Source organism: Drosophila ananassae, assembly GCF_017639315.1.
Source record: "Drosophila ananassae strain 14024-0371.13 chromosome 4 unlocalized genomic scaffold, ASM1763931v2 tig00000078, whole genome shotgun sequence".
NCBI lineage: Eukaryota > Metazoa > Arthropoda > Insecta > Diptera > Drosophilidae > Drosophila > Drosophila ananassae.
Genome location: NW_025319044.1, coordinates 6083 through 78171, shown reverse-complemented (window position 1 = coordinate 78171; position 72089 = coordinate 6083). Strand labels below are relative to the sequence as shown.

Sequence of the window (72089 nt, the reverse complement as noted above, 5' to 3'; positions counted from 1 at the left end):
CAATAGACTACCGAGTATTTGAAGGTGATACTGGAGGCGGAGAAGTATGGGGAAAACTCTCTGAGCTCTTAAATCATCATTTTATCGGTCAAAATGGGCTTGAATATATGATAAGTATGATGGCAGTTGATGCAGGGTATGCAACGCAAGAAGTATACAACTGGGTAAGAGGTCATCAAGGAGCTGGAAGAGTAATGGCAGTTAAAGGTGTAAATAAAGCCCTAGTACCACTTAGCAGTCCAAGTAGAGTAGATATAACAGTTGGTGGTCAAAAGCTAAAAAGAGGAATAAAGCTATGGCCAGTGGGAGTATCGATATTAAAGTCAGAGCTTTTTCAATTACTTAATATTTTAAAAGAAGAAGAAGGAAAAGCTCTACCTGGATATTGTCATTTTCCCGAGTATGCACCTGAATATTTTAAACAGCTAACGGCAGAGCAATTAGTCAGCAAGGTAGTGAAAGGATATACCAAACAAGAGTGGCAGAAGGTAAGAGAAAGAAATGAAGTGTTAGATTGCCGAATTTATGCCAGAGCAGCATCTATTGCGCTTGGAATCGATCGTTGGCCAGAGAGTAAATGGAATAGTTTAAGTGAAAAGCCAGAAAGCAAAAAACCTAAAAAAGTGAGACAAAGCAAATGGTTGAATGAGAAGTAAGATGTACAACGAAGAGTATTTAATTCAAGTCGAAGAAGCGATAAAAAAGCTGCAAAGCGGAGAGCGAGTAGTATCAATTGCTTATGGTGACCATGTGGTGAGATATGCTGAAGTTCAAATAAATGATTTATTGAATTTAAGACAACGAATTAAGGCTGAGTTAAAAGTTGCAGGTATGAAGCCAAAGAGGAAAATTGTTTTTTCAACGAGTAAAGGGATCATATAATGATAAAAATCGTTGAAAGGAATTTTATGACAAAAGTTATAGCAAAAGAATATACAGAATTTTTAGAGCAGCTGAAAGAGCAGATTGCTACTAGTCGTTATAAAGCAGCATTAGCAGTAAATAGCAAGCTTATTGTGCTTTATCACCATATTGGCACAGAGATCTTAAAGCGGCAAAAAGAACATGGTTGGGGTGCTAAAATTATTGATCAACTCAGTCGTGATTTAAGAGATGCTTTTCCTGATATGAAGGGGTTTAGCATTCAGAATCTAAAATATATGAGAAGGTTTGCGGAAGAATATAGCGAAAATGAAATTGGTCAACAAGCTGTTGACCAATTACCTTGGGGACACAATATTGTAATAATGTACGAAGTTAAAAATAAAGAAGAAAGATTTTGGTATATTAAAAAATCATGTGAACACGGCTGGTCTCGCAATATCTTGTCTATGCAAATAGAGACAAATTTGTATAAACGTGAAGGTAAAGCAATAACAAACTTTAGGAATAATCTTATATCACCTCAATCAGATTTAGCACAGCAAACGCTCAAAAATCCTTATGTATTTGATTTTTTAAGCCTTGGTAAAAAAGCGCATGAAAGGGAGATAGAAAAAGCTCTTGTAGCTCACATAGAACGTTTTCTTTTAGAGCTTGGTGAAGGGTTTGCATTTTTAGGAAGGCAGTACCATTTACGGGTTGGAGACAGAGATTTCTATTTAGATTTGGTTTTTTACCATATTAAGCTCCGTTGCTATGTTGTAATTGAGTTAAAGGCCGGTAAATTTAGGCCAGAATATACTGGGAAGATGAATTTTTACCTTTCAGCAGTTGATGATTTATTAAGACAGCCAGGTGATAATCAATCAATTGGTCTTATCCTATACCGCTCTAAAGTTGGTGTTATAGCCGAGTACGCATTACGTGACATAAATAAGCCGATAGGCCTTGCGGAATATAGGATAACCGAGAATCTACCAGAGAATATAAAGACAGCTTTACCAACGATAGAGGAATTAGAAGCTGAGTTATCTAAAGTTTCAGATCAGGAAAAGTGATGCTACTTAAGTCATTCAAACAACTATTTAACAAGCCAAAAATCAAAAGCTCAGCATGGGATGCAGCAGGCTCAGGAAGAAGATTTTTACACTTTCAACCAGAGTTAGGAAGTATAAACAATTTGCTGTCTCAAAGCCTTGAAACTTTACGTAGCCGCTCTCGTGATATGGTAAGAAAAAATCCATATGCAGCAAATATCATTGATACAATAGTAAGTAACTCTATTGGAACAGGAATAAAACCGCAATCAAAAGCAAGAGATGGAGAATTTCGAAAGAAAGTACAAGAATTATGGCTGAAATGGACAGATGAAGCAGACAGTAATGGGATAAGTGATTTTTACGGATTACAAGCTCTAGTATGCAGAAGTATGATAGAGGGAGGAGAATGTTTTGTACGTTTAAGAACGAGAAAGCTGGAGGGATATGTACCATTACAACTGCAAGTACTGGAATCAGAGCATTTAGATAGTAAAAGTAATCAAAAACTAGCCAATGGTAATGTAATAAGAAACGGCATTGAGTTCAATAGACTTGGGCAAAGAGAGGCATATTACTTATTTAGAGAACATCCAGGCGAAGGCTCATTTGGAGAATCAGTGAGAGTACCAGCAAACGATGTTTTACATATTTATAGACCACTAAGACCTGGGCAAATTAGAGGGGAGCCTTGGCTTTCTAATATACTGCTGAAGCTTTATGAGCTTGATCAATATGATGATGCAGAGCTGGTGAGAAAGAAAACTGCAGCAATGTTTGCTGGATTTATTACGAGACTCGATCCAGAAGCAAATATCATGGGAGAAAGTGAAAGTAATGAGCAAGGAGTGGCACTATCAGGTTTAGAGCCAGGAACAATGCAGCTTTTAGACCCAGGAGAAGACATAAAATTTTCAGAACCGTCAGATGTTGGAGGAAGTTATGAAGCGTTTATAAGACAGCAACTCAGGGCAATAGCGATTGGTACAGGGATAACATATGAACAGCTAACAGGAGATTTAACAGGCGTTAATTATTCATCCATTCGAGCAGGATTGATAGAGTTTCGCAGGAGGTGCACGATGTTACAGCATAACATTATGGTATTTCAGTTTTGCCGTCCTGTATGGGATAGGTGGTTAGAGTTAGCACTACTTTCTGGAGAGCTAGACATAGGTGAAGAATGGACAAAGGGAAAAGAAGGAGCAAAAAAAGAAGTAAAATGGATACCACAGGGATTTGATTGGGTCGATCCGCTAAAAGATCAGCAAGCACAGCAAATGGCAGTAAGAAATGGATTTAAGAGTCGATCGGAAGTAGTATCAGAAATGGGTTACGATGTAGAAGAAATTGACCAAGAAATAACAGAAGATCAAAGACGTGCAAGTGAACTGGGCTTAAGTTTTGATTCTGACGTTACGGCCAATCAAGAGGTACTATGAAACAACAATGGCTAAACAGATGTGTAATGGTAGAACCAAGGAGTTTTGAATTACTGTCACTACAAGCAGGAAAGCAGCCTATCTTTAAAAATATAAAACATGCAGTAAGAAATAGTGAAAGAGGAATAATACCGATACATGGAATCTTGACAAAAAAGTCAGAAACTTTTGATGGTTTACTGGGTATGACATCATATGAAAAAATTCATGAAGAGATAGAGAGAGCTTTAGAAGATAAAAGCATAGAGACGATTCTACTTGATATAGATAGCCCAGGAGGAGAAGTAAATGGAGTGTTTGACCTTGCTGATTTTATTTATGAATCAAGAGCAAAAAAGAGAATTATTGCAATAGCAAATGACGATGCGTATTCTGCTGCGTATGCAATTGCTTCTAGTGCTGAAAAGATTTTTCTCACCCGCACTTCAGGAGTTGGGAGTATAGGGATAATCGCAAGTCATATAGATCAAAGTGGGTTTGATGAAAAACAGGGGATAAAATATACTACAGTATTTGCTGGAAGTAGAAAAAATGATTTAAATCCACATGAGCCAATAACTTCTGAGAGTTTAGAAAATCTAAAAAGCGAAGTGAATCGTTTATATGGAATGCTGGTTGAGCTAATAGCGCGGAATAGAAGCCTCTCTGTAGAGGCAATAAAAAATACTGAAGCAGGGCTATATTTTGGCGAGAAAGCAATAGAGATGGGTCTTGCAGATGGAATGACAATTCTTTCATCTATTAATAAAAACAGGAGTATTACTATGAATGAACAAACTACAAATGACCTAGAAACTGATAATTTAACCAAGTATCGTACTGAAGTTCTTGAATTAATACGATTATGTAATATATCGAAGATGCCAGAAAAGATAGGAGAATTTATTGAGCAAAGCGTAAGTGTTGAGCAAGCAAGGGAGGTTTTAATGGAATTACTTGCAGAAAGAACGAAGAAGACAGAGATACTGAGTGCAGTACCACAGAATTCAGGAGAAGAATTGATGATGCAGGTAGCGAAAAGTCGTAGGAGTTAAAGTATTTTTATAACCGCCGTATATAGCATTGATAAAAGCGGCGGTAATCAGTTAAGGAGAGAAATTTATGAGTTGTATAAGCGAACAAAATAATCTGGGTGACTTATTAAAGTATGAGGTGTCAAGTCTATATTCAAGAGATCAGATAACAGTAGCCAAGGGACAAAATATTAAGCTTGGTGCAGTAGTTGCCAAAAAGACGGAAGATGGTCTTATTAGAGTACTTAATCCCGCTGGAACAGATGGCACACAAACAGCGATAGGTGTAATAGTAAGTGATGTAAATGCAATAGAAAATACTAAAGCGGTAATTGTTACTCGTGTTGCAATACTAGCAGATCATGCAGTGGTGTGGCCAGCAAATATCACTGAAGAGCAAAAAGCTGAAGTAATAAAGCAACTTGAAGGACGAGGGATCATTATCCGCAAGGGAGTTTAACTAAAATTAATAAGGGGAAAAAAGAATGCAAAATCCATTTACAAATACAGCATTTAGCATGACGGCACTAACAAATGCGATGAATATATTGCCGATAAATTATGGACGTGTTGAAAATTTAAATTTGTTTCCAAGTAGGTCAGTAAGATTTAGACATATTACCATAGAAGAACACAACGGAGTGTTAAGTTTACTACCAACGCAAGTACCCGGAGCACCAGCAACAGTAGGAAAAAGAGGAAAAAGAAAGGTAAGAACATTTACGATTCCGCACATTCCGCATGATGATGTAGTGCTGCCAGAAGAAGTACAAGGAATAAGGGCATTTGGATCAGAGAGTGAACTTAAAGCGCTTGCAGATGTAATAACTGATCATTTGCAGCTAATGAGAAACAAACATGCAATAACATTAGAGCATTTGCGAATGGGAGCGCTCAAAGGAATAATTTTAGATGCTGATGGGTCAGAATTATTAAATCTGTACAACGAATTTGAAATAACACCAAAAGTAGTAAATTTTGCCCTGGGAACAGCAACAACTGATGTAAAACGTAAGTGTCTGGAAGTATTGCGGCATATTGAAGACAACTTAAGTGGTGAATATATGACCGGGATTCATGCACTGGTAAGCCCTGAGTTTTTTGATGCACTCACTTCTCATGCTAAAGTAAAAGAAGCATATGAAAGATGGCAAGAAGGAGCAGCGCTAAGGAATGATATGAGGTCAGGATTTACGTTCTGTGGAATCACATTTGAGGAATATAGAGGGCAAGCAACTGATCCTGAAGGAACCGTGAGAAGATTTATAGAAAGAGATACAGGTCACTGTTTTCCACTAGGAACAGCAAGTACATTTACAACATATTTTGCACCAGCAGATTTTAATGAGACAGTAAATACTCTTGGGCAGCCACTATATGCAAAACAAGGGCCAAGAAGATTTGATAGAGGGACCGATTTACATACGCAGTCAAATCCTCTGCCAATGTGCCACCGTCCAGCAACATTAATCAAGATTGTTGCAACATAGGTAGAGCAAATATAAAGCGGTGTGAGGCAGAAGAATGCTTTACCTCTTCTTAGCATATAAATGTTAGTATATAGCGGAGAAATGTGCAAGAGAATATTAAGAGATTATTTAAAGATTGTTTTGCCCATTTAGGAGAAGTGGCTTGTTATAAATCAAAGGATAAGTCATATATGGTACAGGTATTAAAGCAACAGCCAGATAAATTATACGAGATTGGTGAAGGACAATTTGTGGGAGAGATGCTTTTTCTTGAGGTAAGCATTTTTGATGTACTGAGGCCAATGGTAGGAGATATTTTTGTTATTGACGATCGTAAATATAAAGTATATTCGCCACCGCTTCGAGATAACTCAGGAGTAGTGTGGAATATAAAATGCACGGTATTTGGAGAGAAGGATGTTTAACATTGAGGTTAATGAAAATATTGAGAGAATTATTCACAACATTGATGCTAACAAAGCAAAAATAGAATTGGCAGCGGTAAGAGCGCTAAACAAAACGGCATTATGGTTAAAATCTCAGGCTGTCCGAGAAATCAGTGAAGAAAAGCAAATTAGGCTAAAAGTAATTAGAAAAAGACTAAGAATTATCAAGGCAAGGAAAAGCACTTTGAAGGTTTTAATTAGAGCATATCTGTATGATGTGAGAATGAGAAATATAAAACAAGCAAAAATAAGAACAGCATTTAATGATGCATTTATGGCAACGATGCCAAGAGGCTATCGTGGTATTTTTAAACGTGAAGGAAAAACAGCACTGCCAATACAGGAAGTTAAACTACCACTTGAACCTGAGGCTTCAAGGATAATAGAAAATCTTGTTAATTATGAAGTTGAAAGGATATTTGAAAAATATTTTACACATGAGTTATTTTATGACGGCATTTTGGACTAATTTACATGAGGTAATCTGTAATACGCTAAAGGCAGAGATACCAGCAATTCAAACTTGTGAGGTTTATCCAGCAATAAGGAAAGAGTTAGCAGCTCCAGCGGTATTTATAGAATTGTCAAGTCTAGAGCAAGGAAAAGATCCAGGAACAGAGGAGCTAGCGCTGAGAGCAAAATTTGAGGCACGAATAGTGATCGATAGCACAATAGAAAATGCCCCTATTATTGTCAGATCATTAGCTGCTGAGGTTGCCAGAGTAGTAAATAAAAATACTTGGAACGTGAAAAATGTTTCACCAGGAGAATTTATATCAGGAGGAGGAGATGATTTTAGGCCAGAGCTCGATGCATATTTAGTGTGGATGGTAGACTGGGCGCACGAATTGCATGTAGGGCGATCGATTTGGGAAGTGAGTAAAATAAAACCTCATTTAATCGATGTGAATGTTGGAAAGTAATTTTGCAATTTCAGAATTGCGGAGAAAATTGGCCAACATTGTCCGTATAGGCATTGTCGAAAAAATAGATTATGAAAAAGCTAAAGTAAAAGTTAAAATAGGTGAACTTGTAACAGATTTTCTTCCATGGATAACAAATAGAGCTGAAAATTGGTTACCACCAAATATTGATGAACAGGTAATAGTATTATCACCATTGGGAGAATTGTCTTTGGGGGTGGTGTTACCGGCAATATATCAGGAAAAATACCCTCCTCCAGAGAATAAAAAGGAAGTAAATAGTATAAAATTTCAAGACGGAACAAAGTTTACATATGATAAAGGGAAACATCATTTAGAGATTGAAGTAGTAGACAAAATAACACTGAAGGTTGGGGAATCAAGCATAGAGATAGCAAAGAACGAAATAAAACTAAAAGCAAAAAGAATAAATCTAAATTAGGGAAAGGAATGAATAAATCAGTTGTACGCCTAGGAGATCACTGTGAAGAAGCGTTGCCGCATTTTTGTATAAGTGGAAGCAGAGATGTATTTATAAACGGAAGACCTGTCTGTAGGCAAGGAGATAGTTTGAGTGAAGGAAAAGTAATGACTCAAGGGTCGAAAGCAGTGTTTGCAAATAGCAAAGCGATTGCTCGTACTGGTGACCTAATTTCCTGTGGAGCAGTGGCAGAACAAGGAAGCAATGATGTCTTTGCAGGGTAAGTGATATGCGTGGTATGAATTCTGAAACTGGTAAAACAATAAGTGGTATAGAGCATTTAAAACAATCAATAGTTGATATTTTAACTACACCAATTGGTGCTCGTGTTATGCGCCGAGATTATGGATCAAGGTTATTTGAGCTGATTGATCATCCAATTGTACCTGGTTTTGCACAAGAACTTTATGCAGCAGTTGCAGAAGCATTAGAAAAGTGGGAGCGTCGATTTAAGCTTAAACGTGTACAAATAACAGAAATAAAAGAAGGTAAAGTAACTCTCATTTTAGAGGGAATCTATCTGCCAAATGGAAAGCTGATCCGCCTTGATGGTATTATAGTATAAGGTAGTAGGATGAAAACACCAAATATTGTCGAAACATTAAAATTTGAGGAAATCTTTTCGCGAATGAAAGAAGAGTTAGTGCGTCGGAATGCAAGTTTTTCTGCACTAACTGAGAGTGATCCAGCAATAAAGATACTGGAAGTAGCAGCCTGGCGTGAACTTTTGCTTAGGCAAAGGATTAATGATGCAGCACAGGCAAATTTACTTGCTTTTGCAAGAGGTAATGACCTTGATCACTTGGCTGAATTTTATGGTGTGCTGAGAAAGGAGTCAGAGAATGATGAATCCTTAAGGAAGCGGGTAAAAGCCAAAATTGTTGGTTGGTCAACAGCAGGGAGTAAAGAGCATTATCGCTATCATGCATTATCTGCTGACACGAGAGTAAAAGATGCGCAAGTGGTATCACCTATACCAGGAAGTGTACAGATTTCAATACTTTCCACAGAAAATGATGGAGTACCTTCAGAAGAATTGCTAGAGATCGTCAGAAATCACGTTATTCGTGATGATATTCGTGTATTAACAGATACGCTTACAGTTATTGGCTGTGGTATTATTCCCATTACTATTCATGCTAAAGTGCATATTTACCCTACTGCATCAAAAGATGTTATCGAAGCTGTAAAGGAACAATTTATCAAAGATCTTGAATCTGCTAAAGGTTTAGGGTGGAATGTTACCAGATCATGGATTATTGCCCACCTCTTTATAGAAGGTATGCAGAATATAGAGCTTACAGAGCCGATAGAAGACATCGTCGTGCAAGATAATGAATGCGTTACTTTAAATAATTTAAGTGTTAGGTAAAAATTGGTGATACTTCCTCCAAATGCTTCAAAGCAAGAGCAAATACTTACAGACATAATTAATTATTCTCTTGATGCAAATTCTCTACGGGGATTTAAATTTAACCCACAGACTGAAATGTTGCCGTGGCTAGTAGCGGAATACGGCTTGGGAGAAATTTTATCCTGGGGTAAGAAAGCTACTAAGAGTGCATTAAAAGAATGGGTCTTAGCTAAACAAAACGGAATAAGATTTCAACGTTTGCGCGGTACACCACAGTCACTGAAGATGGCGCTGAAATGGGCAAACATTGATAATATTACCATTCAAGAAGAACCACCAGGAGAGCATTTTGCTGAATTTCAAATTGGCATCTCTGATGTTCCTAATGATTTTTTTGTCGATAGTGTAATTGCTCTGGCAAAACTTTCTGCACCGGCAAGATCTCGATTAATGCGAATATTCAATGACTATTACAATGCTCAGCGGTTTATGTTAGATGAAAGTATTTTTGGAGATCTTCTTTCAGACTACTCGGGTGTAAGAATAGCAAAAGAAGGGCCAGTATTATCGTTTGGAAGAAAAAACTCATTTGAGCTAAAAATAGGAAATCCAAGATTTAAATTTAGCACTTTTAGATCACATTATGATAGAAGTTACAGTAATGATTTATATAGGTTGGATGTTGCAGTATTAGGAGAGACAGAGCCTCACACCAAGAATTACAACGGTATATATGAAAGAAGTCACGAGTGGTATAACTTAAAAGCACTATATCCTCTACCACAGGGTTTATTGCCAGAAATTAAGTTTGCTAAAGCGTTGATAGTATTATCAGATAGTTGGAATTTGGGAGATATCAATGCTTGTTTTGCACCAACTGCTTATAAAGAAATAGAGCATACATTTTACTTAAGTGAAGATAAACTCTCTGAGCAGATTTGGAATTTTCGACGTACACCAATTTTAGAGCGGTTTAGTATAACTTATTACTACGAAGCAAAGAGTTTTACTGATCAAAGAATAATAGAGTCTAATTTAAGGGAATATCATATTGATTGTCAAAATGACTCAGATTTAAAACAGAAAGATCCTATTCATGAGCTAGAAAATTACGTAGCAGTATTTTACCCAGGTATGGTCACTTGGCATGAACATCGCCACTTAAATCGCCCTTGGAAAAATTTTGAGCCCATTATTACAAAAAAATTGGACGTTTTTTCTACGAATCTTGTATATATATAATATCAATCACGCAATCAGACATGTCAATACTGACACAATCAGGCAGAGCAGCTATTGCTGCGAGCATAAAAGAGCAACCAATACATCTTGCTTGGGGATCTGGAGATTCTACCTGGGAAAGCAGCTACAAAGTTGAAAAAACTTTTACAGCAGGTGGCAAGATAAGTTTAGATCACCACACTATTAAAGATGTAAAAGTTTATACAGGGCAAACAATTTATCAGTCAAGCATAGATTATATAGTTGATGGTAGCTCAGGCGCTATTGAGCGTGTAGAAAATGGTGCAATTATAGCAGATAGCGTAATCACTATAGAGTATACTCAAGACACACCACCGGAACTAATTACTTCTGCAACATTAATTAAGGAAGTTGGACGTCGTGTTGTTGATGAGGTGCTCTTTTGCAGTGGTGATGAGAATGGAGAACTTGTGACTCCATCTGGAAGGTTTAAACCATCGAATGTACCAATCAATAATCTGTATCTTAAATTTACTTTCGATTTCACGGACGCAGCAAATCAAGTTATACGGGAATTAGGGGTTATGGTTGGTACTAAAATAAAAGAAGGATTACCTGAAGGACAGAGATATTTCGAGCCAAAAGACGTGGAAAATCCTGGAATTTTGTTAGTTTTAGAACACACCGTACCACTTATCAGAACATCTGCAACTCGGGAAACTTTTTCATTTGTTGTAACTTTTTGAAACAAAATGACCTTAAATAGTTATTATAACCGCTTTAATCCTGACAAAGAATACGAAAAAAGCTTGTTTCTTGCTGGAAGAGGTTTGCAATCTGCAGAATTAAACGAAACTCAGGAGTATGCTCTCTCTGAGCTTAAAGGCATAGGCGATGCAATATTTCGTGATGGTGATGTTATAACAGGAAGCAATTGTATTATAGATAGAGAAACTGGTAAAGTTACGCTTGAATCAGGAAAAATCTATCTTCGTGGAGCAGTTAGAAAAGTTGAAGAAGAAGAATTTGTTATTCCACTAAGTACCACAGTGCGTATAGGTATTTATTATGTAGAATCTACGATTACAGAACTTGAGGATGAAAACCTTCGTGATCCTGCTGTTGGTACACGTAATTATCAAGAAGTAGGGGCTGCAAGGCTTAAAGTTTCCACCACTTGGAGTTATCAAGCAGAAGGTCTTTCTCCACGTTTTTCTGAAGGAGAATTTTATCCAATTTATAACATTGAAAATGGAGTATTGATAGAACATTCACCGCCACCACAAGCAAATATAGTAACTACTGCTCTTGCTCGTTATGACAAAGAGGCAAATGGTTCCTATGTCGTAAATGGTCTTGAAGTAATGTTCCTGCAAAAGGAAGAGGGAGAAGGAGGAAAAAAAATATTTGTGATTAATGAGGGCAAAGCTCATGTTGATGGCTATGAGATTGAGCTACCTCACAGTATTCGTGTTTCTTTTGATGAAGATCCAGACATAAAAGCAGTTGAATCAGAACCACATACTTTTCAGCCAAATAGCCAAAGAGTAATGGAACTTAAAGTTAATGATTTTCCAATAAGTGAAATCAAAAAAGTAGATATAACTGTTCAAAAAACTATTACTGTTACTCACGGTTCATATTCAGGAGCTGTTGATCCAATACCTGATTCTGCAATACTTGAGCTTATTCAAGCTAAACAAGGCAATGTTATTTATGAAAATAGTATAGATTACAAACTAAACGCAGGAAACGTTGATTGGTCATTACCCGGTAAAGAACCAGCTCCTGGAAGTAGTTATCAAATAACTTACCGCTGTCGCACTCATGTAAGTCCTGAAGATATAAGTGAAGAGGGATGCAAAGTAAAAGGAGCAGTTGATAACAGCTTGGTTTTGATTGATTACACCTGGAAAATGCCCCGCTTTGATTTAATTACTATCGATAGCAAAGGAGTGGTAAGGAGAATAAAAGGTATAGCTCACCCTTGGCGACCATCGATGCCAAAAGCGCCTAGTGGACAACTTTTGCTCTGCTACATTCATCAGACGTGGAAAAAAGGCGAAGGGGTAAAAATAGTGAATAATGCTATTCATGCTGTACCGATGAATGAGCTTGAAGCAATGAAAAAAAGAATAAATGATCTTTATGCTCTTGTTGCACAGGAACGTCTACGCAGTGATGCAAATTCAAGAGAACCTACCACCAAAAAAGGAGTATTTGTTGACCCATTCTTTGATGATGATATGCGTGATCAAGGAATTTCGCAGTTTGCAGCAATAGTAAATAGAGAGCTAGTTCTGCCAATAGATGTAGAAGTTGCAGATATTGAAAAAGGTGGGGAAAGATATCTTTTGCCATATGAACTTGAACCGGTACTGGAGCAGCTTTTACAGACTAAAGGAGAAAAGATCAATCCATATCAAGCTTTTGATCCAGTCCCGGCACAAATTACTCTAAATAAAAACATTGATCACTGGACGGAGGTAAAAACAAATTGGAAAAGTCCAGTAACCAGAGTATTTAATGCTAAAGAAACGACAGAGCTGCTGTCAAGTACTTCATACGAAACTGAATTTATGAGAGAAGCAGTACAGAATTTTGAAATTGAAGGTTTTGAGCCAGATGAAAAGCTTAAGGAAATAAAATTTGATGGCATTTCTATTATACCTATGGCATAGAGGAAAAAAAAGTGGAAAAAAGAGCTAACAACCAGGGAAAATTAAAGGGAAAGGTGAAAGTACCAGCAAACATTCCAGCAGGTACTAAATTAGTACAGTTTTATGGGGATAAAGGAAGCTATGGAGAGGCAACTTATACTGGTAAAAAAACTATTACCATAGAGGAAAGAAGAAGAGTGATCGCAGCAAGAAGAGTTGATCCATTAGCGCAAACATTTACTTTAAATGAGAGCAGACACATAGGAGGTCTAGAGTTATGGTTTATAAATAAAGGCAAAAAACGTGTTGTTGTGCAGATTAGAGAAACAGCAGTGGGAATGCCCTCGCAGACTGTCATTGCTGAAAGTTATATTGAGCCAAAAGATATAAAGATAGATGGCACAGCAACACGTATAACTTGGTCACCAGTGTTTTGCCATGCAGGAGAGGAGTATGCAATAGTACTGCTTACTGATGATCCTGGTACTGCAGTAAAGATAGCAGAACTTGGCAAATATGATGCAGTAAATAGCCGTTGGGTAACAAGCCAGCCATATCAAGTAGGAGTATTACTGTCATCAAGCAATGCAAGCACCTGGACTCCACATCAAAATTTAGATTTAACGTTTCGACTACTAGCTGCAAAATTTAGTGAAGTTTCTCATGTTGTTGATCTGGGCAAAGTTACTGTAAATAATGTATCAGATTTAATTGTTTTGACGAACGTCGAAAAAGTAGCATTTGATACCAATGTAGAATTTATTCTGACAGATGAAGAAGGAAAAGAAAATTTTCTATCTGATAACTTGCCGCTCGCGCTGCGTGAAAGACTATCTGGAGAGTTAACAGTAAAGGCAAATTTAAAAGGGTCAAAAGAAAAAAGTCCAGTGCTATATCCTGGGTTACAGCTAGTTATGGGTAATATAGGGGAAAAAGGAGATTATGTAACTAAGAGCATTACAGCAGGAACTAACACTAAGATAACAATTACCTATGATGCGCTAATACCTGGCACTGCAGACGTAAAAGCATATGTGCAAAAAAATGTGGATTGGCAATTAGTCAATTTAACATCAGGAAAACCAATAGGGGAAAACTGGGTGGAGAGAACTCATGTACTGACAAACTTTAATGCTAATGAGACAAGGATAAAATTGGTTTTAAGTGGAACGGTTGTTTATCGGCCAAAGGTAAAAAACTTGCGGATTGTTATAACATAAAAAAAATGCCAAATGATAAAACAAGCAGAGAGTATCCATTACCTCATCCAGAAAATATTGCAGTGGAAGATGTAGTACGTATTCGAAAAGCTATAGAGAAAATAGATGAGGATATGAGTAAGGGAGAAAATAAACATAATCAACTGAAAAGTAATTTTGAACGATTTAGATTTGAAACTTTTTTGAATTTTTGGGAATGAAAGAAGCAATATACCAAAGGATAAAGGATTTAGCAGTAAGTAGCACAGCTGATCAACTGGCATATCTTGCAAAATCGCTGGAATTGATAGCAGATAAAAAAGCTATTTCCAACGTTGTGCAGATGACTGAAGTAAAAGGAATAATTGATGCACTACAAAAAAGACTTAAGGATTTAGTAGCAAACAGTACACCAGATCAATTAGCATATCTTGCTAAAGCATTGGAATCAATAGTCGACAAAAGTGCGGTTTCTGAAATTGTGCAAATGACTGATGGTAAGTTAAAAGAACTTCTTGATAGTGCAAAAAAACACTTAAGTGACATAAACAGCAACAAAACAAACTCAATATCGTCCATAACTGCAGTAAAAACAGAGTCTGTTAATGAAATCAACAAGCTTAGGGATAATTCCTTAAACACTTTAAAAGCATCATCAGATTCGCATATATCGCTACTTGATACGAGAAAGAATGCCAATATTGCAGCAATAAATAGCATTAGTAACAGTCATAAAGATGGTCTTAAAGGTTTAGTAGAAGATTTTCGTGCTGTTAATAATGTACCATCTGGCTCATCAATTATTAGGGAAATAGAAACTCGTGATAACCAATTAAAAACATCCCTGATAAATGAGGTAAAAACTCGGGATGAACAGTTAAAAGCGTCTCTTATAAATGAAATAAGAAAGCGTAATATGGCTGAACCAGGGTCATTACCTTTCTTATTTGGTGTACTTGGAAGAAAAAATAATTATTTTGGCCACGGAACTTTTACGACAGAGCTTGGAAAGTGGAGTAGTGATATAACAAAAACTGACTATATGTTACAACTACTAGCAGGTAGCCATACGTACAATACAGATTACGTTAGTTTTTATCGGCCAAGACAACTAAGTTTTATAGAGGGAAGCAAGGGAACATTTATTTACGGAGAGTTATGCACAAAAAGCTTTTCGGGTAGTTATGATGAGATATACTATTACCCATATGCTGCACTTGGAGTAGTATTTGTAAAAAATACAACGAATGTGAACATAAATAAAACAATAGAATTTATTGGATCATCATACTCTAGTACGGAGTATGGGGGTGCAGGACTATTTGTGGGAACACCAGATAATACTAATTCTAATAAATCAAGTATTTCAAAAATAGTATGGAAAAATGTTTACCAATACACGAGTTCTGATAGCAAATTAGCTGGATCTGGTAATGTGGAGATTCCAGCAGGAAAAACAGTTGCAATATTACTTTACACATCATCTTACCTATGTTCCAGAACACAAGTCAGTCAAGGTATGCTTGCATCAAATTATGTATACAACTATGGTCAATTTATCCAGTGGGGAATATATAACATACGTAGCAATTTTCTGACTACAGGACTTGAAGTAGATGTGGAAAGGACTCTCAGGGCTTGGCAATGCCCAGGATTAGATGCCACCCACAAAATCTGGAATTAAAACGGAGAAAACCAATGCCAATTTATATTAGATTTGAACATAACAAACAAGTAGAAACAACGACGCTTAAAAGCAAACCAGCTGGAAATGATTGGTATGAAGCGCCAGAAAATTTTGAATGGCAAAAGAGTTATTGTCTAACGGAAGGAGGAGAAATTGCTCAGCGTACTAAAGAAGATATACAAAAGGAGTTACTGGATAATGCGAAGCTCTGTGCATTTGACAATATTCGTACTCATTTTAATAACTTTACTAGTAGATTCTCAGGGCACTCTCATCAAAAGGCTAAGTCGTACGAGATTCAAGCAAAAACCGCGGAGAACATTTTAACAACACAAGAATCTATAGATGAGAAGGATGCAGCAATTATAGAGCCACTGGCAAGAGTGAGAGGGATTTCAGTAGTGGAGATGGCAAAAATAATAGAAGAGAAGGCAGAAAAAGCAGTAAAAGCAATAATTAAATGTGAAGAGCTTGAAGATTTAGCCAAGAGAAAGATTGAAGAAGCCAAAAGTGAAGAAGAGCTAGAGGACTTACTAAACAATTTTAAACAAAAGATGCAAAGAAATGGCTGAAGAATTTTTACATGGAGTAAATGTTATTGAGGTAACCTCAGGAGCAAAGACAGTACGTACAGCTAAATCATCAGTGATAGGTGTAATTGGTACTGCCCCTGAAGCTGATGAGCAAAAATTTCCACTCAATAGTCCAGTATTAATAGCAGGAAGCTTAAAGGAAGCAGCAAAGCTTGGGAAAAGTGGAACACTACCTTCTGCAATAAACGGAATATTTTCCCAAATTGGTGCAACAGTAGTAGTTATTCGAGTTGAAGAAAGTGAAACTATTCAAAATATAATTGGCGGTGTTGATAAAGAAACCGGAGAATATCAGGGAATCGAGGCATTTCTCAGCAGTGAAAGTATAGTTCATGTGCTACCTAGAATACTAATTGCACCTCAGTTTACTCACCAACTACCAGAAGATGGCAAAAATCCAGCGGTTGCAGCATTAGTTCCTATAGCAGAAAAGCTGAGAAGCATAATAGTAGCAGATGGACCAAATACCAATGATGAAGAAGCAATAAAATGGAGAAAAAGTGTGGGCAGCTCAAGAGTTTACGTAGTTGATCCTTGGGTTAAGGTATTTATTGAAGGAAAAGAAGAAATTTTGCCTCCAAGTTCATTTGTAGCTGGTTTAATAGCGAAAGTAGATAGCGAGCAAGGATTTTGGCACTCACCTTCAAATAAAGAGATAAATGGTATTATTGGAACAAGCAGGCCTATTGATTTTACGCTCGGTAATACAAATTGTAGAGCAAACCACTTAAATGAAAATGAAGTAACAACGATAATTCATCAAAATGGCTATAGGCTTTGGGGAAATAGGACATGTTCAAACGATGCGAAATGGACTTTTCTATCAGTGAGGCGTACTGCAGATTTAATTAACGATAGTTTACTTCGAGCTCATCTATGGGCAGTTGATCGCAATATTACCAAAACCTATATAGATGATGTGATTGAGGGGGTAAATTCTTATTTGGCCAATTTAAAAGCACAAGGAGCGATTATCAGTGGAAAATGTTATGCAACTCCCGAACTCAATACACCGGCAAATATTGCAAGCGGAAAAGTGTCTTTTGATTTTGAGTTTACACCGCCATATCCAGCTGAGCAGATTACTTTTAGGTCACACCTCGTGAGTGGTACAATATTGTAAAAAGGGAAAAAAGAGGAAAAAATGTTACCGAAGATTTTAAAGAATTTTAACGTATTCGTTGATGGTAGAGGTTATGCAGGGAAAATAGATGAAATTACGCTACCAAAGCTTACCATAAAAACAGAAGAATACAGAGCTGGTGGTATGGATATTCCAATAAATATTGATATGGGAATGGAGAAACTTGAAGCAGAGCTCACTTTTGCTGAATATGACTCTGAGCTCTTTAGACTTTTCGGATTGATAAACAATAATGCAGTTTCTCTTACTTTAAGAGGAGGTTTGCAGGGAAGTAGTGATACAGAATCAGTAGTGATTAACTTAAGAGGGCTCTTTAAAGAACTTGATTTTGGTAGCTGGAAACCTGCTGAAAAAGCAATGCTAAAATGCACTGTAGCTGCCAACTATTATAAGCTTACTATTGATGGCAAAGAATTGATTGAAATTGATGCAGAAAACATGATTCGCAAGATCGATGGTGTTGATCAAATGACTTCTATGCGTACAGCCTTAGGAATTTAACTAAAAGGGTAAAACAATGCAAAAAATTAAATTAACTGAACCAATAAAAATCGATGGAATTTTAGTTTCAGAGATAACTCTACGTCGCCCAAAAGTACGAGATCGTTTAGCTGTTGAACGTATGAGTAATAACGATGCAGAGAAAGAAGTAGCACTGATTGCAAATCTTGCAAGTATTTCAAGAGAAGCAGTAGAAGAACTTGATCTTGCAGACTACAGCAAAATTCAAGAAGCGTTACAAGGTTTTTTGTCTCAGCAGAAGAGTTGAGGCTGAGCATATTATCGCTTAGCTCAGTAGTTGGTGGTGGAATCAATCAGTGGCTTGATATGGATATTGAAGAGTTTTTTACGTGGTTTGAAAGTAGCAGAAAATTATACAAATGAAGGCAATTTCTATAGTAATTGGAGCAACACTACAAAGCAGTTTTAATAGTACGATAGCAGGTAGTACGAAGCAGCTTTCTCGTATTGGTAGTACGATAAAACAACTTGAATCATCAAGTAAATCAGTGTCTAAGTTTAAAGAGCTTAGCCGTGATGCTCTGCTTGCTCGGCGCTCTTGGGATGAGCTAGAAATAAAGACAAAATCTCTGGCTAAACAGATAAAAAACACAGAAGCACCAAGTAAGAAACTACAAAATGAATTTACAAGATCTAAAGCTGCAGCACTGAAAGCTAAAACAGCTTATTTACAAAAAAGAAGTGCTCTCCACTTACTACGCACGGAGTTCAGTAAAAGTGGTAGAGATATAAAATCTCTTATTGGAGATCAAGTTAAACTTGGCTCTTCTATTGAAAAGCTTAAAAATAGCTATACAGCTTTAAATTCCGTAATGCAAAAACGTAAGGGAGTTTTAGCGCAAAGAGCAAATTTTAGAGCTCAAATCATGGATACCGTGGCACTTGGCCTCACCCTTGCAGCACCACTTAAGGCTGCAATTAGTTTTGAGAGTGCCATGGCTGATGTAAAGAAAGTTGTAAAGTTTGAAGATACAGATGTAAATGGCTTAACAAAACTTGGGGAAACATTAAAGGAAATGTCGCGTACAATTCCGCTATCTGCGGCAGAACTTGCGCAAATTACTGCAAGTGGTGGTCAACTTGGTATTAAAGCTAAAGATCTTACGACTTTTACAGACACTGTGGCCAAAATGGCAACTGCATTTGATATGTCAGCAGAAGAAGCAGGAGACGCTATTGCTAAACTTTCTAATATTTATCAAATTGAAATTGGTGAAATGAAAGGTATTGGTGATGCAATAAACCATATCTCTGATAACACTGCAGCAAAAGCTAAAGACATTGTTCCTGCATTAAACAGAATCGGTGGTACAGCAAGGCAATTTGGCTTAACTGCAGTAGAAGCGGGAGCTTTAGCAAGTAGCTTCATTAGTCTTGGTAAGACCCCCGAAAAAGCAGGTACAGCAATTAATGCGATGCTCAGTAAGTTGCAAACAGCAAGTAAGCAAGGTGGCAATTTTCAAAAATCTTTTCAGCAGCTAAAAATAAATGCTAAGGAATTTGAAAAAGCAATTGGCAAGAATGCACAAGGCACATTACTTAAGTTTTTAGAAACAGTTGCAAAATTAGATAAGCAAGAACGTTCTAGCGTTCTCTTTGACCTCTTTGGTCTTGAATATCAGGATGATATAGCGCTACTTACTGGTAGTCTAGATGAATATAGAAAATCTTTGCGATTAATAAACGAAGAATATCATGGCTCAATGCAAAGAGAGTTTGAAAATAGAGCAAATACTACAGCAAATAATCTTCAGCTACTTAAGAATTCAATAGCAGAAGTAGGAATGAATCTTGGTTATGTATTATTACCACCTTTAAATTTTACTGTTAATCTTCTGAGGTCAGCAACTACACAGGTAGCACTTTATGCCAAGGAATATCCAGTATTGACTACAGTAATCATGAGTACTACTACAGCGTTGATTAGCATTAAAATAGCAGCTATATCTCTTGGCTATGCTTGGACTTTTGTAAAAGGTTCTTTATTCGCTCTTTTATCTACTTGGAGAATGTTTGGATCTGTTATTACTTTGGTAAAAATAGGTCTTTATTCTACTTCTGCAGTTTTTCCAGCAATTATTGCTGGATTTAAAGCATTAACAATTGCTGTGATGAGCAACCCTATGGGGCTGATTATTGGTGGTATTGCTGTTGCTGCAACTTTGATAATTACCAAATGGCAAGCAGTAAAGAACTTTTTTGTTACTATCTGGGAATCAGTGAAAATTGTATGGAAGTCTTTTTCTGATTGGGTAGGAAAATTTTGGAATAATATTACTCAGCCCTTTAGAACAATCAGTAATCTGTGGAATAAAAGAAATGAGTCTAAACTAGAAGTTAAGTCTGTAAATAACGTTATAAGTGATTCTCTTAAGTACCCCATTGCGGCACACAGTAAAGCTATAGAGAATAAAACTCAAAATAATCACTTCAGTATTAATATTCATTCAACTCCTGGGCAAGATACACGTAGCATTGCTGATGAAGTAATGGAGCGAATTAGAGAGCAATTTAGTGGCGCACTTTACGATATAAATTAAATTATGTTATCTCTTGGTCCATATAGATTTTCATTAATTGAGCAAGGCTTTACACGCAGAAGTGAATATCGCTGGCCTGCACTTGAGCGTATTGGGGAAAAGCCATTGCTTCAAAGTATTGGTCCTGGAGAGGACATTGTTGAGCTTGCAGGAGTAATCTATTCAGGAGGGCTGAAGCAAATAAATAATATGCGAAATTCATCGAAACCTCTTTTACTTATTGATGGCCAAGGTAATATTTTAGGGCATTTTGTTATCGTGAAAATAGAAGAAACGCAGAAATATTTTTTTCCAAATGGTGAACCAAGAAAGATTGAGTTTCACTTAAGTTTGAAGCACTACGATAATGTGTTGTCAGACGGATCACTAAATAATCCCGTTGACAATATACAACTTGATGATGATGTACTACAAAACTAAAGAAAACGATATGTTAGATTTAATCTGCTGGAACTACTATGGATTCAGCTCAGGAGCAGTTGAGATTGTGTTAAGAGCTAATCCTGGGCTTGCAGAGTACGAACTTCTTCCTGCAGGATTAATCATTAAACTTCCTGTTATTCAAAAAGAGACGCAAAAGCAAGTAGTAAAACTATGGGATTAAAATGACACCAGACTTTAGTATTTCAGTAGAGGGCATTTCCATCACTGAATTGGTGAAAAGTCGATTGGTATCAATGCATATTACTGATGAAGCAGGAGTAATAAGTGATACTGCTGTAATTCATCTTGATGACCGTGATTCATTATTTGAGATTCCTAGAACTGGGGCAAAGCTAAATATTTTACTCGGGTATAAGGAAACTGGCATTGTGCCAATGGGAGATTATATAGTAAATGAAATTACGCTACAAGGCCCGCCACAATCACTAAAGATTAAAAGTCATGCAGCGGATCTAAAAGAGTCATTAAAGGAACAAGTGTTTAATGAGTGGCATCAAATCACCTTAAATGATGTGGTAAAAAAGATTGCAGACAAACATGGCTATCAAGCTAAAATTGCTGCAGAGTTTGTAAATATCATGATATCACATATTGATCAAACTGCAGAGAGCGATATGCATTTTTTAACCAGGCTTGCTCAAATTTATGGAGCAATAGCAAAACCTGCAGGAGGATATTTACTGTTTGTTTCAAAAGGAAAAGCAAAATCAGTTACCGGAAAAACTTTAAGCACTGTTACTTTAACACCTAGAGATATTACAAATTGGAAAGTAAAATTTAATGAGCGTAATCAATATGGCTCGGTTATTGCTTACTGGTATGATTATGAAAAAGCAGAGACAATAACGGAAAAAGTAGGTGATCAAGAACCAAGCTATATTTTGCGAGATATTTATGCAAGTAGTGATTTGGCACAAAGTGCAGCATCTGCGAAGTTGAATCAGCTGATGAGTAATGCAGCAACACTCAATGTCACAATGCCAGGAAATCCTGAATTATTTGCTGAAGCAAAGATTAATCTTTCTGGATTTCGCAAAGGAGTTTATGGTAAATGGATAATAAATAGGGCTGAGCATGTAATTGATAACCTTGGCTATCGTACTATTGTTACGGGAATAATTGATAGTTGGAAAGTAAATTGATAATTTCCTCATAGATATCTTCTTTATTATTGTTTAATTCCTCTACAGCAAGATCTAAAGGAGTTTTTTTATCTTTGTTTTTAGCAGAAGGATTTGCTCCATTTTTCAGTAGAAATTTAGCAATTTCCAGATGTCCTTTTCGTGCAGCATAGTGCAGAGCTGTCCAGCTAAAAGCATCAGTAGTATTTACATCAATGCCTTCTTCAATTAGAAATTTTACGACTTCTAAACAGCCTCCGCTTGTAGCATAGTGTAATGATGTTGCACCAAAATGATGAGTAGCATTGATATCTACTACATTTTTTATTAAGGATCTTACAGTATCTAAATTACATTTTTCAGCTGCAGTAGATAATGTTTCCAGATCATTGCCACTTGCCTTACTTTTTATTGGCACATCTTTTGATAATTGGTCTGTACTAAAGTGCTGATACAGAACAATAACGCATATTATTGGTATTATTGAACTTGTTAACAATTTCCAAAAAAGGCTAGATTTCATGTTGATTATATTATTTACATCGCTTGTTTAGTGCAACTAATTAACTTTATTTTAGAAAAGATTTTTTGGACGTATTTTTGATGAATCTTGTATATGTATATATACAACTTTTCCTTTAAAAAAGATGACAAACACAGGAAAGATCCCTGTAGCAGTAATTGCTACTATGGTGATACAAACAATAGCATTGATCTGGTGGCTAGCTAAGCTCGACTTAAGAGTTCATATGCATGATAAATTTATAGAGCAAAATCAAAGGACTACAGAAATCATCTATCGTCTTGAAGAAAGGGTCAAAAACCTTGCTGAAGAAGTTAACGAGCTTGAGCAGAGACAAAAATAACTATAACAAATGACAAAGTACATTTTATCTGTAGATGGAGGAGGAATTAGAGGAATAATTCCTGCCATTATTCTAGCAGAAATTGAATCTAGGACAAAAAAGCCAATTTCCCAGATCTTTGACTTAATGGCAGGAACCTCAACCGGTGGAATTGTTGTTGCTGGACTTTGTGAAAGCAATAAACTTCAATACTCTGCCAATGATTTGGTTGAACTTTACCAAGAGTATGGAGCATATATCTTTCAAGCATCACTTTGGAGAAAATCAATCGCTTCTTGGCTGAGTGGTTCTCAGTACTCATATAAAAATATGGAATTTATTCTCAACAAATACTTCGGCGAAAGCACTATGGCCGATGTTGCGAGTAATCTACTGCTCACCAGTTATGACATTCACAATAGTTGTGAATTTTTCTTCAAAAGTTGGAAAGAAGAAAACATTAAGTTAAAAGATGCACTCAGAGCTACAACAGCTGCTCCAACGTACTTCACACCAAAACGTCTAAAAATTAGCCAAACAGAGAGAGTGTTGATAGATGGCGGAGTGTTTGCCAATAATCCAGCGGCTTGTGCATATGCAAGTGGTAAAAGGTTATTTCCAAATGATGAGATTATACTGCTATCAATAGGCACTGGTGGAACAAATAGAAGTATAAAGTATGCTAACTCAAGGAGATTTGGCAAAATAGGGTGGATCAAGCCACTACTGAATGTGATGTTTGCTTCTGGATTGGATTGCGTTGATTATCAACTAGAACAAGTAATAGATGATAAATACATAAGAATACAATCGCAATTGAAAGTAGCATCGACTGAGATGGACAATATTACACTCAAAAATATCAAATTTCTTCAGCAAGAGGCAAGTAAAATGATAGAGGATAACCAGAAAGTGATAGACAAATTCTGCAAGCAAAATCCAAAACTATAACTGAGCTAGAAAAACGAAATAAGCGAGTTTCTAGTATCTACTTTAATAAATTTACTAAAATATTTTTTTAATATTATATATTGAATACAGAAGCACAAGAATTTCATTCAGCAATGCAGATAATTAATTATGTAATCACCTTTGTTGATATTTTAATATATTGTATAGAAATCAGTAAACTAATGTTGCTTTTAATTCAGGTTAAGTTTTGGAAGCGTGATTTTCAAGTTCCTCAATAGATAAATCTGTTATTTTAGAAATAGCATCAACAGAAACGTCCAACATACGTAGATTATTTGCAACCTTTATTGACTCTGCTTTGTAAATCGGGAATGTTGCTACCAAATGTTGACATTAAACTTTATGATATGAGGTATCTTTGATGTTTTTACGCTACTAAATTCATGATATCCATCTCTTGGCGATTTAAGCCTATTTTTAGAGTATTGATAAAAAGACGATAAGACCCTTCTACATCTAAAGCCTAAAATGCAATTCTCAGATGATCTCTGACAGACGTTTTTTTCATCAACACATTCAAAACAATAAAAAGATTGAATATTTCTTCACAATTGTGTATAATTATTAATGCTTTGGTGCACGTAACGATTATACTTTAAAAAGAATGTTGGCTACTGAGAAGAATGAAGACATCATCATCAGCGAAAAAAAAGGGCAAAAAACAGAGAAATTTGATGTAACTACTTAAGAAAGGTGTCTCTATTGCAGCTGAGACAGCTGATCACTCATGATCAAATAAAAAAGTTATAAGCACACAGATTGGATTACAGTATCTTTTTTAAGAAGAAGATTTATCTTGCTTAAAAACTTGTAGATACTATATTTTACGTAAATTCTTCATGCGAGGCCTTTATGTTTACTAATAGAATATCTAATAATCTGGATCAGCTACAATTTTTTGTAGAGTTTTTAAATGAAAATTATGAAACTCAGAAACATCTTAGTCTTACACCACTACATTTAGCAGCAGGAAATGGTCAGTTGGATTTAGTCAACACTTTATTAGGAGAGGGTTTAGATATTAACTCAGAGATTAAGTACGATGGCTTTACGCCACTGTATTTTGCAATTGCAAAAAATCGCTTAGAGATGGTTAACTTTCTTATTGCTCATGGAGCAGATGTAAACCATAGGGCCATTCTAGGCTTTACACCTTTAAGTTTTGCATCCCAGCAAGGATATTTAGATATAGTCAACACCTTGATTGCAAATGGAGCAGATCTTAGTACTAAAACAGATAAACTTAATACACCTTTACACCTAGCAGCAGAGAATGGTCATCTAGATATAGTAAATGTTTTTATTGAAAAGGGGTTAGATGTTAATGCTGTAAATAATGATCGAGCAAGACCTTTGCATTCTGCAGTACAAAATGGTAACCTCGAAGTAGTTAAAGCTCTTATTTCACAAGGGTCTAATATTAACGCTGGATCTTCAGGCATAGGTAATCATAAAGTTGATGCAAACATTACACCCTTACATCTGGGAACACAAACTGGTAGGTTAGATATAGTTAAAGTTCTGCTTGAAGCTGGAGCAAACGTTAATGCAAAAACAGATGATAAGATTACACCTCTACATTTAGCGTCTCAAAATGGCTTTTTAGAGTTAGTAGACATTTTACTAAAAGCAAAATCTAATGTTAATGCTAAGGATTATGAGAATCTTACACCTCTACATTTAGCAGCAGAACGTAATCACTTTGGAGTAGTTAAGTCTCTTCTTCTCGTAAAGGGAATTGATGTTAATGCTAAAGGCCACGATAATTCCACAGCTTTACATATAGGATCTCAGAATGGTCACTTAGAAGTAGTGAAGCTACTAATAGAGAAAAAAGCCAATGTTAATGCTAAAAAAAACGAAGGTTTTACACCTTTGCATCTAGCAATTCAGCAAAGTCATTTCGAGGTGAGTGATTTTTTAATTAAAAATGGAGCAAACATTAACACCGTGGATGATCAGAATTGGACTCCTTTACATAATGCAGCATATAATGGTTTTTCTTTAAAAATAGTAGAGAGCTTAATTGCAAAAGGAGCAAATATAAATGCAAAGATGGATGATGGTAGAAGAGCTCTACATTTGGCAGCAGAACATAATCACTTGGAAATAATGAATTTCTTGATTGAAAATGGAGCAGATATTAATGCTCTAGATAACAGAAGTTGGACTCCTCTACATTGTGCAGCATATGATGGTAGTTTAGAAGTTGCTAAATCTTTGCTTGATAAAGGAGCAGACATTAATGCTAAAACAGTTAAAAGTACTACACCTCTACACTTTGCAGTAGACCATGATCATTTAGAGGTGGTTGAATTGCTCTTAGAAAAGGAAGCAGATATTAATGCTTTAGATCACACAAATTGGACTCCTTTACATTTTGCAGCAGAAAAAGGTTATGATCAGATAGCAACCGTTCTATTGAAACATGGTGCTGATGTAAATGTAAAAGAAAATCAAAATAAAGGCACAGCCCTACATCTTGCAGCTCAATATGGTCATCCTAAGGTAGTTAAAACTCTTATTATAAATGGAGCGGATGTTAATGCAAAAATGGATAAAAATGCTACGCCTTTACACTTAGGGGCACAAATTGGTAATTTAGATATAGTTAGGTCTCTACTTATGAGCGGAGCATACTTTAATGCTAGAGCTGAAGGAGGTAGATATGTTTTACCATTACACTTTGCAGAAAGAAGAGGAAACCCAGAAGTCATAAAATTACTAAAATTGGTTGAGAAGTTATTTAAGGCTATAGAAGATAATAATTATTTAGGAATTGAGAGTTTCATTAGAGATGGAGCAATCATTGATTCGAAAAACGTGGATGGAAGAACGCCATTACATTATGCTGTTAATAATGGGCACATAAAAGTTGTAAATATCTTGCTAGCAAATGGAGCTGATGCTACTAAAGTTACTAACAAAGGTAATACACCATTACACACTGCTGCTTCCAAAGGTCATAAAGAAATTATTGAAGCTTTGTTACAACGTGTAAGCCACAATAAATTGAGTGATTTTATTAATGCTAAAACAATAGTTAAAGGCACTGCATCGTTGCATGTTGCTACTGAAAATAGCTTTTTTGAAGCTGTAAAGTCTTTGTTGAAACATGGTGCAATTTATAACATCAAGAATAAGGAAGGTAAAATACCACTTGATCTTTCTCGAGACCAGAATATTACTAACCTATTGAAATTAGTAGAAGAGCTGTTTGAGAATGCAAAAAATGGTAATGTTGAAATTATCAGTAAGCTGAAAGCAATAAAACCTGATGAGCGCGTAGCTGTAACAAATGCTCGTAATGATCAAGACAAGTCATTAGTCCAGGTTGCAGTAATCAATAAACACTCAAACCTTGCAAGTAGATTATTAGAAATATTAAAAAGTCCAGATCAGAGTTTACAAGATGTCAGCGTAGAAAATCGAGTAAAGAGTTTAAAGTTATAGCTCTCTTAAATGAAACTCTAATGAGGGTGACAAGATCTAGAAAATATACAAAAATTTTGTTACAAAATAGTGAAATTTAGGAGGATTTTAAAAATATGCTAAATAATAATATTAACAAAGAATTAGAAAAAGCAGTCTATGAACGAAACTTAGAAAAAGTTAAAGCTCTTTTGTCTGCAGGTGCTAATGCTAACCTTAGAGTAGAAAGGAATAGAGATACGTTACTTCATACTACTAGTAGTGTAGAAATTACTAAAGAGCTTTTGTTAGGTGGTGCTGAAGTCAATTCAAGAAACATGTATAGTGAAACTCCACTACATTCTGCTATAACACTGGGGAAGGAATTAGAATTAGTTAGAGAACTTCTGAAACATGGTGCTGATGTAAATGCAACAAACCGTAAAGGCAATACTGCACTGAACCATGCTGTAAAAAAAAGTGGTAAAAATCTGGGAGTAGTTAAAGAACTATTAGAATATGGAGCTGATATTAACATAAGAAATCGTGAACGACGGCTTTATGATAATTGTTCCACATCTTTAGATAACGCTGTAAGTGATCTAGCATGCACTAAATTGTTGATTAAATTTACTTTAGTAAGGAACTTCAATAAGGATTACGGAAAAATTATTGACTTATCTCCTTATAAAGGATGCAGTAATTACAGTAAATTATCAAGTTATCTAGATGACTGTGTTTGTGAAATTCTTCAAATGAAAACAGATGAAATAAAAGATAGCCTTCCACTATATGAATTTGTTACAAATAACTTCAACATACATGTACTATATAATAATCAATTATCTGTAAGACTAGCAAAAATTGATTATTCCATACGCTATCCTATATATAATGATATCATATTAGATAAGGTAAAACCTTTTTTAGAAAGAGCAGATTTGTTAAATAAGTTAAGTAAGATACAATTTTATACTAAATTAGATGTGGCAGATCAAGATGCCAAAGAAAAGAAAATTATTCTGGACCATGATTCTACATATAATATAACTGAATATCTATATAATGATAACTTGTTAAACTTTATAGTAGCGTTTGATGATTCCAATAAACGTACTTTTCAATCTTTAAGTCCCTTAAATAATCTCGTAGAGCCTGGTACAAGACTTTATGAAACTTCTATAAGTAATGATACCAAACGTGCAAGATTAGAATAAATACATTTTTTGTCAGTACTAGAGTTTTTTATGAACAACAATTAGTCGTATGGTTCCAGAGAGGTGATACATAAGAGATTGCTATAATGCCAAAACACTAAACTTAGTGCTTTTTTATGTAAGTTGATCATCATTTCTCTTTGTTGTTTTCAAACGGGTTATTATTAGTAGGTGTTACTAAAAATTTAAACAACCAACACATTTCCCACACCCAAAACCAAATGTTGTGAAGGCTTTTCGTCCTGAAATTGCAGGATTAGTAGATATTCTCTCAAAAATATTTTATTAACAAAAGATGCTATTTTAAATTTTGCCATATTAAGTAAACTTTGCTATTCTAATACTGGTGTAAATATATCTCAGAGAGGGTTTATGCATGTACCTAAACAACAAACCAGTTTTTATCAAGAAGATAAACAGTTTTTATCACGTTCTTACACATCAAAAGAGGAGTTTATTAGAGAATATAAAAAGCTCTACCGCAGAAAAGCAAAAGCTGAAGAACTTTATCTCCTGGTTTTAACTGAACTCGAAGAGGCAATATCAGATGGTAATGTCGATAGCTTAAAAAAATTAAGCAATTTTATTGATTACATAAGTGATGCAGAAGATCAAGTAACTTTGAGAGACTATTATGATAATGCTAATAACCCTGTTAAGAGTACTAACTTAGTTATCTTAGCTTGTAAACACAATAAGGTAAAGATTTTAGAATACCTACTTGGCAATAATAGTAAAATTCTCAGTAATTTATCTGTTGGCATCAGAGAAACTACTATATTACCAGATGATGAGGATGAAACATGCCATAATGCGTTTTATTATGCTATACGTTCAGGTAATGTTGAACTTCTTGATACACTCATTAATAAATGGCCAGGCAATTATTTTGCTGTTCATTTCAGGGAATTAGATGAAATTCTTTCACGATCTTATGAGGAATTAAAACTAAAGAACGTATTCTTGTCAGAAGAGATAGAAATTTTTGTTGAAAATAAGTTGATAAACCTCCGTTTTTTCTCTAGTGCTTCTGGACAAGATCAGAATGTGAAGAGTTATCTTAATAACATCAGAGAGCGGATTGAGTTAGTACTTCAAAATATTAGCCTGTTAAAGGCAGAATATTCAAACACAGAAAAAGTAGATGAAAAGTTTTTATTCATAGCAAAGTTTATTGCACAAAATATTCATATATTAAAGCGGCAGTTGAAATCAACCTACAATAGACTACCTTGGGAAGAAATGGAATTTTGTTTGATCAGTTTTGTTTCTTCTCACATAAAACGACAGGAAATGAATCTATTCTATAATGCCACATTGAATAAAAGTAAAATACTAAACCACTTAGAAAATTTTGCAAAGAAACTTAAAGAAGAAAAAGATATTATAGAAGGTGTGGACATTGGTAAATTTGCTGATCTCCCAAAGTTAAAACGTGAGAGGGTTGTTGCAGAGATCGTTAGAAATTATCCTCAATTTGGAGAGTTGTATAGCGATTATCAACAAATTAGGGATATTCATTCTTTAGAGAAAATAAGTGATTATATAAAGTTGGCGTTATCAGCTGATCCTAAACAAAGGGAAGGGCAGTTAATTATTACAAGGGTTTTACAAGTTATTGGTGAATATTTAAAAAACACCCTAGAATCTCCTAAGTTATCTAGCACTACAAGCGAGCTTCTTCTACTATCATTACCAAGGAACACAAGAGAAGTCATTATAGATTTACGTAATTCACTATCACATGCTTACTCGCTCTCTAAGAGAACAGAGATTGAAGAAAATACAGATGTTAGCTTTTTTATTGGTGTTCAAAATGATACTAAAAGAATCGATAATGTAATTACTGATATTCTTTACAATAACAAGATTAAAATAGTCATAATGTTGCTAAAGAAAATTACCAGTAGTGAAAACTTAGACGAGATAAAAGAAGTTGCTGGAATATTTAGTAACGTTGAATTAGATGAAATGATTACAGAGAGTTTTAAAGTGATGGAACATTATAAGCTTGAAAAACTCATAAAAGAATTAAGCAATAATATAACTGAAAAGACGAATTATGAAAAGGAGCTGTTTAATAAAATTGATAACATAATCAATTTTGCAAAAACTAAATCAAAAAATATCAGAACTGATTATGTTACGGCGTTTATATCATTAAAGAGCTTAGATGTTGGTTTGAATGACAATAAGATTGACCATAATGTTATTAGAGGAATAAAATTCTTTGCTAATAAAACACTAGAGAATATTCCTTCCCAAATAGAGTCTCACAATCTTAAAGAAATAGCCGAACTATCAATGAAAATTTCTCATAGTGTTAGGTCAAGAATACAGGATGACAACCTTGATAAAGTAAATAGATTAACTTGTGAGATTTTTTACATTGCTGAACTTGGAACAGGTGACCTTAAATGGATTGAGGAATTAAGAAACAAGTTGAATGAGAAAGGTTCGTTTATTCCTATACATAAACAAAGGAAGGCTTACAACATAACAGAAGAAAAATACAATAACCAGCTTGAACTGAAGTTATCTGAACTGAAAAGTATTTTGAGGAATAACGCATTAAGTGGCAAGTTAACTGAAAAGCTTCCTTCCTACAAGAGGAATAAAGAGTTGCAAGCAGTAGTAGAAATGCTTGTTCTGGATATAATGTCAATTTTAGGTAGATCAGAGAAGCATCTAGAAAACAATCTACTTTTTTTAGATGATAACACTCCTTTATTAACTGGAAAATGTTTGCGTAATCATTTAGCACACGATAATACCTTAGTTGATGTATTGTTATCTGATCCCTCAATAGCAGTTATCTTGAATGCTAAAAAACTTATTTCAGAAAATGTAATAAAAAGTAAGAAGAAAATTGGCAAGTCGGTAAGAGATGATCCTTCCAAGCTGAAAGATAAATACGATCAAAACCTTATCACTATTACTAATCAGGAAAAAATGTTTGCTGCGTTGGAAGAAGGAAATCTTGAAGACTTAAAGAGTTATCTCAAAAAAGGAGCAGACATCAATGCTAGAAGTATTAACTCATGGACTACATTACATTTTGCTGCTAAGGGACCTAGTCTTGAAATTATAAAATTTGTTCTTAATCAAAATTTAGACGTTAATGTTAAAGATATTAATGGTCAAAGCCCACTACATATTGCTGCTGCATATGGAAGGAAAAATATTGTGGAATTTTTTATAGGAAAAACAGGTGTATATGTTGATGATCTAGATAATAGTGGCAAAACATCACTACATATTGCAGCTAAAAATGGTCACAAAGATGCTGTTGAAATTCTACTAAAAAATAATGCTAATACTAATACCAAAGATATAGCTGGTTTTTCACCTTTACACTATGCAATAAAAAACAATCATATTGATGTTGCTAAGATTATGCTGGAAAAAGAAGCGAATGTTGACATCAACGAAACTATGGGTGGCTTTACTTCACTACATATAGCTGCAGAAAGTGGTTATCTAGGGCTAGTTAATTTTTTACTGAAAAATGAGGCAAATGTTAATGCAAGAAACGATAAGGAGGGAATACCATTACATACAGCAGCACTAAATGGCCACCTAGAAGTAGTGAATGCTTTAATTCTCAAAGGAGCCGATGTTAACTCCAGAGTTATAGATGGTTGTACACCATTACACTATGCAATAGAAAACGGTCATGAAAAGATAGCTAATATTTTATTGAAGCATGGAGCTAATGTTAATGTTGTTGACAAAACCTATAATAACACACCTTTGCACTACGCAGCAAAAGATGGACATGAGAAAATTGTTAAGGCTTTACTGACAAATAAGGCAAATGCTAGTATTGCCACTGTGGAAGGTATAACCCCACTACATTTTGCAGTGCAGAGTGGCCACTTGAAGATAGTTGTTGCTCTTCTCGAGCATGGGGTTAACATTCGCGCTAAAGATAAAAATAATGCTACGCCATTACACTATGCAGCAGAGAGTGGTCATAAGGCAGTTGCTGAGCTTTTAATAAAAAATGGAGTAGAAATCAATGATAAAGCCAATAATAATCTAACACCATTACATGTAGCTGCTCTGAAAGGTCACAAAGATATTATTGAACTCCTAATAAGAAATAAAGCTGAAGTTAGAGCTCAAGGCATTAAGGTTAGTACACCATTACATGCAGCTGCGATGAATGGTAGCAAAGATATTATTGATCTTCTAATAAAAAATAAAGCTGAAGTTGATGCTAGAACTAATGATGGCATGACGCCATTGCATGTAGCTGCTCTAAGTGGACATAAAGACGCTATTGCTTTTCTAATCAAAAGTAAAGCTGAAGTCAATACTAGTGCTAATTATGGTCTTACACCTTTACATGCAGCTATTGTGGGAGGTCACAAAGATATTGTGAATCTTTTAATAAAAAATAAAGCTAAAGTTAACACAGAAGGTATTGCAGGTAGTACACCATTACATGTAGCTGTGGAAGGAGGTCATAAGGAAATCGTTGGAATTTTGGTAGCAAATAGAGCCAGTGTTAATGTTAAGAGTAACAACCTAACACCATTGCTTTCTGCTATTAAGCATAATCATAAGGAGATCGTTGAAGTTCTTGTAGAAAATGGAGCTAGTGTTAATGCAGAAGGTGGTGAACCTTTATCATTAGCAGTACTCGCTGGTTATAGGGATATTGTAGAGATTTTGCTAAAAAACAAGGCCCATATTGATATAAAAGGTCCTGAAGATGCTACACTATTACATTTGGCTGCTAAAAGAGGACATAAGGGGATAGTAAATGCTCTGATAGAAAGGGGAGCCAATGTTGATGCTATGACTATTAATAGTATAACACCATTATATCTTGCGGCACAAGAAGGCCATGAAGAAGTTGCTGAAGTTTTGATAGCAAACAAGGCTAATGTTAACTTTGTAAATGTTGAAGGTACTCCACTACATATAGCTGCAGGACACGGCCATGTTAATGTTGTTGAAGTCCTATTAAGTAATGGAGCAAAAGTTAATGTTAAGGATAATAAGAGCAGAACACCTTTAGAATTAGCAGTTGCACATGGTCATTTGCAAGTGGTTAAAATGTTACTGCAGTATAAAAAAGTAGATATGAATGCTAAAGGCAATGATGATTGGACTATACTGCACATTGCTTCACAGGAAAGTAACTTGGAAATGGTAAAATGTCTAGTAGATGAAGGGTCTAATATTAATGCTAAAAATGCCTCTGGATCAAAGCCTATACACATTGCAGCTAGAGAAGGTTATAAAGATACCGTAGAGTTTTTCCTTAGCAAGGGGTTGAGTATTAATGAGCTTGGTACAGCTAACCAGACATTACTACACTATGCTGCAATGAAAGGTCGGTTAGAAGTTGTAAAGTATTTGATAGCACAAGGTGCTGACGTTAATGCTAAAGATACTAATGGCTTAACCCCTATGCATATTGCTGCTAATTTTGGTTATAAAGACGTTATTGAAGTTTTATTAAAAAATGGTGCAGTTTATAACGCTGTTGACAAGCTTTGTAGAAGACCATTAGAAATGACTAACGATAAAGACGTTATCAATCTATTAGCATCAACTGAGAAATTATTTGAGGCTGTAAAACGTAATAGCTCTTCAGAGGTTGAGAATTACATTAAAGCAGGAGCGTTTGTTAATGCCAAAAATGCTGATAGTGTAACACCATTATATTATGCTACATGGAAGGGCTATGATGGAGTTGTCAATATTCTATTACAAAATAAAGCTAATCCTAATGTGGTTGGTAACAAGGGGTTTACTCCTCTGCATTATGCTGCTAAGTTCTCTCACTTAAAAGTTGTAAAGGCCCTATTATCTAATGGTGCAGTATACAATGCTGTCTCTGACAGTGGGAAAACACCATCAGATTTTACTGTGGATAAAAGTATAACTAGCTTATTTAAACTAGTCAGTGAATCATTTAAAAAGGTTAAAGATGGTAATGCTCAAGTTATTAATGACCTAAATAAGATAAAGGATATTGATACAGTAAAAGCAGTGATGAGTGCTCGTAATAGAGAGAACAAAACGTTAGTAGTTGCTGCAGTACATAGTAACTTTTCAAAAGTCGAGCAGTTGAAGCAGATATCGCAAAGTGACGTATCCGCTCAGATTGATACAGCTTTAGTGCTCTTGAATCAAGGCAATTACCAAAAAGCCTTAAGTATTTTCAGAAGCGCATTTGAAAGAAGAAAAGAAATACTAGGAACAGACAATCCTGGTACTTTAGATATTCAGACATATATAGCCAAAGTGCTATATAAGCAAGGAATTTACCAAGAAGCTTTAAATATGCTTGAAGAGATTTTTCAGAAACAAAAAGAAATGCTGGGTTCAAACGATAAGGATACTTTAAGTACAAGAAGTACAATCGCTTTAGTGCTGCATAGACAGGGGAAAGATGAAGAAGCTTTTAATATTTATCAAGAAGTCTATCAGAGACAAAAGGAAATACTAGGGTCAAATCATTCAGATACCTTAAATACTCAGTTTCACATGGCATTAGTATTAGATAAACAGGGAAAATATGAAGAAGCGTTAAATATCAATAGGGCAGTTTTTGAAAAGAGGAAAGAAACACTAGGTACACATGATCTAGCCACTGTGAGTGCCAAAAATAATATAGCAATGGTACTAGCTAACCAAGGTAAATACGAAGAGTCCTTAAAAATCTATAAAGAGGTTTTTGAAAAGAAGAAAATAATTTTAGGTATTAATCATGCTGATACCTTGAGAACGTTACATAACATTGCTGGGGTACTCTTCAATCAAAATAAATATCATGAAGCCTTGAAAGCTTTTCAAGAGGTTTTAAATATACAGAAAAAAGCTTTACAACAAAATCACCCAGAAGCCTTGAATACTCAATACAACATAGCAAATGTACTTTTTGCTCAAGGGAAATGGATCAGCGCACTTAAAGTCTACAGAGAAAGTTTTGATCAAAGAAAAGCTGTTTTTGGACCAAGTCATCCGAGTGTTTTAGACATTTTAAAAAAGATAGAGATGATTAATTTTAGATTTAAGCTTGAGGGTAGCGAAGCATCAGAGGTTCTCCAGCATCTGCAGAAAGATATCAACATTGCTGCTAGTAAAGGTGATATACGAACTGTTCAGCGTCTGTTAAAAGATGGAGCTGATGCCAACGATAAAGATATTGATGGAAGAACACCGTTGCATTACGCTGTTAGCAATGGACACATAGATATTGTAAACATCTTACTAACAAATGGAGCTAATGTTAGTCAAGTTACTAATAAAGGTAATACACCATTACACACTGCTACTTCCAAATGTTACAAAGAAATTGTTGAGGTTCTGTTACAACATATCAGTCGTGATAAATTAAATGACTTTGTTAATGCTAAAACTACTTCTAGTGGTACTACATCACTTCATGTTGCAGCTAAAGGTGGCTCCTTGGAAGTTGTAAAATCTTTATTAAAACATGGTGCAATTTATAACATTGAGAACAAAGAAGGTAAAATACCTATTGATCTTTCTAAGGACCAAAAAGTTACTAACCTACTGAAATTAATTGAAGAATTGTTTGGAGATGCAAAAAAAGGTAATGTTGAAATTATCAGCAAGCTTAAAGCAGTAAAACCTGATGAGTTTATAGCTGTAACAAATGCTCGTAATAATCAAGGGAATACATTATTGCAAGTTGCTATAGCCAATAAACATAAGAATATTGCAACTAAATTGTTAAAAATGCTGAAGGAGCCAGATCAAAATTTACAAGACGTCAATATAGAAAGTGGAGTTAAAAGTTTGAAACTTTGAATAATACTATTGAAATATTTATATATAACCTAAGTTAATATTATACTTAAATCAGTTACAATATCTGAGTTTCAGCAAGCCATAGAGTCAAATTAAGGAAAGTAGATATAGAAAAAAGTACAAATTTTTGGTACATGGGCTACTTTATACTCCACATCACAGCTACAAGTTTACCATTTTATTCTATTAGACATATTTATTGCGTTAAAGGAGAGTATATGTAAACACCTGGATTTATTACAGAAACTAAAACACTGCAAGATAGTAAAAATATTATGTTTAAACTAGTTTGACTTATATTATATACTGTGGATAATATATCATCTATTTATGATTATATTAATATAAGGAAAATGTTATAATCTGGAGGGTAAGTAGTTATGCTAGGCAATGATAATACAAGCTACAGTTTAATTTCTGCAGTTCGTGAAGGAAGACTAGAAAGAGCAAGGGAGTTAATTAATTCTTTTGGACTATCTTATTCACAAGCATGGTCAGAAGGATATGTTTTACTTCGTGATGCTATTGAGAATAAACATACAGCGGTTACTAAACTACTTTTAACAAACGGTTCTAAAGTTAACAGCAAAAACAAAAGACCTTCTAATACTCCACTTCATTTTGCTGCTATAAATGGTGACATAGAAATTGTTAAGATGCTTCTAGACAGAGGTGCTAACATTGATGCTAAAAATCAGTATGGCAGAACTCCGCTTCACAATGCGATTGAAAATAAGAAAATGGAAATTACCGAACTACTTTTAAATCGTGGAGCTAACATTAACGTCAGAAGCAATGATGGTATAACTCCTCTTCATATTGCAGCTGAGAGAGAGTATTTACAGATTGTTGAGCATCTTTTAAAATATGGAGCTTATGTTAATTGTGTGTGTACTTCAACATGGAAAAAAGGTTATGCACCACTGCACTTTGCTGTTGAAAAAGGTAGTAAAGAAGTTATCACGTTGCTTTTAAGTAGAGGTGCTAATGTTGATGTTAAAGGGGAAGATAGTATAACCCCTCTTCATATTGCTGCTAAGAAAGGATATATGCATATTGCCGAAGATCTTCTAAACCATGGTGCTTGTACTCATTCTTTCACATTGAAGGAAGGATATACGCCACTACATTTTGCTTCTGAACTAGGCAATGAAGAAGCTGTGAAATTATTCTTGAATAAAGGTGCTGATATTAATGCTAGCACAAATAGTAATTTAACGCCACTTCATATTGCTACCAAAACAGGACGTAAAACAGTTGTAAAGCTGCTCTTACAACATGGAGCTAAAGTTGATAATCAGGACAAAGATGGTAAAACCACACTACACCTCGCTGTTGAAAAAGGATATTTAATGATTGTTGAGGATGTTTTAAAGTATTGTCCTGATATTAATCATCAAAGTAACAGAAGCTCTCTTAAAATCGCAGTGCACGGCTATGGAGAAGAGTATAAAAAGATTGTTGAGGCTCTTCTAGAATATGGTCTTATTGTTAATCTCGAAGATGCAAATAATCCTAAGTTATTACATGCTGCTGTTGAAAAAGGATATTTGAAAATTGTTGAAGACCTATTGAAGTATGGTGCTGATGTTAATACGTTACACAATTCAACATCTAAAGAAGGTTTTACACCTTTACATAGTGCAGCCAAAAACAAACAGGAAGAAGTAGCTAAATTATTGATAAGCTATGGAGCTGATATAAATGCTCAAGACAAAACTGGAAAAACTCCAATATTTTATGCTACTGAGAATGCCGATTTAAAAATTACCAAGCTACTTTTAACTAATAGAGCTAATGTAAAAGATAATCCTGAGCTATTGAATATTGCTGTTAAGAAGGAATGCATAGAAATCGTTGAAGCTCTTTTGCAACACGATACTGATATTAACGCTAGTGATAAATATGGAAGAACAGCATTGCATTTTACTGCTTTAAGTGAGAGTGAAGGTTTTTTTGGATTTCTTACTAATGAAGATCCTGATATTAATATTAAGGGAGAAATTGCTAAACTGCTTCTAAGTAAGGGAGCTAATATAAATGCTCAAACCAAAAATGGTATTACGACGCTTCATGCTGCTGCTCAGAAAGGATATACGAAAGTTGTTGAAGCTCTTTTAGAATATAATGCAGATGTTAATTCTACAGTTAAAAGTGATATAACACCTCTCCATCTTTCTGCTCAACAAGGAAATGAAGTAAGAGGTTGTCCGGAAACAAGTAAAAGGCTATAATATCTGAAATTTTAGTACGGGGTAAAGATGAGAAAAAAGTATCCAACAGATCTAAGCGAAAGGGAATGGGCAAGAATAGAAAAACACTTCAGAGTATCATACAAGAAAGGAGGAAGGCCGCCAAAGTATAGCAAAAGAGAAATATTAGAAGCAATTTTCTATGTATTGCGTACAGGGTGTCAATGGCGGTATTTACCAAATGATTTTCCGCTATGGAAGACTGTGTATGAGCAGTTCAGGCAATGGAAGAAGCAGGGAATTTTTGAGAAAATGAATTATGAAATTACAAAATATAGTAGAAGAAAAATAGGAAGGAATGAGCAGCCGAGTGCCTGTATAGTAGATAGTCAATCTGTAAAGACTACAGAAAAGGGGGGATCAAAGGCTATGATGGAAGTAAAAAAGTAAAGGGTAGAAAAAGGCATATAATTACAGACACTCAGGGTTTTATACTAGGTTGTTACGTAGGCGCTGCTAACGAAAATGATAGAGATGGTATTAAAATAGCATTAAACAATATGAGAACAAAATATACTAAAGTTAAAAAAATGTGGGCTGACATGGGATACCAAGGAAGAAATTTAAAGAATCACATAAAGGAAGAATATGACATAGATATTGAAATTGTTAAAAGGCCTCCATGTAGATTTTGGGTGCACAAAGATACGCCACCTGAGCTACTACCAACAAGAGAACAAGGGTTTAAAGTACAGCCAAGAAGATGGGTTGTAGAAAGGACTTTTGCTTGGGTTAATAGGAATAGAAGGCTATCGAAGGAGTATGATTTACTCACAACATCCACTGAGAATTTCATATACCTAGCTATGAGTAGGGTTATGTTAAAGAGGGAATATGCTTGAATTTACTAGTTTCCGGACAACCTCTAATTAGCAAAATGCTCTTGAACAAAGGAGCTAACGCAAACGCTAAGCAAAAAGATGGAATAACTGCGCTTCATATTGCAACTCAAAAAGGCCATAAAGAGGTTGTAAAAGTATTGCTAGAATGCGGTGCTAAAGTTGGTTCTAAAATTAAAAGTGACATAACACCACTGCACCTGGCTGCTCAAAAAGGTTACCAGGAAATTATTGAGACTGTCTTGAAATTTGGTGCTGATATTAACTCTAGAGATGAGTATGGCAGAACAGCACTTCACATTGCTTCTAAAGAAGGACATGAAGAAGTTGTTACAACTCTTTTGGAATATGGCTCTGATATTAATATTACGAGTAGAAATAATCATACACCACTTGATTCTGCTATGGCTGGTATAAGGTCATTCTATAGTCAACTCAACAACTATGACTCTGATGATGATGGTTATTACGATCCTGATCGTGGTGTCTGTTCGTGTGAAGTAACTGCTGAAGCTCTTAAACGCCACATAGTTAAAATGAAAACCGCAAATTTATATGTAAGTGAAAAAAATTTACTATCAATGAGTATCAGTGGTGAAATAAGTGGCTTTCAGGATGAATGTGAGGAAGAAATAGCAAGGATGAAGAGTGAGAAGATTAATAATCCTAACATTTCATTTTATGATATCTTGGCAAAAGGTACAAGCTCATTAGCAATATATATGAGGAATGAAAATATAGTGCAGGTTTTAAAATCAGACGACTATAAAACAAAATTTCCAATATATGCTAGTATGATCGAAAGTCATTTCAGAAAGGGTATGGAAAGAAAAGAGTTACTTGAACAAGGCAATAAAATTTTCCATTTTCTCTTTAACAATTTTCCTGAGTTACCATATGACTGTACTGAAAAAATATTTAGCTACCTGAGTAACGAAGACTTAAGAATTTTGATAGATGCTTGTAACCCTCTTAGCATCAGTAATCCTAATACTAATATTAACAATGTAGTGATTACCTCAAGTACATCTCAAGTACAGTACGTTTAAGTTAAGGAAAAATAGCAGAACAAGCTACTTTCAACATTAAGTAATGGCTTTAGTAATTTAAAGATTATTTTAAAGGTTTTATGGAAATATTCAAAAAAGTATACGTGTCAAGTTAAGGAAAAATGAGCAAATTTAGTGCACTAAAAGTTGGGGAATATTAAATAAATCATTGGAGGTAAGTTTGGAAAGTAAAATACTTATCAAATGAAGATGAAGAAAATAATCGCAGAAATGGGAGGAATGCAATAACTCTACGTACTACAATTAATCTAGTTTATAGCATTACCCATGGTAATCCAAATAAGATTTTTTTCTCATAATCAAGTCATAGTAAATTGGAACAACTTTTCACATCTAACAAAAGCTCTGACTTTAGATTTAGGATTGAAATTAGTAAGTAGAATGATTACGTAATGCATATATTAGTGAAAGGAGGTACAACATGAGTAATATAGTTCATTCAAATAAAAACAATAAATGTGATAACTTTAGTGTAAGAGGACTACAAAGAGCCGTTGATAACATATTTGATAGCTTCTTTACAGGATGGGACTCAGAGCTTTCCAGAAGAGGTAGTAGTCTATTACCAGCTTGCGATTTTTATGAAACAAAAGAAAGCTATTGTCTCTCACTAGAGCTACCAGGTATTTCCAAAGAAAGCATAGACATTAGTATATCTAGCGACAGCTTAATAGTGAAGGGTGAAAAGACGTGTAATAACGAGTCAAAAGATAAGCAGTTTTACCATCGAGAAAGATACTATGGATCTTTCTATAGGTCTATTCAGCTTCCAGTAAATGTAGAGCAAGATAAAGTGTCTGCTAATTTTTCAGATGGAATATTGCACGTAACCATACCTAAGTCGGAGAAACATATCAAGAGAATTGATGTAAAGTAACCAGTAAGTAATAGCAGGCTTCTAGTTTGAGGCTTGCTACTTTAAATTATTATAGATGGAATGTAATAAAGTTCAATTATCTTTTCTAGATCTAAATTTTTGTCTTAGCGTATTTATTATACAGATAGTGTAAAGCCTTTGTTAAGCTTACATATTGTCAATAATCTATTAATAACTCTTATGGTATAATTGACTTTGAAGAAAGAGGGAGTATGAGTGAGGCAAATCCAATAGTTACATTGAAGGCTAAAATTAAAGAATTTGGTTTTAGTGAATTAAAGGCTGGTGAGAGCAATAAATCAGCAAACTCTGGTGAAACAATGTATTTCGATTTTCCAAGAATGAACTTTGTTATTAATGGAAAAATTATAGATACAGTTTTAACCTCTGCATTAATTGAAGGAGCTCAATATCGCAAAAGCAACCTTTTTAATAGTTATGATATATACAGTAGTGAAACCGCAAGAGAAAAACAAAGAGAAATAGATACAGATTATGGTAGAGCTTTTGTTGATTCAGTCCTCAAGGATCTTGAAAAGGAACTTGCACATAATGCGTTATGTGAATTATGGAAAAGTCACTGCAAAAATTCTGAAATTCCTGATTATCAGAAAACCACCTCATATGGGAAAGATTTTGAGAGATTTTACAATGCTGGAAGAGAGCATCTGCATCTATTACTAAAAGTAGGAGATGAGAATAAGAACTATCGCCCATTTGTAAAAGAAGTCTTTAAGGAAATGTTCCAATACGCAGAAGCAAGTGTTCCGAATGACCCTATTTTAGAAGAAATAATCACTAATTGTAACCAAGCGGGGTATGAATTTGCTGTAAGCATCCCTATTCTTGAAAGTTCACTCTTGGAATATGGATTAAAAGGGGAATATAGCAAGAATAAAACAATGTGTATTGATTGTGCTGATCCAATCAGTACAAAAGTAAAATCTGATATGTTAGTGTTCGTAACGAAGTTTGATAACCCAGGAGAAAAAATATGCGATCTATCGACTTCACTTGAATTTGTACTTGAGTCTCAAGATGGTGTAACCTATAAAGATGGCAAATTATTACTTACTATTCCTAAGGAACTAAAAAATTATAAAGGGGAAAGTAGAAACTTGTTTGATGTTATTAAAGAATATTTTCAAAAATTCTGCGAAAAATTAGGATTTAAATTCGAGATAAAAACACAAAAAATAGAGCATGATTTGGACGATTCGCTGAAAGTAAATAGTCATCTTGAAAGCCTAAGACCACCTATTTGTAGTAATAATTATGCTCTTGGTCATTAAGTACTTTAAACCATAAGCTCAAGTTAGAGAGAATGGCACAAATGTTATTAAACAATAAAAGTTATAGTTGTATCTGGTTACTTAAGTTAGCTATAGAATGCCTTCTGTGTATATTAAAAGGGTATTTATTTTGTTATTTAAGTTTCCTCTTTTGGAACATAGAAACATCCTAGGAATAATCCTACTGAATTCTATGATATTATTTTTTGTAACATTGTTATATACTTCATAAGAAAGCTTATATCTCTCACCGCCATCTTTAAAGAAGACATCATTATCTTTAATTGTTTCAACCAAAATTTCCTTTCCTTTATTTTTTTTGCACTTTCAACTTTTTTACTGCATCTTGTGTTCTGCTTTGATCTAGATCAAAATCAATGTTGGTACAAATAACAAAATCTTTCAGTTCACCATTGATAAAGTCTTGATTGTATTTAATCTTTAAGTAGGAAATGAAATACTTTGCCAAATTAAATTCACCATCTTTATTTTTTGTGAGTAAATCGCTTATTCCAATTTTATTATCCTCCTTATTTTGCTTGTGTTTTGCTTGCAAAAAACGATATATTTTTTTTGATTTTGAATTATTACATATAAAAACCAAATCATCAAATTTTTCAGCATTATTCTACTCTGTAGCCAAACGAAAAGAGTAGCTTTTATCTAGTCCACGCTTTAAAAATAACATTAACAATTTTAGCTGGTAAATGTTGCCATGAAGAGTATTATTTAATCCAGAAGCAAGGTATGTTCTTGATTCATCCTCTTCGATTTTTGTTCCTTCAGGCTCTTCTTTTTTCATGAAGGAAATTCGTAACCGTTCACGGATTGTGAGAATGAATAAAGAACTAAGCAGTGACAGCTAGTAGATTCTGTAGCTTTTGAAAGGGGTTTTGGCCATTTAGACGTGATGTCAAAAATATTGACAACATTCTTTCCACGAATCTTTCCCCACGTTCTGACCAGGTGAAAAAGCTGTGTATCCGTTCAGCGGAGTGGCAGAATAAGGTAGACAAGGTGATCTAAAAAGATAATCATAGAGCAAAAGTGAAATAATATGGTAAACCTTTTAGAACTTTGCAAAAATTTACAGCAAAAAATAGAAAGGTTAGAAGCAAAAATAGAAAGATTGGAAAAAGAGAATGAAAGTTTAAAAGCAGAAAATAAGGCTTTAAAGATAGAAAATGCTGAGTTAAGAGAAAGACTCGGTTTAAGCTCAAAAAATTCATCAATACCAAGTTCCAAAGAGTTGTATAAAATAAAAAAGAATAAGCCGAAAAGCGAAAGGAATATTGGCGGTCAGGTTGGTCATAAAGGAAGTTTTCGCGCCAACATGGATGCAGATAAAGTAGTAAAGATAGAGTTGCCTAATACTTGCGAATGCGGAGGAGAAATTGCAATATGTGAAAAACCATATATTCATCAGAAAGTTGATCTTCCAGAAATCAAGCCTTATGTAGTGGAATATCAGTTAGAACATGGCCGTTGTCGGAGATGCGGAAAGAGAAGAAGTAGCAAGTTACCGGAAGGTGTTACGCCAGATACATTTGGTCCAAGGGTTAAGTCAATAATTGCAGCGTTCAGCGGATTCTACAAAAATTCAAAACGCGAAATAGCGAGTGTCGTAAATGATATCTTCAATTTGAACATAAGCGTCGGTAGCATATCAAATAGTGAACATAGAGTTGCTTCAAAATGCAAAAAAATGTATGAGCAGATCGAACAAGAGATAAGTAGGAGTAAAGTTCTACATATTGATGAAACGAGCCATTATAACAAAGGTAAACTCGCTTGGTGTTGGATGTTTGCAAGCAATACGGCAAGTTTTGTAAAATTTACAGAGTCAAGAGGAATGAAAGTTTTACAAAATAGTAAATTCTGCAATCGCAATAGCTTGGTAATAACTGACAGGTATGCAGCATACAATTATTTTGCCGATAAAAACAGGCAAATCTGTTGGGCACATTTATCAAGAGATTTTGAAAGATTAGCACATAGTTGGAATATTGAAGTTAAAGTTCTGGGTTGTTACTTGAGAAACGTGGCCACTGAATTATTTGCACTAAAAAAAGCTTTACTAAAAAGTGAGATAGATGTTTTGAGGTTTGTCAGACGTGCCAGAAAATTAAGAAAACGTACAAAGTATTACTTGAAGGAGATATCTCGTTTACCTGAAGCAATTGGAGCCTCTCGAGTTGCAAAAAATGTTCTGAGATCTGAAAGAATGATGTGGAAATTTTTAGATGACCCAGAAAATATTCCGCTGACAAATAACCACGCTGAACGGCAAATTCGGCATTATGTCGTTTATCGCAAAAACTCATATTTTACACAATCAAAGCGGGGAAATACATTCCTTGAGCGGATAATTTCATTATACTTAACTTGGAAACAAAGGGGTCTCAATCCTTTCCAAAATCTCCTATCTATTGTTTCTTAAACCACTCTCCTGAACGGATACACATATTTTTAACTTACAACCGCCGCGGCGCTAACAAGAGATCCCGCTAACAAGTAGCGGGATGACGAGCTTATCGTCATGCCGCCGCGAACCGTCATACCGCGATTCATTCGCGGTATCTCAGCCGCTAACAAGAGATCCCGCTGCGGGATGACGGTTGTCGTTCAGCCACAAACATTAAGAAATTTACCAAATGAAAAAAAAGGCAAAAGAAGCCCCGTGGTTATTATCCGCTTTAAAATATTGGCGTTTTTTATGTTTTAAACGCTTGACAAGCGAGATTCAGCCGCTTTTAATTGCAACTAACTTACGCTGCAAATGTTTAAGAAATTTACTAAGCAGAAAAAAAGACAAAGAATCCCCAAGTTAGCTAGTCTTTTACTATCTCTGTCGAGTATTGGCATTTTTTGATGTCTTGTAACGCTTTATAAGCGCGTTCAGCTTATTTAGATAAAAATCTAGATGTAGATGAAGTTTTGTAAAGACATACAGTATCTATATACTGCAAAAAATTGAACATAAGACGCCGATACATTAAGTAATCCTTACCTTTTAATCTGCAGATTGGCGAAAGCAAATACAATAGCTTCAGTTTCATGATAAGGGGGCTAGCGGAGTTTGTCAAGGGATTTTTGACGAAATGATTTTGAAAGTAAAGAGCGGGAGAAGGGGTTCGAACCCTCGACCTCAACCTTGGCAAGGTTGCGCTCTACCAACTGAGCTACTCCCGCAATTAAATTAACCTAAATTTACTTAATTATAGGCATATACAGCGATTTGTAAACCCCGTGTACATGAAAAATGTGAGAGCCCATAAATTTGCGTGGTTCCTTCTATGATCTTTTCGTATACTTAAGGCTTATTTTTGATTATCATAAGTTTTTAATTATTCCACAAAGCTTTATGGGAATATTTTTATATAAAGACGACTTGCCAGCTAGTTCAATACCAGATGATGTAAGGTCTATAGCTGTTGATACCGAGGCAATGGGGCTACTTCATGGCAGAGATAGATTATGCCTTGTGCAGCTCTCTTTTAATGATGGCAACGCTCACTTAGTTCAACTCAAGAACGATTATACAGCGCCAAATTTGAGAAAAATATTAGAGGATAAAAATATAACTAAAATATTTCACTTCGCGCGATTTGATGTGAGCATAATACGTTATTACTTGGAAACTTGGGCACTTCCGTGCTATTGCACAAAGATAGCTTCACGTTTAGTTCGCACTTACACAGATAATCATAGCTTAAAAGAGTTGTGCTTAGAGCTGCTTGATACCAAACTAAATAAGCAGCAGCAATCTTCTGATTGGGGAAATGAAAATTTAACAGACAAACAAAAAAGTTATGCTGCATCTGATGTTTTGTATCTCCACAGGATAAAGGAAAAGCTAGACTTAATGCTGGAACGTGAAAATAGAAAAGAATTGGCCCAAAAGTGCTTTGAATTTCTTCCTACTCGTATTGAGTTAGACTTAATGGGTTGGGAAAACGTGGATATCTTTAACCACCAGATGTAATAGAAGTTTTTTGTTTGTGCAAAACACTTTAGGGCAATTTTTCAAGCTCTGCGGTAAGAATTTAGTTGATTAACTGCTAATAGATACGCTATATTTTACAAAAATTTAGGTATTTTATGAGTGATGATATTACATCGGTAAATGATCAAAATTTCAAATCTGAAGTCACTGACTATAAAGGGTTCGTGCTGGTAGATTTTTGGGCAGAATGGTGTGGGCCATGCAAAAGTCTAATGCCACGTATAGAACAATTGGCTAAGGATAGAAAAGGCAAGATTAAGATCTGCAAATTCGACATAGATGAAGGGACTGAAGTGCCAAGTAAGTATGGAGTGCAATCTATACCCACTTTAATCATATTTCAAGATGGTAAGGAAATTGCACGCAAAATTGGTGCAACAAATGATTTGTCAAGTTGGGTTGATAGTGAAATAAGCTAATAGACAAATTTGCTTTTGTGTGTATTATAAATATTGATAAAAGGGATTGTAGCTCAGTCGGTTAGAGCAGTTCGCTCATAACGAATTGGTCGTAGGTTCGAGTCCTACCAATCCCACCATTGTTAGCATGATCGTAACAATGAGAAAACTATAGTATATGAATTATATGTTGATATAATAGAGGAAATAATGGAATTTACTAAATCTTTGAATAATAAGTTAGATGGGTTGCACTTACTAAATCATCCATTCTACCAATCATGGAATACAGGAAGCTTAAGCTTGCAAGCTTTACAAACCTATGCTAAAGAGTATTATCACCATGTTGCTGCGTTTCCTCGTTATATCAGTGGTATACATTTTTTGTGCCCAGATTTAAAAATGCGACAGGTTTTGCTTGGTAATTTGATAGAAGAAGAACAAGGTGATGAAAATCACCCAGAGTTATGGAAACGTTTTGCTGAAGGGCTTGGTGTAACACGGTCTGATCTCCATAAGGATGCACAGATTAAAGAGACACAGGAGTTAGTTGATGGTTACTTTGATATTGTACGATCAGGTTTTGCTTCCGGTTTGGGTGCACTTTATGCTTATGAACGTCAAACTCCAGAGGTTTCTAAGTCTAAAATTGAAGGTTTAAAAAAACACTATTCAATAAGTGATGAGCGTTCTCTTCAATTTTTTACGGTCCATATGCATGCTGATGAATGGCATTCTGAGGAATGTGCAAATCTTATTGAAGATCTAGATGAAAAAGAGCAAGATAAAGTTATGCAGGGTGCTCAAAAGGGAGCAAGGCTCTTGTGGGGTTTTCTTGATGGAATGATGAATGCTAGCGTGTGTTAGTAGTTGTAAGTAGCTTAAACTCAGTGATGTTGGAATGCAATGTCTGCATGTAATCTTCTTATATCTGACTTACGGCTTTGGGTTCATTTAGGCTATAGTGCAGAAGAGAAGTATCATTCTCAATTAGTTAGTGTTAATATTGATTTTACCTTTAAATCCCCCCCTTTAGGACTTACAACTGACCGGCTTGAGGATACTATATGCTACTTGGAGGTAGTTCAGAGTATTCAATCTCTCGTTCAAAGCAAGCAATTCAACTTAATCGAGCATTTAACTCATGATATATACAGGACCATTAATAACCTTGTGATGCAAAAAAAGCTTATTATTTCTTCTATAGGCGTAACTATTCACAAAGTTGCACCACCTGTCCCCAGTGTGCATGGAGGTGTTTTCTTTACTTATCGTAATGCGTTGCAAGAATGATTTACATTTCTATTGGCTCAAATATGGGGAATCGCTTTTCCCATTTACAAAAGGCTGCTCAGTTACTGCAGGAACGCTATTTTAAAAATTTAAAATCTTCAATTATTCTGGAAACTAAGGCTATTTTACCAAATGATGCTCCACCTGGGTGGGACAGGCCATTTCTAAATATGGTTGTGTATGGAAGTTGTTCTTCTTCTCCTGAAGAGCTGTTAAAGGGCCTTAAACAAATTGAATGTGACATTGGCCGTCTGCAGGTCTATGAAAAATGGGCACCTCGCGTTATTGATTTGGATATTTTGTTATGGGATGACCTGACACTTGATACACCCTACCTTAAGATTCCTCACCCAGAATTGATAAACAGACCATTTTTGCTTCACTTGATGGCAATGCTGAGTCCCATGGCAGTAGTTAACAAAACGTTTGGTACTATTAACCCTAACATTAAGGATTGCTTTTTAAGGAGTTTTACGCTTTCACCAGAGCTTGTAGGTATTGTTAATATTACTCCTGATTCATTTTCAGATGGTGGTCTTTATTATGATGCAGATCAAGCAACCAAGCAGGCACTGCGGCTGTTATCAGATGGTGCAAGCATAGTTGAACTTGGTGCTCAATCAACAAGACCTGGCTCCTCAATACAAACTCCAAAAGCAGAATATGCACGCTTAAAACCAGTGCTTGATAATCTCAATCAGTATATGAAAGTTGGTGACATTAAAGTCAGCATTGATAGTTTCTGGCCAGATGTTATTTTGAATGTTTTGGAGCACTACAACATTGCCTGGGTAAACGATCAGAAGGGAGATCTAGATGATAATACCTTAAAAGCGATTGCTAGCAGTGGATGTAGTATCGTTATTATGCATTCACTCTCCATACCACCACATAGTGACAACATTATCCCAAGTGACATTGATCCAATTGATACCATAAATAATTGGGCAGAAAGGAACATTAATAGATTACTAGCTCTAGGTTTTGATCAAAGCTCGATCATTATTGATCCTGGTATTGGTTTTGGCAAATCTATGTACCAGAATATCCAGATTTTACGCAGTATAGAAACGTTACAAAATTTTGGCTGCAAAGTTCTGGTTGGTCATTCTAGAAAGTCATTTATTTCTTCTTTTTCTACAGAACCTGTCTTTAACCGAGATTTAGAAACAATTGCTTTATCATCTGCATTGCACAACAAGGTTGATTTCCTTCGAGTGCATAATGTGCGTGATCACATGCGATTTTTTGTAGCTCAAGCTGCTTTACAGGGATGCTAGTTATCGGAATTATGGCTGTTGATCCCAAGGGGGTAATTGGAATAAATAATGGATTGCCCTGGCATTATCCAAGTGAGTTAGATCATTTTCGTCAGGTGACTGACAAACAAGTTATTGTTATGGGGAGAAAGACATTTGAAACTATGCCTCAAGACATATTAGGGAATCGTATTCCTATTGTTTTTTCTCGTGACAAATTAAATTCTTGTTTTAACAGAGGAGTAAAATGCACTATTATTTCTTCTATGCAAGAGTTTTTGTCAATCCAAAGTAATTGGAGTTACCCTCAAATCTTTGTGATTGGTGGAGCACAAATAGCGCATCTTTTTTTAGAATATAATCTAATTTCAGAGTTCATCATGACAGAAATTTACAAACCCTATAAAGGTGATGTATATTTCAACTTAACACTTCTTGATGGATGGCATAAAACTATTCTCACCAAAACGAAAGATTATACTATATGTAGGCTAACACGTTAATATGCATGTTAAAGCAATTTATACCCACCGCATTGAATGTGGAGAAGTATTAGAGCAGGTTCTTGATCGCTATGTTTCAGAGTTGCTAGGAGAGGAAGTTGTTCTTGCTATCACATCAAAAATCATTTCTGTTTGTCAAAAACAAGTGGTTTGCAAAACTGCTTGTTCTAAAGAAGAGCTAATCAAAAGAGAAGCTGATGCAATTGTTGGTGTAGACCATAATTCTTACGGCATCTATTTAACGATTAAAGACAATATCTTAATTCCATCTGCTGGTATTGATGAATCAAATGGTAATGAAATGTATATTTTATACCCAAAGGATGTTCAGAAAACAGCTCTATCAATATGGAACTATCTCAAGACAAAACACTGCATAAAACATCTTGGTATTTTGATTACAGATAGTAATGTAACACCTATGCGTCGTGGGGTTACGGGCGTTGCTCTTGGTTGGTGTGGATTTGAACCACTTTATTCCTATATAGGCAAGCTAGATCTTTATAATCAACCACTGCAAGTAACACAAGTCAATCTTCTTGATGCACTGGCAACATCTGCTGTTTTAGTTATGGGGGAAGGGGCGGAGCAAACACCAATGGCAATAATTAGTGGTGCACCAAAGATTCACTTTCTTACTCGTCCGCCAACTGTAGAAGAAGAAAAAAGTGTTAAGATATCTATGGAAGAAGATCTTTACTCTCCTCTCCTCATGAGAGCCCGTTGGTTAAAGAGGAACTTAAAAATTTGCTATTAGACTTCTTAGAGGTTGTCCGGAAACAAGTAAAAGGCTATAATATCTGAAATTTTAGTACGGGGTAAAGATGAGAAAAAAGTATCCAACAGATCTAAGCGAAAGGGAATGGGCAAGAATAGAAAAACACTTCAGAGTATCATACAAGAAAGGAGGAAGGCCGCCAAAGTATAGCAAAAGAGAAATATTAGAAGCAATTTTCTATGTATTGCGTACAGGGTGTCAATGGCGGTATTTACCAAATGATTTTCCGCTATGGAAGACTGTGTATGAGCAGTTCAGGCAATGGAAGAAGCAGGGAATTTTTGAGAAAATGAATTATGAAATTACAAAATATAGTAGAAGAAAAATAGGAAGGAATGAGCAGCCGAGTGCCTGTATAGTAGATAGTCAATCTGTAAAGACTACAGAAAAGGGGGGATCAAAGGCTATGATGGAAGTAAAAAAGTAAAGGGTAGAAAAAGGCATATAATTACAGACACTCAGGGTTTTATACTAGGTTGTTACGTAGGCGCTGCTAACGAAAATGATAGAGATGGTATTAAAATAGCATTAAACAATATGAGAACAAAATATACTAAAGTTAAAAAAATGTGGGCTGACATGGGATACCAAGGAAGAAATTTAAAGAATCACATAAAGGAAGAATATGACATAGATATTGAAATTGTTAAAAGGCCTCCATGTAGATTTTGGGTGCACAAAGATACGCCACCTGAGCTACTACCAACAAGAGAACAAGGGTTTAAAGTACAGCCAAGAAGATGGGTTGTAGAAAGGACTTTTGCTTGGGTTAATAGGAATAGAAGGCTATCGAAGGAGTATGATTTACTCACAACATCCACTGAGAATTTCATATACCTAGCTATGAGTAGGGTTATGTTAAAGAGGGAATATGCTTGAATTTACTAGTTTCCGGACAACCTCTTATACCAATTCCCGCTACACAAGTAACGGATAGACAATAATAGAAAAAAAGCCATACTGAAGTAAGTAAAGTAGCGAGGTTTAAATGGCATTAAGATCAAAATTATTGGATGAAAAAGTGGTGGAATCAGCAAAAGAAATGCTGAAGAAAGTAAGAAATAACGCATATGTTGCAAAAAAACTAAATGCTGTAATTGCAGCAAAAAAGCACAGTATAACAGCCGTAGCAAAGATATGCTGCATTTCAAGAAAGGCACTTACTGCATGACCTAAAATTTGGCAGAGAAGAAAAATTATTTGCTCCGCCTCAACGCCGTAGAAAAACTATATTGAATCAAAGTCAACGTGAACAAGTTGAGGTGTGGATAGAGGAAAACCCCAATATTACTATAAAAGAAATGAAAATAAGAATTCAAGAAAAGTTTGGTTTGAATATCAGCAAATCTACAGTACACCGTAATATGCAAAGAATGAAATTCTCATATATCACACCAAGACCAGTGCATAACGGACAAGATAAAAGTAAACAAGAGGAATTTAAAAAAAAATCTTAATGAAACTATTGTCATGTATCCTGAAAAAGAGCTATTTTTCTTCGATGAATCGCGGTTTGGCACACATTCAAAGATTGGACACGGGTGGTTTAAAAAAGGCATTAGGACACAGGTTAAGGTAAAACTAGGTAGGCAAAATTTTTATCTCTATAGTGCAGTTAATCCCAGAAATGGAGAAAGTTCTAGCTCAAACGTCAATACTGATTGTATGAATATATTCCTTGAGCAGATGTCACAATATTTAGGAACAAGGGAGGCATTTCTTATCATGGATTGTGCTAGTTGGCATAAGTCAAAAAATTTAAAAGTACCTAAAAATATCGACATTATATACCTACCACCATACTCACCTGACCTCAATCCTGTTGAGAGGTTTTGGTTATATATAAAACAGAACATTTTGCGTAACAAAATCTACGACACAATTGCTTTGCTTGAGAGCGCTTTGTGCAAATTTATTACCTCTCTTTCTCACTCCACAATTAAAAAACTCTGCAATGCCGCTTATTTGATTCACTAGTAATGAGAATTGGTATTACATAACCATATAACATTGGGAATAGAAACAAAAAACTTACTTGACAAACTCCGCCAGCCCACTTATCATGAAACTGAAGCTATTGTATTTGCTTTCGCCAATCTGCAGATTAAAAGGTAAGGATTACTTAATGTATCGGCGTCTTATGTTCAATTTTTTGCAGTATATAGATACTGTATGTCTTTACAAAACTTCATCTACATCTAGATTTTTATCTAAATAAGCTGAACGCGCTTATAAAGCGTTACAAGACATCAAAAAATGCCAATACTCGACAGAGATAGTAAAAGACTAGCTAACTCGGGGATTCTTTGTCTTTTTTTCTGCTTAGTAAATTTCTTAAACATTTGCAGCGTAAGTTAGTTGCAATTAAAAGCAGCTGAATTTCGCTTGTCAAGCGTTTAAAACATAAAAAACGCCAATATTTTAAAGCAGATAATAACCCCAGGGCTTCTTTTGCCTTTTTTTTATTTGGTAAATTTCTTAATATTTATGGCTAAACGACAACCGTCATCCCGCTACTTGTTAGCGGGATCTAGAGATACCGCGAATGAATCGCGGTATGACATAGGGAACCCTTTCTTGGGTTAGCTATAGATTTACTTCGCATATTCAGCTAATTTTTATTACAATTACAACAAAATAATTTTGGCTTTGATGAAAACTGTATATGTATGTCAATCCTGTGGTCACAGCACTGGTAGGTGGGTAGGGAAGTGTATTGCATGTGACAATTGGGATACAGTTGTTGAGGAAATAGCAGTAAAAACGGGCAAAAGAAGTATATCTGCGCCAATTTTAATAAAGACGTTATCGGGTAGCGAAATTATCACTCCAAGTCGTTTTTTAACAGGAATAGAAGAATTAGATAGAGTTTTTGGTGGGGGTATCGTTCAAGGTGCTAGCATTTTAATTGGTGGCGAACCTGGAATTGGGAAATCTACCCTTTTGCTTAGAATTGCAGCTAATGTTGTGCAACTTTCCTCTTTTGAATGTCTTTATGTATCTGGCGAGGAATCTTTAGAGCAGGTGAGTCTCAGAGCAAAGCGTCTTAAGATAAATGAACCTAAAATTAAGCTTTTATCTACAGTGTCTTTAACTGATGTAGTAGCAACAATAAAGGAAAATAAAAGTATTAAATTCTTAGTAATTGACTCTATACAAACAATGTATGATAGCAGAATTACATCGGCACCAGGCACTGTAACTCAGGTCCGCACTTGCGCACATGAATTAACTATTCTTGCGAAACAATATGGTATTTCCCTCTTAATAGTTGGCCATATAACTAAGGATGGACAAATAGCTGGACCTAAAACTTTGGAGCATATGGTGGATACGGTATTATATTTTGAAGGTGAAAATAGTAATCAATATCGCATTTTACGCACTATTAAAAATAGATTTGGCCCTGCAAATGAAATTGGTGTTTTTGAGATGTCTGAAGCAGGACTTGTGCCTGTTGATAACCCATCATCATTGTTTCTGATGGCCCATGACAGAGAAGTAGTTGGCAGCGCCGTATTTGCAGGAATTGAAGGTTCAAGACCAATTTTAATGGAAGTGCAAGCATTAATAGCAGGGACTAATATGGCAACCCCAAGAAGGGCAGTAGTTGGGTGGGATATTAATCGATTGGCTATGATCATCGCGGTGCTAAATGCTTGTTGCAAAATGTTTTTGCATGATAAAGAGGTATACCTAAACATTGCAGGGGGACTCAAAATACAGGAACCATCGGCTGATCTTGCTGTTGCTGCTTCCCTTATTTCAAGTGTAGTAAATTTACCGCTGCCAACTTCTTCAATAATCTGCGGTGAAGTTGCACTTTCAGGAGAAATTAGGAATGTCTCGCATGCTGATCTCAGACTAAAAGAAGCACAAAAGTTAGGATTCAAAAAAGCAATTATGCCTAAAAATGGTAATTACTCTTCTCATGATATTGAGATAATTAAGCTTGGTCACGTAAGGGAATTAAGAGAAATTTTTAATTACAATTAAATAACGCTTCAGCAAATTCTTTGCTAGTAAACTCCCTTAAGTCCTCTATATTTTCGCCAATTCCTATAGCATGTAACTTTATCTTATAAGCTTCTGCAAGTCCAATTACCACTCCGCCCTTAGCAGTGCCATCTAACTTTGTTACGATTAGCCCGGTAACATTAACCATTTTGCTAAATGCTTCTAATTGGCTATAAGCATTTTGGCCGGTAGTTGCATCAAGAACTAAAATAACGTCATGAGGGGCAGTACCATCCAATTTCTTTATCGTTCTATATATTTTTGATAACTCCTCCATAAGGTTCACATTATTTTGCAGCCTTCCTGCTGTGTCAATTAGAACAACATCAACGTTATCCTTTATAGCTTGACTTACAGCTCTACATATATGCCACACTTGCAGAGTCGCTACCGTACTCTCCAGTAACAATCAAGCAATCAGAACGTTCTGCCCAAATGTTTAATTGCTCACTAGCAGCAGCTCTAAATGTGTCACACGCAACAAGCATAACGGATTTTCTCATCTCCTTATATTTATATGCAAGCTTACCTATAGTCGTGGTTTTACCATTACCGTTTACTCCGCATACCATTATTATATGTGGTTTTTTATTTAAAATTAACGGCTGCACGACTGGATTTAATATAGCTTCTATTTCATTCACTAATTGCTGCGTGATAATATTATACTCAACTTCCTTGTCAAATTTGATGCTTGTGAGCCTATCGATAATCAACTTAGAAGTTTTATGACCAATGTCCATGCTAATTAGCAATTCTTCTAGCTCATCTAAAAGCGACTGATCTAATTTTTTTTTGCCAGAAAAAATACTTTTCACTCCGTCGCTAAAGCGAGAAGAAGTTTTTAACAAGCCTTTATAAAGGTTACCAAATAAACTCAAGGGAATACTCCTTTTTAATTACAATATAGAGAATGACATGCACTACGTGTATTTGTAAAGTAAATACACTCGTAACCCATATATTTTGTGAGTAAAATATACTGTTTGCTAGTGCATTTTTCTTTAGTTTTTAACCTAAATATGTTATAATGTAGAATAGCGGTTCACAGGTAATTTTATGAGTTATAATGAGAAAATTTTAGATCATTACGAAAATCCAAGAAATGTTGGCTCTCTGGATAAAAATGATCCAAATGTTGGCACTGGTCTAGTTGGTGCACCATCGTGCGGTGATGTAATGAAATTGCAGATAAAGGTCAATGACAAAGGTGTTATTGAAGATGCAAAATTTAAAACTTTTGGCTGCGGTTCTGCCATTGCTTCAAGTTCCTTGTTAACAGAGATGATAAAGGGAAGAACCATCAGTGACGTTACACAGATAAAGAATACTCAAATAGTGGAAGAGTTGTCTTTACCTCCAGTGAAGATACACTGTTCGGTACTTGCTGAAGATGCTATAAAGGCTGCTATTCATGACTATCAAAGTAAACAAAAGAATTAAGAAGCTACGAACATGGGTGAATATCAAGAAGTAGGCGGAGGTGAAACTGTAAAAAAGAATAAAAAACTTATCACTATAACTGCGGAAGCAGTAGAAAGGATAAGGTATTTATTGGACCAAAAGAAGCATACTAACCTTGAGAAACCGGAAGAAGCAATAGGAATAAGAGTGCTAATTAAGCAAAAAGGATGTTCTGGTTTAAAATATGATATTGAATATGCATATGATACTCGTCCTTTAGAGTCGATAATTGAGGAAAACTGTAGTGATGGCCAAAAAGTTAAAGTGTTGATCGACCCAAAATCCGTCATGTTTATTCTTGGCTCTGAAATGGATTATGTAGAAGAAAAATTTTCATCGGGTTTTGTTTTCAAAAATCCTAATGAGAAAGGAAAATGTGGTTGTGGAGAGAGTTTTCATGTCTAGCAACTATTTTGCATTGTTTGAAATTGAACCAGCTTTCAATATCAGTTTTGATGAGTTAGAGAAAAAATATATTGAGCTAAGCAGGACTGATATAAATGAAAGACAGTCCCAAAACATGGAAAATATTAACAGAGCTTATCAAGTGCTAAAGTCACCACTAGAACGTGCTGAGCATTTGCTGGATTTTTTTGATGTGAAAAGCCAAAAGGACCACTTAAATTCTGAAATATTAAGTGAATCAATGGAAATAAGAGAGTATTTGCTGGACTGCGACGATCTACAATTTGCAAGCAGGATGATTGATGAAAAAATAAAAGATTGCGTTAAAAACCTAATTAACACTTTTGCTGTAAAGAATTTTGATGGAGCTGCTACACAAGTCTTAAGATTGAAATATTTATATAAGTCATTTGAGGAGGTGAAAAAGAATGCAACCAATTCAAATTTCTGAACCAAATTCAAGTGAAGTAGTTTTTGGTATAGATCTTGGTACTACCAATTCTTTGATTGCTATGGTAAATAAAGCTGGTAACGTGGAGATATTTAAAGATGAACAAGGAAGAGAACTGCTGCCTTCTGCTCTTTCATATGAAAATAATACATTGAAAACTGGCTACGATGTCGGTCAAAATGCAATCTACTCAATAAAGCGTTTAATGGGTAAAAGTGTTGAAGAATTAAATAAAGAAGGCCTCAATTTTGAAATAGATCATGAAAGCGAAAAAGTTATTAGAATAAAATGCGCAGAGGAAAAGTATCTTACTCCTATTGAGATTTCTGCTGAGATATTAAAAGCTTTATGTGAGAGGGTAAAAAAGTCTAAGGGACTGGAAGTAAAAAAAGCAGTGATTACTGTGCCAGCTTACTTTGACGATTCAGCACGTAACGCAACTAAATATGCGGCAAAATTAGCTGGCATAGAAGTTCTTCGCCTCGTTAACGAGCCAACCGCTGCAGCGCTTTCTTACTCCATTGAAAAGAACAATAGCAGTGGAATATATGCAGTTTATGACCTTGGTGGTGGAACATTTGATATTTCGATATTGAAATTGCATCAAGGAGTGTTTCAAGTTCTTGCGGTTGGTGGTGACACCAAACTCGGCGGTGATGATTTTGATCATTTGCTGAGTTCAATTGTGATTGATAAGTATAGAGAAAAGACGGCTAAGCAACTAAATTCCTTACTTATCGAATCACGTATTGTAAAAGAATACCTGAGCAAAAACACCTCAGGCATTTTTGAATTCAGCATTAACGGCAAGCCATTTGAATGTGAAATTACCAGAGAAGAATTCGAGCAGGCAATAAGTCCTTTAGTTAATAGGACTATCAATATAGTCACTCGTACTATAAGCGATATAGATCTTAAAATTGACGATATAAAAGGAGTAATTTTAGTTGGTGGTGCAACTAGAACACCATTGGTTCAAAATTCACTAGTCAAACTCTTTGGAAATAAAGTACTAAATGACGTGGATCCGGATAAAGCAGTTGCCATTGGGGCAGCTCTGCAGGCTCATGATTTAATTTCGAGCTCAAAAGATAGAAATATTCTCCTGGATGTTCTACCTTTATCACTTGGCATAGAAACTATGGGAGACATAGTTGAAAAAATCATACCAAGAAATACGCCACTACCAGTTTCAGAGATAAAAGAGTTTACAACTTATGTTGATGGGCAAACAGCAATGAAAATTCATGTTTGTCAGGGAGAACGTGAAATGATAGAGGATAACAAATCTCTAGCGCAGTTTGAACTAAAAGGTATACCGCCACTGCCTGCAGGTTCTGCAAGAGTTGAAATAGAATTCACAGTTAACGTTGACGGAATCTTGACTGTTACTGCAAGAGAAAAAACCACCAGAATCGAGCAGACAGTTGAAGTAAATTCAAGTTTTGGCTTGAGTGAAGCTGATATTCAAAATATGGTTGACCAGTCAATAAACAGCTTTGACGAGGATATGAAGGCTCGTTCCCTTGCAGGCGCTAAAATTAATGGAAATAAACTCATACACTTGGTTGAAAACAATAATAACCTTTCCACTGATCAAAAGTTGAAAAACCTATTACAAAATGCAAAAAACGCTTTACAAGGCAATGACTTGAATGAAATTAACAACACTATCGCCGAGTTAGAAAATTCTTCTTTAGAGTTGTGTGAATTAACAAATAGGTAGAAAAAGCTTACACAACCTTGTGCAATACCCTATTTAATCTCAAAGCAACAGGTAACCTGAAATTAAATGGTAACCAATCGACCTTTCCTAATTTAAATGATAAACCAACTATGCTTACACGCCCAATGATATTTTCCATTGGTACAAAACCAACTTCAGGAAACCTACTATCTAAAGAATTATTTCTATTGTCTCCCATAACGAAAAATTGATCGTTAGGTACATAATAAACCGGAGTGTTATATGATAGCTTATTAGAAATGTCATCTACCAAAATCTCATGTTCCTTGCCACTTAAAAGCGTTTCTATATATCTTGGTATGTTACGATTTGACTCATAATCAAAAAAACTTTCAATTTGCCTTCGCTTTACTTTCTGATCATTTAGGTATAATTCTCCCTCTATCATTTGCACTTTGTCACCTGGTGTTCCTATTACTCGCTTAACAAACCTGATGCTGTCATTTCTTGTGGGTTTGAAAACTACTATGTCGCCACGCTTTGGAGGGGTATAAAAAATCCTGCCGCTAAAAATGTTTGGAGAAAATGGAAAGGAGTGTTTACTGTAACCGTATGAATATTTACTAGTAAAAATGTAATCCCCTTCAAGTAGGGTGCTTTTCATTGAACCAGAAGGTATATGAAATGGCTCGAATAAAAAACTACGTATTGACAGCGCAATCAACAGTAAAAAAAACAATGAAGATAAAAATCTTCCCGTTCTTATCACCCAGTTTTTGCTTAGTTCTTCCAACTTTGTTTTTCTTATAAATTAAGCTTATTATAATACATAAATTAAAAAATGGTAATATGAAATTTTATTTGTGAATGTTATTCCTCTATTCAAAACGATTTTGGTTCATTTCTTTCAACGGTGTCATCCAAGTAGCGTGACACATAACTGTACGAACATTGCAATTTGCAGGTGGCAGATGAAAGTAGCTGATGCACATCTGTACGAACATTTGCTTTTGTTAAGGTAATATGGTGTTATGAAAGTAGCTGACACTGGAATGGCTTTGTTGCATCGCTACTTATGAAAGGCTAACTATAGTTAGGATTATAAGCAACCTATTGAAAATCTTGTTTTTTTGCAATCAATCTGATCAAATTTAAGAATAGTAATTTGTTATTTATATTAATAAATTTAATTCTATTGAAAATAGCTAAAGCATTGAAATTCTTGAATTTTAGCCGGATTGGTAAATGGTAGTGAAATTTCTTTTACTCAAATTTAGGTATTCATTGACCGTTCTTGTTATAAATACCAGAATAATAAGCTACTGATATTCCCTATCTTTTTTATCTTTAATCCATCATAGCTAGCGATGCAACAAAGCCCACTGGAATCCAGGTTGTAACCGTTCACGGATTGTGAGAATGAATAAAGAACTAAGCAGTCGTAACTTTTGGAAGGGATTTTGGCCATTGAGACGTGATGTCAAAAATATCGACAACATTCTTTCCACAAATCTTTCTCCATGTTCCGACCAGGTGAAAAAGCTGTTTTTACGATAGCCGTCTAATTTGCCGTTCTGCAAGGTTGTTGATTGACTTCAGGCTTTCGTAAAAACTTCCACACCATATCCTCGGCCTTAACATCTTAATGGCCATTCTCAAACCATTTACAAGCCTTGTCATTTCATGCCCCCCCTTTTTGCATTAGTTGTGTAGCATCTTTTAATATTAGCAAGGCCTATAATAGTGCAACACTGCCTTACGTATTGCCAATCCAAATTCTACTTGCTGTAAAATAACACAATCTGCTACATCGCTGCTAATCTCAATCCCTCTGTTTATTGGCCCTGGGTGCATAACAATCGCATCTGGTTTTGCGTATGATAGCTTTTGTGAATCAAGTCCATACAAATAAAAATATTCTTTCTCTGAAGAACTATTATTCATGCGCTCTTTCTGCAATCTCAAAAGCATAATTACGTCAGCATCCTTTATACCTTCAATTAATGAATAATGGACTGAATCTACTTCAGGAAAATGCTTACAAATCAAAGTTGGTGGTGCGACCAAGTTTATCTCTGCTCCAAACATTTTTAGCAATCTTATATTTGATCTTGCAACTCTACTGTGCAGAATATCTCCACATATCACAACTTTGAGGTCCTTTATTTGCTTTTTGTGATTGCTGATTACAAGATAGTCTGCAAGAGCTTGAGTTGGATGTTCACTACTTCCATCGCCTGCATTGATTAGCGAGCAGTTAACATACTTTGCCAGTGTATTAATGATACCACTACTTTTATGCCTGATTATTATGTAATCAGGATTCATTGCATTTAATGTTTTGATCATGTCTTTTAGATCTTCTCCCTTGTTAATAGAAGAAGATCTTATTGGCAAAGTTACAACATTTGCTCCAAGGCTTTTTGCTGCTATTTCAAAAGACGCAAGTGTACGCGTTGAATCTTCAAAGAATAAATTTATTACTGTCTTATTTTCCAAGATATGACTATTTGCAACTTCTTTTTTAAGGTACTGGTTGGCCAACTTAGTTATATTTTCTACATCATCGACTGTAAGGTCTGAGATGTTTAACAAATTCCTTCTCTTGTTCATAGTTTCCTTTTCAACTACTTGAACCTATTCTACTTTCTTATTACCTTTTTTCAATAGACTTCTTGTGCAGCAATTGTTTTGGTGAAAGAACGGAAAAAGATAGTAAAGTCAAAATTAAGTTAGAAGGAAGAAAAAGTTCAGCGAGTCAAGAGTAAGGTATATTAGCATAAATCTTTCATCCCAATGTTTAGTGGCGCTGGGGATTACTTCCACTTACACTCATCCGCTATCATAACAGCCTCAAAAAGATGCTTCTCAAGTTCACTTAGAGGCAAATCACTTTGTGAATAATTTCCCCAAGATTTTAGTATATCGGAAGTTTCAACGCCTTCAATAATAGGATATTCTTGGTTTTTTTTAGCGTATAACTCTTGAGCCTGCTTGCTTACTAAAAATTCCAATAAGACTATAGCATTTTCCCTGTTTTTTGCGTTTTTTGTTACTGCTGCACCACTGATGTTTACCATTACACCGTGATCGTTGCGATTAGGAAAAAAAGCCCCTAGCTTGTCTGCAACATTCTTTTTATTTTCTGATAAAAGAATTCTCGCAAAGTAGTAGCTGTTTACTATTGCAACATCTCCCTCACCCGCTGCTACGGCGTAAATTTGATCAGCATCACCACCACTTGGTTTTCTTGCCATATTGCTCACAATTCCGCTTACCCATTCTTTCGTCTTTTCAAAACCATTATTTGCAATCATAAAAGCAATTAACGATCTGTTATATGGACTTGTAGAAGAACGCACTAATATTTTTCCTTTCCATTTTTCATTTGCTAAATCTTCATAAGTACTTAAGTCCTTAGGGTCTACTGACTCTTTATTGTAAACCAATATCCTAGCTCTTTTTGTAAGACCAAACCAATAATCTTCACTGTCTCTAAATCTTGCAGGTATAACACTTTTTAAAACCTCTGAATCTACTTGAGATAAAAGTCCTCTTTTTTTTGCTAGAATTAAGTTGATTGCATCAGCAGTCAAAAATAAGTCAGCTTCACCACCGTTTTCCATTCGTGAAAGTAGCTGAGAATAATCATCAATGATGTAACGTACTTTAATACCTGTATTTTTCGTGAATTCATCAAACAAAGTACGTACTAATTCTTCTTTGCGCGATGAATAAACATTTACCACTTGTGAGTCATTAGTTCCGTCGTTTCTGTATAAATAAGTAATAACTATCAATATAATTGCTATTAAGGATGTGAATATAAAGGCTTTTTTCATATTGGATAAAAAATAACTTCTTTCAGTTAAAGTTACCAAGATGGTACAACTTTAGCAAGTGTAAAGTTCGTTAGATAAATCATAAAAACTTCCTTGACAAGCTTCGCCAGTCCCCTTATCATGAAACTGAAGCTATTTATTTATCTTCTCTGTACAGATTAAATGACAAAAAAACTCACGTATCTGGCGTCCCATGTTTAATTTTTTGCACTATGTGCATCTTATGTCTTTATAAAATTTCTAGGTTTTTACCTAATATAAGCTGAAATGCGCTTATAAAGCATTTAAAATATCAAAAAAACGCCAACTTAAAAAATGGATAGTGAATAATTAGCTACCCTAGGGTTTCTTTTGCCTTTTTTTCTGTTTAGTAAATTTCTTAATGTTTATAATTTAGATTAGTTGCGGCTTAAAAGCAACTGAATCGCGGTTATTAAACGTTTAGAATAAAAAAACGCCATACTTGAAAGTATAATGTAAGTAATTAGCCAACCACGGGGCTTCTTTTGCCTTTTTTTTATTTGGTAAATTTCTTAATATTTATAGCTAAACAACAACCGTCATCCCGCTACTTATTAGCGGCTGAGATACCGCAGCAGTATGACGGTTCGCGGCGGCATAGTAATTCGTCATCCCGCTGCTTGTTAGCGGGATCTATGTTAAGGTATAGTAGGGGATCTATGTTAAGAGATACCGCGAATGAATCGCGGTATGACGGTTCGCGGCGGCATGACGAGAAAGGGGCTACTCGGATGACACCCTCTTGGATGGAAACCAGTGTCAGCTACTTTCATGACAAGAAGAGGGTACTGGAATGACAAAGTGGAGGGTCTGCTTCTGTCATCCTATGATAGCTAAAAAGACCTGGATTCCAGCGTCACGCGCTGGAATGACATTGTAGGGTGTTATCTGAGTCCTTTTTTCCGTCATCCGAGGACCGTATGACGTCATCCAAGCAGCGTGACTACTTGGATCTAGCGCTGAATTACCAAGTCCAGTCAAGTGCAACATCATCACCTACTGGAATGTCAAATTTCGGTTGTGACATTACGTTCTTTACAGCTTCTTGAAATCCATTATTACTAGCATTGACATCAATTGTAACGCTTGTTTTGAATTTGTCATCGCTTGTGAGTCTATTAAATATTGCATCCTCTGATGGAATTAGCCCTCTACTGTTTAAGAACTGTTTTGCTGTTTGTTCAGTTCCAACATTATACTCTGCTTTATCTGTGCTAGCTATGGCGTCCCCCAATTTATCCACTAGAATTGATTTGTCGCCGTCTTGTGCAGGAAGTATAGCTTCCGCGAAAGCTTTTTTGTTTGCTGCCTCTGTAAGGTTGGAAGCATCGATTTTAGCAAACGCAGTATCTGCTACTGATTTAGTATAAACCTTCTTAGTATCATCAGTACCAACTGTTGCAAGAGCAGGAACTAGAACATCCACGACAGCTTTTTCTGCAACTTTTGTTCCAAGATCTGCAGTTTTAACAAAAGGATATTTATCAGCTAAGAAATCTTTTGCTATTTTTTCCTGACCAGCAGCACCATATACTTTGTCGTTAGAGGTTGTCCGGAAACAAGTAAAAGGCTATAATATCTGAAATTTTAGTACGGGGTAAAGATGAGAAAAAAGTATCCAACAGATCTAAGCGAAAGGGAATGGGCAAGAATAGAAAAACACTTCAGAGTATCATACAAGAAAGGAGGAAGGCCGCCAAAGTATAGCAAAAGAGAAATATTAGAAGCAATTTTCTATGTATTGCGTACAGGGTGTCAATGGCGGTATTTACCAAATGATTTTCCGCTATGGAAGACTGTGTATGAGCAGTTCAGGCAATGGAAGAAGCAGGGAATTTTTGAGAAAATGAATTATGAAATTACAAAATATAGTAGAAGAAAAATAGGAAGGAATGAGCAGCCGAGTGCCTGTATAGTAGATAGTCAATCTGTAAAGACTACAGAAAAGGGGGGATCAAAGGCTATGATGGAAGTAAAAAAGTAAAGGGTAGAAAAAGGCATATAATTACAGACACTCAGGGTTTTATACTAGGTTGTTACGTAGGCGCTGCTAACGAAAATGATAGAGATGGTATTAAAATAGCATTAAACAATATGAGAACAAAATATACTAAAGTTAAAAAAATGTGGGCTGACATGGGATACCAAGGAAGAAATTTAAAGAATCACATAAAGGAAGAATATGACATAGATATTGAAATTGTTAAAAGGCCTCCATGTAGATTTTGGGTGCACAAAGATACGCCACCTGAGCTACTACCAACAAGAGAACAAGGGTTTAAAGTACAGCCAAGAAGATGGGTTGTAGAAAGGACTTTTGCTTGGGTTAATAGGAATAGAAGGCTATCGAAGGAGTATGATTTACTCACAACATCCACTGAGAATTTCATATACCTAGCTATGAGTAGGGTTATGTTAAAGAGGGAATATGCTTGAATTTACTAGTTTCCGGACAACCTCTTAGCATTATTTTGAACCCTATCCAAAGCTTCCCCAAGTTTATTTACTAAAATTGATTTGTTGCCGTCTTGTGCAGGAAGTATAGCTTCTGCGAAAGCTTTCTTGCTTGCTGCATCTGTAAGGTTGGAAGCATCGATTTTAGCAAAAGGATATTTATCAGCTAAGAAATCTTTTGCTATTTTTTCCTGACCAGCAGCACCATATACTTTGTCGTTAGCATTATTTTGAACCCTATCCAAAGCTTCCCCAAGTTTATTTACTAAAATTGATTTGTTGCCGTCTTGTGCAGGAAGTATAGCTTCCGCGAAAGCTTTCTTGTTTGCTGCATCTGTAAGGTTAGAAGCATCGATTTTAGCAACTATGTTAGCTCCAGTAAGTTTGCCTAGCATAGCAGTTACACCAGGATCAGTTGCATTGGAACCATCAACTTTAAGAACTTTATTTGCATCTATAAGTTTGCCTAGCATGGCAGTTACACCAGGATCAGTTGCATTGGAACCATCAACATTAACTTTACCATCGAATTTAGTATCTGCTGCTGTTTTAGTATAAACACCATTATCACCAGCACCTGCTGCGAGCCGTGGTACTAAATCGGCTATGCTTGTTATAGGCACTTGATTACCGTTGTCATCATAACGTAACAACTCAGCTTTAGTAGCTAATTCAGTATTTGCTGCTGTTTTAGTATACACCCTATTGTTATTAGTACCACCTGTTGTAAGGGCAGTTACAAAAGGGTCTGATATGTTGGTACCATCAACATTAAGTTTGTTAGCTAATGCAGCATCGGCAGCAGCTTTAGTATAAACACCATTAGCACCATCCCGTGCTGCTAGTGCTGTTACGAAAGCAGGCAACTGAAGATTGCTACCAGTAACATTAACTTTATCATTGAATTTAGTATCTAATGTTCCTTTAGGATACATTTGTGGATCCTGGCCTGCTGTAAGCTTTCCTACTAAAGCATTTATAAAATCATTGTCGTTTATGAGTTCTTGTTCTGTTTTATTACTCAATCGATCATTCAACGCCATATCACACTCTCCGTTAATTATAAAAACCATAGCATGCATGAAAAAAGTATAATTTTCGTTAATGCTAGATTTTACATAAGTTTTTTTTGAGGTTTGTCGTTTCAGAATTCTTCTCTTGCTATCCCAGTCCCCTCTCCTGTCATCCGAGTAGCTGACACTGGGATCCAGTTTTCCATATAATCTCATCGAAAATGTTGTAACCACTTTCTATACTAGTTTGCTTGCTCACAAGCAAACTTTCCTGGATCCCAGTGGGCTTTGTTGCATAGCAGCAGAAAAATTAGTGATTACTGACAAAATTCATTATAAATAGCGATTTAACTGTTGAAGGAAAAATATGCCACAAAAAATGAGGGTCAGTAACCATAGCGAATATAACAAATTTCTAGAAAAAAGAGGAAATATTTTTCATTATATCAACGAAGCCATAGAAAAGTGGTACGAGAATGGTCCAAAAATACCAGGTGGCAACAATATTTATAGCGATAAAGTTGTAATTTTGGTGCACATAATAACTTGTTTATTTAGAATAGGCCTGAGGCAAACAGTTGGGTTTATAGCAGGATACCTTGAGCAAATTGGGAAAAATTTGCAAGTTATCAGCTATTCACAATCATCAAGAAGGTTTAAGAAACTCAATATTAAGATCAATGATTGCAGAAAATAATATGGAAGATATCGAAATTGCTATAGACAGTACAGGAATTAGTATATACAACAACACTCCTGGTCATAGCAAAGAAAATAGCGAAGATAGAAAGTATCGCAGCTATGAACAGACAAGAAAATTGCATGTAATGTTGAATACAAACAGCAAAAAAGCCATAGCTGTAAAATACAGTAACGGCTGATCACTATGGAGCTTGTGATTTGCTAAAAGAAGTCGATTTCAGTATGTCATAAAAGTACTATATGCAGATAGGGCATATGACAGAGAAAAGCTCTATAAGCTGTGTAATCAATATGGTATAAAAACGAAAATTCCTCCGAAAAACAACGCAGCAGAGCATCCAAAGTTAGACTATATGGCTGAGAGAATTCTGCAGTCAAGCTCATAAAGTCATATGATGAAGATGGTATAAAGAAGTGAAAAAAGAGATGAGTTATGGAAAAAGATCTTATATAGAAAGTTTTTCTCGCGACTGAAACAAACATTCGGGTTTAGTTTTAGGAATAAATCTGAGACAAATAGAGAGAAGGAACTACTTGTTAAATGCTATTTGCTCAATAAGTTCACTGATATTGGTATGGCTAAATTTGAGATAGCTTCATAAATTTATTGTGCGTTACCTACTATCCGAAGAGCGATGCAACAAAGCCATCCCAGTGTCAGCTACTTGGATGACAGAGGGGAGTGGGATGACAGAAGATGATGGAGTGACAGGGAGTAATACAAAAAGTTTCGTCATCCCCATTGAATCGGCTTTAAAATCGATGTTCAAAGTTGAAATTTCCCTAGAAGATGCGGGGAAAATCAGAAAAGGTCAGGAAGTTGTATTAAATAACTTGCGTAATTTAAAGAATCATGATATTTGTTGTACGGTGGTGGGTAGTGTACCTATTGCAATCTGCAGTTTTATTTATGGTTGTGTGAAACCTATTCGTGTTTTTAATATTTAAAATGAGGTTTAGATGTCGATAACATCCGAAAAGAAAAAGAGTTTGATAAATATATATGCAATTAAAGAAGATGATACAGGTTCATCTTTTGTACAATGTGCAATTTTGACCGAGAGGATCAGTAACTTAACTGAGCATTTTAAAGTGCACAAGCATGACCATCACTCTAAGCGTGTTTACTTATATTGATAGGTAGAAGACGCAAGCACTTAAATTATATAAAGCGTAAATTTGGTAATGAAGCCTATCAGGAATTAATAGAGAAGTTAGGCATTAGAAAATAATCGAGGAATTTAGTATGTTTAAAATTATAAAAAAATCTATAGAGTGGGGTGGTCGTACCTTATCTTTAGAAACAGGAAAAATAGCACGCCAAGCACATGGTTCAGTAGTTGTAAATTACGGTGATACTTCTGTTTTAGTAACTGTTGTAAGTAAAAAGAAGGAAGAAAATGTTGATTTTCTTCCTTTAAATGTACAGTTTATCGCAAAAAGCTATGCCATGGGTAAGATCCCTGGCGGCTTTTTTAAAAGAGAAGGCAAGCCATCTGATAGAGAAACTTTAATCTCAAGGGTAATAGATAGAAGTATAAGACCACTATTCCCAGAAGGATTTCATGATGAAATTAGTGTGGTGTGCAATCTATTAACTTATGATACAGTCAATCCTCCTGAAGTGCCAGCATTGATTGGTGCTGTTGCAGCTCTTGCAATTTCTGGTGTTCCCTTTCACTTTACTATAGCTGGAGTGATGGTTGGTTGTGATGAAAATAATAACTATATACTCAACCCTTCTGTTCAAGAGATGAAAGCAAGCAGCTTGGATCTGTTTTTGTCTGGTGATGAAAATTCAATTTTAATGGTTGAATCAGAAGTGAAAGAGCTCTCTGAAGAAAATGTTTTTAATGCAATAAAATTTGGCCATGAACACCTTAAGCCTGTCATTAAGCTCATAAAAGAGTTTGCTGATACAATTGGCAATAAACCTGAGAGCTTTGCCCCTATTGATGCATCAGATATAACACAAGAGCTCGAAAAATACGGTAAAGATTTGAAAAAGCATATTCGCAAACAGTAAAACAAGAGCGAGTTCAAGCTCTAGAAGCGATCAGAGAGAATATATTGAATACTCTTAAAGAAACTGGAAAAGACGAAAAGTTAATTACGTATGCAGTAAAAAACTTTGAAAGATCTTTAGTACGTGAAATAATTAGGAAGAAAAGTGTAAGGATAGACGGTCGTAAGCATGATGAGATACGTCAGATAGAAGTTGAAGTTGATTATTCTGTCCAAAACTCACGGTTCTGCACTATTTACAAGAGGCAATACTCAGGCACTGGTTGTTACTGCTCTTGGCACCACTCAAGATGAGCAAATTGTGGATGATATTGAAGGGATAGACGTGAGCATTTCATGTTGCATTATAACTTCCCTCATTTGCTGTTGGAGAAACTTCTGCTGCGCGTGCACCAGGAAGAAAGAGAAATCGGTCATGGCAAACTTGCTTGGAAAGCAATTCATCCTGTTTTACCCGATAAGTCTGAATTTCCTTATACAATAAGAGTAGTGTCCGAAATTTGGAGTCTGATGGTTCTTCTTCTATGGCAACAGTTTGTGGGACTTCTCTTGCTTTAATGGATACGGGTGTGCCAATAAAGGCCCCTGTTGCTGGAATTGCTATGGGTCTCATCAAAGATAAAGACGAGAATGTAATACTTTCCGATATACTTGGTGATGAGATTATCTTGGTGATATGGACTTTAAAGTAGCAGGAACTAGTGAAGGGGTTACGGCGCTACAAATGGACATGAAAATTTCTGGTATAAGCTTTGAAATTGTTGAAAAATCTTAGAACAGGCGAAAGCTGGAAGATTACATATTTTAGAAAAAATGAATGCAGTGATTTCAGAACACAGTGATGATGTCAAAGACCATGCACCAAGGATGTTATCATTTTACATAGATAAAGACAAAATTCTCTGCTGCTATAGGTTCTAAGGGGAAAAATATACGCAGTGTGTGTGAAAGAAGTAATGCAAAAATGGAAATAGGAGATGATGGTAAAGTTTCTGTTTTTGGCTACGAGTGGCACTGAAGCTGAAATTGCAAAGAGTATGATGATTGATTCAATAACAGAACTAGAACAAGGTTTCTATAGTTGATGTCAAGGTTGTAAGAATAGAGAAGTCTATTGTAGAGCTTGAATTTCTTAATGGCAGAAAAGGAAAAATGCACATAAGTGAAGTAGCTAATGAACATATAGATTCTATAGAGAGCGTACTTAAACAAGATGATACTTTTCAAAGCACTAGTAATTGACTTCGAAAAAGGTGGTGTCCAAAGTTGTCAAGACGTCGGGTTGATCAAGAGACGGGAGAGTTTTTTGAAGGTGAGCTTTACAACGAGGAAAGGAAAGATGGTCCAAATGACAGGGATAATTATTACAATAATTCATTTAGTAGAAAACCTGGAGGAAGTCACCATAAGAGGCCTCCTCGTCCTCGTTCTGGTTTCAGCAACAGAAATAGGCCGAAATTTGGGTAATAATGATTCATCATCAGGTTTTTATTAAGAGTAAACTTCTTGCGTTACCTCTCGTCATTCCAGTGCTTAACACTGGAATGACACCCTTTCTGGTGAAGGTTGTTCTCAAATCACAATGTTAGTACAATTGTGTGTTAGCTATAGCTAACGCCAAGGTATCCGTTCAGGCGGAGGTGGTAGAATAAGGTAGACAAAGTGATCTAAAAAGATAATCATAGAGCAAAAGTGAGGTAATGTGGTAAACCTTTTAGAACTTTGCAAAATTTACAGCAAAAAATAGAAAAACTGAAAGCAGAGATAGAAAACTTAAAAGCAGAAAATAAAGCTTTAAAGATAGAGAACGCTGAATTAAAGGAAAGGCTTGGTTTAAACTCGAAAAATTCATCTCTACCGAGCTCTAAAGAATTGTACAAAACAAAAAAGGACAAGCCAAAAAGCGAAAGGAATGTTGGCGATCAGGTTGGGCATAAAGGAAATTTTCATGCTACAATGGAAGGCGGATAAAGTAGTAAAAATAGAGTTGCCTAATATTTGCGAATGCGGAGGAGAGCTTTAATATGCGAAAAACCTTATGTTCACCAAAAAGTTGATCTTCCGGAAATTAGGCCTTATGTAGTAATTGGAACATGGTCGTTGTCGGAGATGCAGAAAAAGAAAAAGTAGCAATTACCAGAAGGTGTTACGCCAGATACATTTGGTCCAAGGGTTAAGTCTATAATTGCAGCACTCAGCGGATTTTACAAAAACTCAAAGCATGAAGTGGCTAGTATCATAAATGACATTTTTAATTTGAACATAAGTGTTGGCAGCATATCAAATAGTGAACACAGAGTTGCATTAAAATGCGAAAAAACATATGAGAAAATCGAACAAGAAATAAGCAGAAGTGAGGTTTTGCATATCGATGAAACCAGTCACTATAACAAAGGAAAACTTGGCTGGTGTTGGATGTTTGCAAGCAATACGGCAAGTTTTGTAAAATTGACAGAATCAAGAGAATGAAGGTTTTGCAAGACAGCACATTTTGCAATCGCAATAGTTTGATAGTAACTGATAGATATTCAGCCTACAACTACTTTAATGATAAGAAAAGGCAAATCTGCTGGGCTTATTTAATAAGAGATTTTGAAAGGCTGGCTCATAGCTGGAACATTGAAGTTAAGATTCTTGGCTGTTATGTAAGAGATGTCACTACTGAATTATTTGCACTAAAAAAAGCTTTACTAAAAAATGAGATAGACATTTTAAGATTTGCCAGACGTGCAAGAAAATTGCGAAAACGTACAAGGTATTATTTGAAGGAAATATCTCGCTTACCTGAAGCAATTGGAGCTTCTCGAGTTGCAAAGAATATTTTGAAATCTGAAAGAATGATGTGGAAATTTTTAGATGACCCAGAAAATATTCCGCTGACAAATAACCATGCTGAACAGCAAATTCGGCATTATGTCGTTTATCGCAAAAATTCATATTTTACCCAATCGAAGCGGGGAAATGCATTCCTTGAACGGATATTTCATTATACTTGACATGGAAACAAAGGGTCTCAATCCTTTCCAAAACCTCTTATCT

General features: G+C 35.4%; 2 protein-coding genes, 1 long non-coding RNA gene and 2 other non-coding genes across 7 annotated transcripts; 3 read left to right on the top strand and 2 right to left on the bottom strand.

The window, feature by feature from the left end:
* Positions 1-43220: 43220 nt before the first annotated feature.
* On the bottom strand, positions 43221-53152 carry LOC123257983. Its single transcript, XR_006507954.1, has 3 exons — positions 53005-53152; positions 52889-52942; positions 43221-43754 (listed from the first exon to the last, which is right to left on the bottom strand). It is a non-coding gene; the product is annotated as an uncharacterized LOC123257983 (long non-coding RNA).
* Trnag-gcc lies at positions 45852-45924 on the bottom strand. Its single transcript has one exon. It is a non-coding gene; the product is annotated as a tRNA-Gly (tRNA).
* Trnam-cau lies at positions 47200-47273 on the top strand. Its single transcript has one exon. It is a non-coding gene; the product is annotated as a tRNA-Met (tRNA).
* Positions 53153-53471: 319 nt separating the features above from the next.
* Positions 53472-55276, top strand: LOC123257978 (DNA repair protein RadA-like). Of its 3 annotated transcripts, XR_006507953.1 has the most exons (4): positions 53479-53993; positions 54055-54176; positions 54241-54305; positions 54368-55268. XR_006507953.1 is itself a non-coding variant. In XM_044717908.1 (2 exons), exons 1-2 carry the CDS (start codon positions 53957-53959, stop codon positions 54963-54965), a joined length of 948 nt encoding a protein of 315 aa, XP_044573843.1. In that variant the 5' UTR covers positions 53472-53956; the 3' UTR covers positions 54966-55276. The 3 variants fall into 3 exon arrangements, 1 of the variants encoding a protein (XP_044573843.1); XR_006507952.1 differs by having other exon boundaries at positions 53480-53993; positions 54241-55268; XM_044717908.1 differs by having other exon boundaries at positions 53472-53993; positions 54055-55276.
* A 1685-nt stretch (positions 55277-56961) lies between these two features.
* Positions 56962-59395, top strand: LOC123257979 (chaperone protein HscA-like). The gene has a single exon (XM_044717909.1). It carries the CDS (start codon positions 57284-57286, stop codon positions 59030-59032), a length of 1749 nt encoding a protein of 582 aa, XP_044573844.1. The 5' UTR covers positions 56962-57283; the 3' UTR covers positions 59033-59395.
* Positions 59396-72089: the final 12694 nt, after the last annotated feature.

Bases quoted from the DNA above. Each gene is read 5' to 3' on its own strand.
- LOC123257979 (XM_044717909.1), top strand. From the start codon at position 57,284: ATGCAACCAATTCAAATTTCTGAACCAAATTCAAGTGAAGTAGTTTTT.
- LOC123257978 (XM_044717908.1), top strand. From the start codon at position 53,957: ATGTCTTTATGTATCTGGCGAGGAATCTTTAGAGCAG. The intron at 53,994-54,054 runs GTGAGTCTCAGA...TTTTATCTACAG, and splicing joins GCGAGGAATCTTTAGAGCAG to TGTCTTTAACTGATGTAGTA.